Source organism: Thunnus thynnus, chromosome 1 (genome assembly GCF_963924715.1).
Source record: "Thunnus thynnus chromosome 1, fThuThy2.1, whole genome shotgun sequence".
In the NCBI taxonomy this organism is placed as follows: Eukaryota; Metazoa; Chordata; class Actinopteri; order Scombriformes; family Scombridae; genus Thunnus; species Thunnus thynnus.
The window spans coordinates 31,910,718-31,982,806 of record NC_089517.1 but is presented as its reverse complement, the minus strand read 5'-3'; the positions used below and the strand labels follow the sequence as shown (position 1 = coordinate 31,982,806).

The following is a 72,089-nucleotide window of genomic DNA, read 5'->3' as shown; positions in this document are numbered from 1 at the left end:
TGGTAGTTTAGGGGAACTGTGGAGGTCGAAATGAGATCTAGAAGACCAAGAAAACTCTTAGAGAGAACTGCTCGTATGCTGGTCAGAACAGCTAATCAAAACCCGTATCTGACTGCAAGAAACCTACAGGAAGATTTAGCAGACTCAGGAGTGGTGGTGCACTGTTCCACTGTGCAGCGATGCTTGCACAAACAAGACCTTCATGGAAGAGTCAGTAGAAGAGTCATAAAATCCAACGTCAGAAGTATGCAATGGAACATCTACAGAAGCCTAATGTGTTTTAGAAACAAGTGCTGTGGACTGATGAAGTTAAAATAGAACTCTTTGGCCACAATCAGCAAAGGTATGTTCGGAGAAAAAAAGGAGTAGCATTTTCTGAAAAGAACACCTTGCCAACTGTTCAGCAGGGCTGAATTCAACATGCTTTGGGGTTGTGTTGCAGCCAGTGGCACAGGGAACATTGCATGGGTGGAGGGAAGAATGGATTCCACTAAATAGCAGCAAATTCTGGAAACAAACATCACACCGTCTGTAAAAAGAAAAGCCGAAGCTGAAAAGAAGATGGCTTCTACAACAGGATAATGATCCTAAACATACCTTGAAATCCACCAGTGGCTCCTCACATCTCAGAAAAAGTTGCAGCAAACTTACAAACAGATGTTATTTGGATAAACTTACCATATTTTGGGAATCTACATTACGTTACTTTCTCACCTGAAAAAATATTAAAACTTAATAAAGTGACATATTAACAGCTTTTAGCCTGGTTCAAAATCTCTGCCATTATACTGTCTGAAGAGATGCAATGCATTTTGGTTTTGGTTGGTCACAGTAATCCTGCTCCTAGCCCCTGACATGTGTAAGTAGTTCTTTATCCTAGACCAGCAAAGTGGAATCAGTTTTCCTGGCCAAGAGCTGGTTCTTTGGCTGTCGAAACAAGAAGAACTGGTTCAAGATTAGGCACTGGCTCTGAACTGGCCCTCGAACTGCGTTGGACAAAAAGGGGTAAATCGGTGGTTAGATCTTAAAAGAGCTGTACAGGCAAGACTGCTCAAGAATATTGCAGAACTAGAAGCCTTTTGCAAGGAAGAATGAGAGATACCAAATACAAGAATGAAAGACTTGTAGCTGGCTACAACAGGCATTTGCAAGCTGTGATATCTTAGGTGGAACGAGGAAACCCCGACAGCTGAGACTGACCTCAAGGCACGCCTCCACCTGTGCGTCATCAGAGGGCCTCAGCACGGACACAGAGTCCTCAGGTCTTCATTTTTTACATTCAAGAAGAAAGCCTGCCCCGACATCGCCACCTCCAATACAAGGAGGAGGAAAACGAGGAGGGGAAAGAAAAGGCCCCACCCAAGGGATTCCCTGGGAGAATCCAATGTGATCAACATATCCAGTCATGAGCTAAGTATTGACCAATGCAGCCTCTTATCAAGGGGTCTTTCATTTGTTCCCTCAAAAAAAGCAGATTCCTTCTGTCAGGAACTCTGTGACTTATCAGAGTATGAATCAATCACAACCTATATCCACTGATAAAAAAGTGTTTAAATCCAAAAGTACATTTATACCACAGGTAAACAACCCATCAGTGGAAACTTTTTGTCAACTAAAGGAAAGGGATGTTATGGACTTATGTGGAGACAGTAAAAGACAAATTTTGCCCTCTAATCTCAGAGGTCAGAGAGAAAAGCATTAGCTGAGTTGATGAACAACCACGACATTATTATACGTCCTGCAGACAAAGGTGGGGCCATTGTGGTTCAGGATAAAACTATATATATAAAAGAACTGGAAAGACAATTAAAAGACAGAGATTTATACATTCCTCTTCACACAGACCCCACTCCAAAGTTTGGTGTTGAGATTAAGACTGTCTTGAAACAAGCTCTACGGGAGGGGCAAATTTGTGAGGAGGAGTACAAATATATGGTCCAAAATAATCTAATACGACCAAGTATATATACTCTTCCTAAAATTCATGAAGACTTGTTACATCCTCTGCGTCGACCGATTTTTTCTGGTATAGGATCTCTTACAGAGCCACTCTCCCAGTATGTTGATGCTCACATTAAAGACTTGGTATATGCATTGCCCAAATATCTTAAGGAAACCACAGACTTTTTGAACAAAGTGATGGACTGCAATGTTGACTCGAAAGACTTTCTATGCACTATGGATATCTCTAGTCTGTATCCCAGTACCAAAATTTTATCAAGCTGTGATATCTGCCAGAAGGGGTGTTGCTAAGTACTGACTATGTAAGGTGCCCAAACTTTTGCACATGCCACAGTGATTTTTAATTTTTTTTTTTTTTTTTGTTCAATTTATGACATAAAAAGTAATTATGCATTCATGTTTGCTGAAAATATTGTACTTTATGTTCCATATCCTAGAGAGGCTGTGTTTACATCTTTTCAATAAAGAAACATTTAAAAAATCACCAAAATATGTTACTAGCTTTCATATTTATCATCAGGCAAACTTTATACTCATCTGGGATTCATCCCATTATGTACACAACCCACAGTTTTTGAAGAAAATCATGCAATATGCTCCAAAAGCACTACCCTCCTGTTCTATTTTCACTATTGATTTCCATGTGGACCATTAAACCTAAATATATACCTAAAATTATAGATAAATGCATGAGAAGTATAAAGGGGACTAGAAAACAATTACGCAAATGCAGAAAATTAAGCTGACGACAGTTTCTAACAACTCTGATATAAATCAGAATAGACAGTTTTGTGACATAACCAGATACACCCTTAGTCCCTAGTATGATTCAAGTTCCAAAACACAAAATTTCCCTTAATGCAATTCAATAGTGTTTTTCATGACACGATCCCAGCCTCCTAAATCCCCACACGTCCAGTTTGTCAAGTCTCAAGCCAAAACCGTGTTGATGACATCATCAAGGTTATTTTTTAAGACTATGAAAAGCTCCCTGTGGAGCCACAGAAGACATTGTACAACTGTTTTCACAGGCTGCGTACTACTCCTCATGATAAGTAAGCTTCATGTGTAAAATTGGTTGAGTGCTTTAACATGATTATATTTGAATTATAATTGATTGAGAAACACACGCTGATTTTTACTCAAACATAACACATTCATATATACGTAATATAATGTTCACTCCTTCAACTGACTTTTGCACATACAGGTATGTGTGTTTATGATATTGTATGTGTGTCCTGTTGTGTATGCTGCTTTAAAATGCAAAGTAACAGTCGAAACTTGTTCAGTGTGTGTCGCTGAATCTACCAGTAAAAGGACTTTCACTTTGTGGTCTGTTTCATTATGTATATGAATGAGTCATTCATTACATTTGCTCATTTTGCAATCTCTAATTAAATTTGGAAAACAAAGTGGGGAAGTATGGCTAAAAGCAGTGACACAGGCTAAACCAAATTAGAAAATGACAATGTGATTCAAAGGCCTCTGGTATGGAACAATTAATGAACTCTGCAGAGTCACTGTGATAACCAGAGAGCTAATGCTGTGCAGTGCTGCCAGAGCAAACAAACAGAAACACATTTGACTGCAAATCTTGGGTAAACACTGCAGTTTAGCACTCCTCAAAACAACATGCTTCAGCCTCCACCCAGTAAACAACTTCTCAAAAAACATGTTTCTCACCAACAGTAAAATGTGTGATTTTGGAGTAAATTTAGAAAAAGGTATGAGGCATGTGGCATAAATTTGGGCTTGGACAGTAGGGACATGTCCCTGCCAATGTTTTCACTGATCTCAAACGATATCACCATTTAATTCCACATAGTGTTACCGGTAAGATCTCTGCAGAGTTTTGTGTGTTTTCTGCAAAACCTGGGTTATTATTATGTAAAGTGAAACAGTGGGATAAGGGGGATGCCTTCAACTTCAAATTGTATTACGCATTGTCAACTAGCTGCAGCCCGGCAGTAGTCGGCAGTAGTAGTAGCAGTTGGCGGCAGTAGTAGTAGTAGTAGTAGTAGTAGTAGTAGTAGTAGTAGTGGTGGAGTCTGTGATGAGCAGTGGAGAATCGGTTTGTATTTATAATTTAAACGTTTCAAAATTCATCACAAAATTGAAAATATCTTCACTGGACAAAACTAACATCTGTCAATATTATATATAAATTCCAGGCATGAGGTGAGTTTCTCAGACATGTCTTTTCATTAAGCAACTTTATTACTGCTGGAGGCAAAAATTCCTCCCAAAGTGAATTAAAAGGTGAGGTCAGATCCTTTTTAAAGAAGAACTGAAGTGTAAGTAACAGCTGAGATTAGCAAATAAGAATGTTCTGTAATTAATCCAAACATTAATCTTCTTTCAAAATTAGTTGGAGAATTTAATGCCATCCTTCTCCTTTTCCATGAGTGGATCAAAAACAGAGTTATTATTGTTGTTGTTAATTGCAGATAGTTGGTTCAGCAGAGCAGCACATTACCCAAAGGTTTTTATACTTTTATTTTCTTATAACAGTTGCTGTGAAAATCTATCATATGTCAATTTAAAACATTCCTTTTTGTCTCAGATTTATATTAAAAGAAAAAGTAAAATATCTGTTTAAAATCAGAGAATAGGACAGTTATATCAGCAAATACATTCAGTAAACTTTTTGCAGAGTCAAACTCTTTATGTGTGTAATGTATGTGTGTGCGCATATGAAAGAGAAAATAGAGATAGAGAGCAAGTGCACATACACAACTGTTTATTTTGGCCATTTGACAAAAAATGTCTTCACAAAAGATAAAACCAAATCTACTTGACTAGTCCTTGGTATAGGGTCATTCTAATTATTCATTATCTGGAAGAAAATCCAACATACAGGAGTTTAATTCTGTGATTTACAGCTAAACTTATTGGCATTGATTAATTAATATAACACTCACCAGTACAGTATATTAAGCACTTTGTACTAACTGTTTTGTAACTTATTGGGTACTTCTATTACTACTAAGACTACTAGCAGTAACCACCACTCATCACCATCACCTCCACTGCATCCTTAAGCGTCAAACTTGTGTCCACCAGGCCCGTGAGTGTCTGAATTCCTGCAACAACCATTTCACAAAACTTCCAAAAGCTGCAAGTGTAATATGACTTTAAACATAATTCATCCGCAGCTTCTTTGTTCTCTTCTGTATTCTTCCCACTAAGCATTGCTCAATGTGAACTCTTGAATCAGCAACCTCAGAAAGGTATTGAAATGTAATGGGAAATGAAATGGGAACTAAAGAAGCAGCAGTTCTCTGTATTCCAAATACAGAAGTTCTGAATCCCTGTGTTAAAATGGATTATGTGTCCTTTCACTACCTGAGTTTCTGTATGGCCGGGGCTCCTGAGTCAGCTCTCTGGTTGATTTCTGACATTTTCTAAGGCAGTGAATGCAGATCATGTTTATCAATGAGCAATGCTCTACATAGAGTAGGAAACACATTAACTCAGCTTCTCCTCTCCTCTGCTCTGCTCCGTTCAAACCCGGAGACCTGAACCAACACTACATCCCTCTGGGTCCCATTTCCTATTGGCACACAGTCTGTGCTGAATCACCCAAGCCTCAATTACAATTTCCCCTTGGCATGTGATGTTATTGTGATGTAGGTCATTGTTCTTCTGCTAATGTTGCCTTTGTTTTTGGTGAATTGAATGGAATATTTTGTGTCCCAGACATCTATCACACAGAATAGAAAGTTAAAGTATACAACATGGTCACAAAGAGGACAAAATGATGTACTGACTTGCTGATTTTAATGTCAGTGCCCGTCTCAAACCAGTTCCCAGCAGCCCAAGCACTGGTTTGACTGATGTCCAGTTTTTTCCATCGTAAATGTTCTGGGAAATGTGGAGCACACTGATCAGGAGAAAAAACCAGCTCTGTCGTGGCTTTAGTACTCATTTCAGATAGTGATGACGTTGGGTCAAACATGGTGGTGAAATCAAATGATTTGTACGATAGTAAATGGAGCATTGTTCTTTGTGTTATACTACAGCTCATTACTATTCATAATCTTTGATGTGTGTTATGTTATATATCATGCCACATTAGGTTATAATGTATTCTTCACAAGACATACTGATCTGTTTGAACCAGATCTGTTTGTGGAAAAGAGAACTGTATGAACGAACATAATTGTTTGCAACTGCAATATGTTAGTACACCTGCATTATATATTATATATATTCATTACATGTATACAATCTGAACATGTACATTATTTTGTACCAACACATTTTTTTGATATTATAATAAATGATTGTAAGTACAGATTAATACATGAGAATAAGTATATTATGAAGCAATAAAATCTGTGGAAAGGTCATATTAGGTCTATAAGTGTTAATTTTGTCAATGAAAACTATGCAAAAAATATGCATTGATGACCATTTTTTTCACAACAAAAACCACTAAAACGAGACTAAAAAATAACATTTTTTTTCAATGAATAAAAACTCAATGATAAAGTGAGAGATGGTCAAATGAATTAATTACTGCTTTAATACGAAGTCTCATTCTGTGGCATGCATGCATCTAGCTCCTAATAAACAGTATCCACCAGCCAAAAATATCTCTTGTTCAGAAGTTTATTTAGCCGCTTGACCTGTTGAACTACCGTTAATAAGAAGCATCTTGCATTCAGTAACATTATGTTTTTGTCACTAATGATATCTGACGTTTCCGGTTCTGGGAACAAACAGATTTATGGACTAAATTTATCTACACTCCACTAAGAATTAGACAAGAAGCAGACACAAAACAGCTGGACAAACTACAAAAAACATGCAGGTTAGCATGCCAACATTTATGAAAAGGTAAGCTTACATGACATTATCAAGCATGACATTATCTTTTGTGTTGCTATCGGAAGGAATGAGTAAATTGCAGGATTAATGTCTGTGCCCATCTATCTCAGCCTCTGAATGATCAGCTGCTCTGAAGTGAAGAGCACAGGCAGCTGTGATAACACTGGTGAGCAGGAACAACGGAGAGTGAGCGCTTCTGTTCAGACAGAGTTTGGAAATTTCAAATGGATTTACTGAGGAGAGTCAGACTGTCAGAGTGACATGGACACTGTGTGTGAGAACAAATAAACAGTGCCTTTTCCATTAAGCTTGTGATAGATGAGAAGACCTGAAACAAAAATGATGACAGATGAAGGCTAAAATTCCTACAAGACATAAAATGAAAAATTGATGACAAAAATGTCACAGATGAAAACTAAACTAAAATGTCTTTAGTTTGACTTTTAGTTGACTTTTCTTATTGTACTGTGTTTTCATGTTTTTATCTCTCTGTGCATTTATCTGTAATGTGTACTACCTTCTCGTTAAGTGCACTGAGATTTACTCTGTGATCTACACAGAATAAAGATCAAATGACTAAAATCTGACTAAAACTAGTATTAATTTTTGTCAAAAGACTAAAACTAAATCAAAATCAGGTGCTGAAATGATCACTGGTCTATAACATTGGAGTGGTTAAGGATGACCTGCTTTACTAAATGTACTGTAATTCAAATTCACTCTAGTTGTGTGTCTACAGTTAGTGGTTAAGATTTTACAGGGAAATGTATGCATGCTGTACTGAGCAGTGTCATGGCCATTATGTCATAAAACCATGGAAACTTTTCTGATAGAAAACTCCTTCAGTATAATAAGTTTACCAACATCAACAAAAAGGCTCTCTCAGAACCACCCTGATGTTCATTATAGGCTTTATTTACTTCGGATTCAAACCTTGATGCATATGACATGTTTGTACTGTGGATTTATTAGACTGTCTTGTACAACAGTAATGTTTTTAATATGTCATTTCAATATCTCCTTTCTTTTTCCCTCTAATATCCCTCATTGTGTGTTTGACCAGCTGCTTTATCTGAATTGATTGTGCTGCTTTTCATTTGCTGTCTCATTAAATGTTTTCAAAATGTGACTTGCGACTAATTTATTAGCTATTGATGTTATTACTGCAGAAAAGGGACAGTGAATAAAATATAGTGGGTTGAAATTCAATATTCACTTACCGCTATATATCCACTTAGTGGAGCTGAACATTTCAGTCATCATAATCTCAGAAACAAACCATTTATCTTTGAATGGCCTCTGTGGATCCTGCTTAATGGATGCAAACCTGCTGACCTTGATGTCATGAAGCAAGTCATCTGTAAAGGCAATGATGGTGTCAATTCAGCCTGCAGCAAAGTGTCCGTATTCAATATCAGTGGACATAGAGCAGAGCTATTTTCATTTGTCAGTAATGACAACTTTGATGAGCATTTACGTCAAACGCAGAACTAATCAGCTGAATGTTTCTGCTCAAAGACATAAACAGAAAACTGCCGAGCTGCAGCTTTTGACAACATTACTTTTCATGACATCCCTTGACATTAATGAGTTTGGATCAATTTCCACTCTCACCTTAAACTGTACTTAGCTGAGATCAGGGCATTATGCATAAATGTTCACACTAGGGATGTAAACTCGTACATTTATCCAGATATGAACATTAGATGCAGATTTGCCTAAATGTACAAAATGAATGTATATAATATAAAGATATAATGTATATTAATATAAATGTACAATAAGGCAACAGGCTAAGGCTGAAAACACAGAAGTGTGGATGGTTATACGTTCAATATTCAGAAATTCTGCATGGTTTATTCTCAAGAACTTTTCATCAGTTTGCATCAGATGTGTTGGGCAGTGCGGGATAAAGATTGACTGATGTTCCACTGGTGTTATTTTTATCTCATGATCTGATATTGAAGCCTGACACCTTGAGCGACTTGACAGTAGATGAGATTAAGTTAGGGACTGTCTCAAAAGTGCATGCCAAAATGCTCAGAGAGCTTTTCAGACCTTTCTCAATAGCTTTATTTTTTATTTTTTTCATACACACTGGACCACAACTTCCTTCTAAGTGAAGTGCAACATGGCTTTGTGAGCAATTATGACCTGTTTTTTGTTTTTTTCGGGGGTTTTGTTTTTTTGTGTGTGTTTTTTTGTCAAGTAGCTTTCATATTTTTTGACATAGATACTTCAGACTAACTTCATTGTGCCTCCTCACATCACATGCCCAACCTCCAGTTTTTGAAGACAAATCATGTAATATACAGTACCAGTCAAAAATTTGGACACACCTTCCCATTCACTTGAATGAGTAAATGTGTCTTAACTTTTGACTAGTACTGTAGCTCAGTGCAAATGTGACTTGTATTTTCCCCTCGTTAACACCTATTTTTAATTTTGATCCATAGTTTACGTTGAATGTTATTGTGTGTTTATGTCAACAGCTAAAATGAAATAGCATTGACAATATATAACAACTTCTGGTAGAAGCCACACCCACTTCCAGTATAATCTGAGTACAGTGGCTTTGTGTTACAGCCCTAGTTCACACAACACTTATCAGCTGTCACTGGAACACAAAATAATGAGAGTGTTTATTTCATTTAAGCATTAATATCACACCAAACATATACCATGCATTATTTTCATAATTGCATCCTGAGGTGCTTGAAGAAGAACAGAGCAGCACAGCTGTGGAGGATAAAGAACAATAAGTGAACTGAAACAGAGGCTTTGGGTCTGATCTCAGTTTGGGGTGAAGTGAATATTTCTGCACTTTCAGGTGCAGTTTGAGCAGATGGCAAACAACCATATGCTTTGGGAGGGAGCACGTTTGCCCAACAGGGACGTCAGTTTGTACAGGTCTAGTTGCATCTGAGGTTATTTTTACTGGGTATTTAAGAGACGGTAAAAAAAGGGACTGAATTTTTACTGGTGTAACTGTAAAAATTTACTGGCATGCTAGATACGGATGGGACTACAAAAACAGGTGTAGTTAATCCAGTCCAAATATGGCTTTGGACAGTTTTGCATTTAGCTGATGTTCTTATCCAGGGAGACTTCGAGAGCATGCAAATGCCTCAATTCTCTTATCACCAGGAAGGTGCCAATAGGAAGGAGTTTATGGCTCTTCTCAGAGAGGTACAAGACATGTTTGCAAAGGAAATGTTTTAGATCCAGAGTGCAAAGTACTATACCAACTTAATTGTCCCTGACAGACAAACGTTAGGCACAGAGCATTTTGATTTGAGTCAGCCTGGATTTCTCACCCTGTATAAATCTCACTGAACATTAAAATATGTGTAGAGACCCTTGTACATATAGAGATATAAGACAATATTTCATTTTCTGGAATTCTCCACCATCCCACTGGTGAAACAGTCTTTGTTCATCCTCTTATATTTGACATTCCCTATTTTAAGCCCTACATGTCATGTCTCTTTCATTTGAAATTAGGCTTTGATGAATATTGTATGAAAAGAACCTGCTTGTAAAGGGACTGACCTTCACAGCTGCTTTGCTGCTGTGTTTGAAGTATTGTCAAGTCCTGTGGGCTTACGAAGGCACTTATACTAACAGAAGTAGAAAGAAAAGGACTGCAAAATATTTAACTAACATCATCTTGATTTGAAAAGGCTAACCGCAGGGCTCAACAAGCGAGGGCTTAATCACCAGGATGGTGGTATTTGAAACGGCACTTTAAATGCCCTTTCTCCTTGTTCTGTATTGGGGAGCTGTCTAAGTTTACCCATTCAGCTGCATAGCTGTGATAAAGGTTAATCTGTCCATGTCAGATATCACAGTGTAATGGCTGTCTTTGAATTAAAATAACAAACCAGGAGAAACCCGAGTAACACACACAGACACATACACACACATTGAGGCCATGACTCTATCTCTATTTGCAATTTTCCTATTTTGTTTATTTCATTTCTGTATTTTATCAGTGTTTATTTCCTTTGAAATATGTTGTGATCGGCCTGCCTGCTAAAGGCACTTTATAGATAAATACAACTTGACTTAATTTTTTCCTTTTACAGTCTGATGGTCTGCTGCACATAATAATGACAACATAGCAGTGTATTATCAATTACACAGAGACCACAAATAATTGGCTGAACCTCCATGCTTCAGAGAGTGGTGTTGTTTGGAGATCAGATGTCCCTTCTCCAGCCGCTGGGGGCTTTGGCGGTGCACCTCTGCAGAATGAATATAGATTTCTGCTGGTGCAACTCAATGCACAAATCTGTTTTTATGGATATAGTGTTAGCCATTATCACTGATATTGGTCAGCGAAATTCCAGCACAGTGCCTTATGTTTTAGGAAGGAGCAGTTATCCAGATAGCTAGCTACTGGCTTGCCATTCAGATTCATATCCTTCAATCTGTATCTGAGTCTAGCAGCTCTTGTGGCATCATCGTCGAGCATTAGCTTTATAGATAATGTGAAGTTGGCGACACACCGTGTGGAATTTCGGGTATGCGCCATGTTGTGAGGGTCATGAGGATCCCGCTGCCTTTCTATTGGTGAGTTGGAGCTATGAGTTGGTTACTTTTAACATTAACATTTCTGCATCAATGAAAGTGTGTTCTGCAGCTTACACATGTAGATAATTGTAGCATTGTATACGGGATGTTTAAAGTATGTGAAGTCAATAAGAAGTTTAAAGCAAGGCTGTAAGATAAAGATATTGCGGTGAAGTTCACAGTTCAGAGATAGTAGAGCTGATGCAAGCTGAGCTCATGCCATGATGATATGAATAACATGCTGACTACTGTTTTAAATATGTTTTGCACAGGTAACCTCTGTGAATAAATGTTTTCCACCAGTTTGGACCCAGAGCTTCATTCTGAACCTGTAAAACACTCAAGCTAACTGGCTAAGATTTATCTAATCCCTGGTGCTTTATTTAGCAATAAGCTACCCGTTTGCTGTTAGTAACTGCTTCTTAGTAACTTACACACGTCTGCCTTTTTGTATCACAGTAAAATTAAACTTTTTTGATGTCCAGCAGTTTGCTCTCAATTAACATCCATCAATGTTATACAATCCATCAGATAACTATACCTTCCTTAAATATCTAGTTCTTAAATATTTGACTACAATTTGACGCTTACTGTTAACCAGAGATATAACTGAACAATATTGAAGACCCACTCAACAGCTTAATGAAGGATATTGTAGAATATATTTTCTCACGAACAGTTACTATCCTGTCTACATGAAATATGCAACATTTAAACTTTGGAACATCTTGTGTTATACTTCTGTCCATCAACAGGCCCACAGCCCGCAGCGAGGGGCAGAGCTGCATCACAGTGAGTGGTGAAGACCACAGCAGCAATATAGGATGCCTGAAGAGAGTGAAGCTTGACGCAGGACTGAAGTGAAGCTTCAGGACATCCAGCATCCGTTTCTTAGATGAATATCATCCTCTCAGTCTGCCCAGCCAGAAGACAGCGTGATGGTGCCTGTGTTGGTGTGTTGATGGGAGCATCAGCTTGTTCAGTAGTTTCAGACAGCATCCAGAGGTTAGGCTGTAGCTGCTGGATATTAGTGTAATCCTTCTCATGTTCCTTTTGTAAAATAAAGTTTTATTCTATACAATTCTGATGTGGTGTTTTTCCCTCATATTATTTCAATGTTGAATGTGACATATTATTATATGATTTGCCTTCAAAAACTGGAGGTTGTGATGCAAGTAGGCCCAATGAAGTTAGTCTCAAGTATCTATGTTGAAAAATAAGAAAGCTAATAGACAAACCAAAACCACCAAAAAACAAAAAAGGGTCATAATCATGTTGCACTTCACTTAAAAGGAGGTTGTGGTCCAGTGTATATGAAAAAATAAAAAAGAAAGCTATTGAGAAAAGTCTGACAGCTCTCTGAGCATTTTGGCATGCACTTTGAGACAGTCCCTAACTTAATCTCATCTACTGTCAAGTCGCTCAAGGTGTCAGGCTTCAATATCAGATCATGAGGTAAAAATAATACCTGTGGACCATCAATCAAGCTTTCTTTCTTTCTTTCTTTCTTTCTTTGTTCATTTGTTACGTCAAGGCAGAAAATGAGGAAGGGTGCCCACTGGTGAATTTTTATTTCTTTTTCTATTTTTTTTATTTTTCCTTTGAGGGTGTCTAGCGCCCACCAGAAGGTGGCGCTCTAGGCGACTGCCTATATGGCCTATGCATTTAGCCCGCCCTTTGCTGCACTGCCAGCCATCTGAAGAGTTTTGAGTAAATAACTACTGACTTTTTAATCAAAGACACTGAGGCTTATGGCTCCACCTTAACACACATGGCTGAAACATCTGGGTGACCAGCTGCTCTTCTCACTAATCCGATTGGCTCCTTAATGTTCTCTGTGAACATCTGGCAGCGCCTCAGCTCTTTGATTCATCACACCTGGCAGAACCTTGCTATTTGGCCTTTACCTTGCTCAGTAAGCATTTTAAAAATACATTTTGAAAAATGTCAACGCTCCTGACTAGAATCCATCAAGAGAAAAGTGGAGGCAAAAAGAAATGGAGTCTCCAGTAATCAACCTGTGGTTTTGAAGCTGTGTTTTCCTGCAGGATATTTGTGCTCACACCACAGGCTTAGGGTGACACTGATGGCTGGCTCATTTGCTCTTTTTAACATGTCACTGACAGTTCATACTCGGGGTTATTGGTACCAGCGGCCTGTTAATATCTGCCGCTCTAATGCAGGGCAAAAAGGCTGCAGGCACCACTTACTGCACACCACACACTTCACTTCCTTTCAAAGTTGAAAAATGACACAGCCTTGATTGCAGAAGGTGACCAGGATGATTGCCCCTGTAGATCTAAATCAAACTTCTCCACGCGATTACCTTTCAGAAGGATGTATGAGACATGTTCAGAGTGTCTTGAGGAATAAATGATACTTCTTGGAAATGCTATGCCACCCTTAGTAAGGATATTATAACCAGGGAGGTAGGGGATAACATAATTACAGGCCCCTGTCCTCAATCAATGTTGATTACAATTTCAAGACTGATGACGATGGTGTATCCAATAATACTTTGCAAAATCCAATAAAGTATTTCAAGCATAATTCAACAACATTTCACAAGTTCAAGGGTACAGTCTGGAGCCACAAACTAAACAATAAATATGCTAAATATCAGGACAGACGTCCATATGCGGAGAATTTTGTCAGACAGGCCTATAGGGAAGATTGTGCAGTGCTTGGCCTGCTTCCTGTTCAAAACCTGGGCTGCAGAGCGTCTGTCGGGGCAGATGTCCAAACTACAGCCCAATCAGGCCCTGTGCCATCTCTGCAAATTCAGCCTCAAGCTGTCAAGCTCAAGAAAGTTCTGGCACACTTGTGGGCGGAAATGGCCGCCATTTAGTATGAAAACACAATCTTAGTAAATTTAGATGGAGTGACATGGAGAGCAGCTCTATACATGCTGCATGGTGTCTCTCAGAGTAGCCTCTTACCATAATGAAACTGGCAGTCAAGATACTTATCTCAACAGCTGCATGGCTCTGTCTGTAGACATCACTAGCTGCGCTGCTCGCAACCTTCCTTTTGTGTCTTCCTGCCTCTCATCTTATCCATGTCATACTGCTGAATGCCTGTCCTAAATAAATGCTTGGAGAATCTGTCATAAATTGTATGTTGTGCTCTCTAAAAATGTCTTTATTCTTTGATGTGCTGCAGACCAGGTGCCGGTTTCATCCAGACCCCGTGGCTCAATCTCTGTACTCTTGAAATTGTCGGCTGCAATCATTTTACCCACTTGAGCGCAGGTTCTTATGAACTCAACCTTAGCTAATCCACACAGCAAGGCTTCTGATAGCTTCCTTGTGGAGATAATATTATTGGATACCATGTGATAAATCTAGATCGTTAGCAATCTGCTTTGGAGAGATTTGGAGGAGAGGAGGAGGAGGGGAGCGTTAATCAATAATGTGAGTGGCCTGATCACCCCTAGGGGGCTGTGCAATTGCTGTACAGTGTCACTTTTTAATTCAATAAACCACACAGCTATCGCAGAGTCCTTTGTCTCTCTGTCCTACTCTACAGTATTTCATCAGGCAGACCTCCCAATTTACACGAAAGCTTGCTTCTCCAGACAGTCAAACAGAGAAAAAGTGCAAAACATACATGTAGAACAATGTGATCTGGTACCAATACAGCTGGGTCTTAAAACCTAAACACTATTTTTTCACTTTCACTTCCACAGTCCATTCTTGTTCAAATGGAGATGTCCTGTAGGATGAAGATGTTTCACAAAAATGACAGTAACTTCACTTCAGTTCCCACATCTAAACGCAACAGAGCTCCTTTGGGATCGGGTGGAACAGGATGTTCACAGCATGAATGTGCTGCCAAAAATCCACAGCAACTGTGTCATGCGACTAAGCCAAAATGAACAAGGATCCCTGTGGAAACGCTTGCTGAATTCATGTTTTCTAGATTTCTCACACAAGTTGTTGCTCATAGAGCATGTACTAGTATATGTAGTATATACTCAGCATCTCAGTGTTTCTTTCACACGCTGCAGCAGGTCATGTTTTGTTTGGTATACAACCAACTGACGGTGTGCCTAACAGAAACAAAGAGGAATAGACACAATAGGCATGACTGGAAAAGACAGGCAAAACAAAAAGCAAAGACAGAATGGTTCAGCTTGTTTTTCTCTTGCTCGGTGAGCAGCTCCCAGCCAATAATTTGTTTTTACCTAATTAAGTAGCGTGCACAAGGATGGTGAGGTGCCATTGTAAGGGACTGTAATGATCTGTCACCAACACTGAGAGCATGGTGTGGATCTGATTGACTGTGACACTTCCCTTGGTGGATAACCTTCAAGACAATGAGAGGGGGGCAGCTTTGCCTCTGCAGTACAGTGGTAGCTGCAAAAGACAAGCCATGTGGTTCTAGATGACAGATACATGTATGAACAAATTTTACAGATTGAATCTTCAAAGTGAACTGATCCTAAAAGTCCCTTCTCTCATAATGTTAAAAGTAAAAATTTATTGTTGTTAGTATGTAAGCTTCTAGATGGATCATCAGCTGGTGAGGATGCTGACTTTTTGCCTGAGACATGCAGCTTTAGCATCATCTTTTAGTACAGTAACATGTATGTAGCCATGAGTATAAATTTAAGACAAATTTTACAATATTCTTATTTTAAAATGAGTCAGCTACAAACATTAAAATGTCAGCCAGCGACAGCGTTTTCAGTTAAACCAGCCAATTTAAGCCAATTCGACACAGTGGCCAAACCATGTAATTACAACTTCTGGGTCAGTCACATGATATACACTGGCCCAAAAAGCACACACCCACACACAATCATTGGAAAAAGAGCAGCTGCAAAATGGTGAATACATTTTTTTGAACCTGACAACCTCCCTGTTTTATTATCAGAATTTGATCCCATTCAAGTGAGTCAGGAGTCAATCGGAAGTTAGCCAGCTTGGCCAGTGGAAGTCTGCGCTAAAGTCCCCAAAACGCAGAAACGTGAGAGACATCTGGGTAATTTGTTTACAGTCGGAAGCCAATTTTTTGGCTTCATGCACCACTGAGCAACTTTCATAGGAATGAATGGGGCAACATTTTGAACGTGGTATCCAGTTCTTCTATATCCATGAGTTTAATGTTAGCTTAATTAGCTAGCTACAGTTGAAAAAAATCTGCTAGTGACAGTCACTTCAGCTGATAAACCTACAGTTGCTGTCTAGAAATAAAAGGTCTGCTTTTGTCTACCTCTTTATGAAATCAACAGCCCATATTGTTCAGCTCAAGAATTTTGAGTAGTAAATCTGCCACCATTACTGCATGTGCCATGCAAGAATGTTAAGCTTGACAGGTGTAGAGAATAGGTATAGAAAAAAGCACTGATGAGTGAGAGTTTTCTAACTGGGCACCAATGTACAATACACTCACGTGGTATATACGGACAGGTGATGATAATATTTATATATATATTCTTCTGCCACATTACTTTCTATTCATCCTTAAACTGTAGATAACATCAGAGGGCTATTTTAAGCCACAGGTCACACTCAATCTTTCATCTCTTTGTAAAAAAAAAATCTATCGGTGAAAAAGTCAGCCAAAGCCACCTCCTGTGACATCTCAAACTGGGGCTGAACGGCTGCTGTATCTCTCCTGGATCACAGGTGATCTGTCATAGTAGACAGGTGTTTTGTATGCTGTTCAGGATCCCTTCAGAACAGCATCTGCTCCATTCACATCCTCCCAGTTCCTCATCAGCTGTCCCATGCGTGCACACACACTCGCATGCACACACGCCCACACACACTCACACACACACACACACACACACACACACACACACACACACACACACACTCTATTCTAGTCAGCTGGTGAATCTCTTTGTGGTCGATGCCCTCTCCAGTCCTGCTGTTTATCTACCCTTTCCCTGACACAATCCCCCTCAAAACAGGCGTCAGAGTCACCTGAGTACAAGCATCTTCTAAGTAGCAGAGTTTAGCCTGTCAGCAGGCTGGCTTTGCTCTAAAACTACGTGAATGCACAGGGAATCAGAGCAGTAGTGCTTGGATGGTCACAATTAGTTGCGGTGGAGGACAGAGAGAAGTGGCTCTGGCTGTGAATATGCATGCCCTGGTTCTCTACTCCTTGTCATTGAGACTTAATAAAAATGCACAACTCAACAAGGGGCACTGAGCAGGAAGATTAAACTGGGCTAAGCCACCAAACTGCCTGCATCTCTTGAATTTTACATCTCACAGGCCTGGAGGCACAGTCTATATCCCTCTGACATACTCCACTGGTCTTTCAGGCAGATCTGAATGCATGCAGCAGTGTGTCTGAAGTGATACAGGAAGGCCTCTCCAATCTCCTCGCCGATGGACTGGAACAATGCCAGTTGAGCTCACCAACACTGCATCTCTGCCCTGTATCTGGACCAGCTTCAGATAAGGACCACAGCTACTAAAAGGATTCCTGACATGGGTCAGCTTGGCAGCCATAGATCCATCAGGTCGACACAGATGGAGGTATGGATGACTAACCCTGACTCACACAGCCATACAGGTGGCAGAACTTGTAATTGTGCACATAGGCTGCCCCACATGGCAGCAAGAGGTAGCCATTCATGAACTTTGAAATTTGATACAAATATTAAGAACTTTATCATGTCTGCTGACCTGGAATAGAGCTAGTTAGTATGCTGGTTAGTGATGCGTTATCAAAAAACAACAACAGAAGCAGAAATGCTGTCAGTCCAGCTTTATCTGGATAGATTGCTGGCTAACTGCTGCTGTTTAAAATTCAAAATTCTTCTGTGTAAATAGAGCAAATCTATGGGGTCTTAATTAGTAATTGTGAGACGTTCTTCTGTTCTGCAGCCCTATGTGATTTAGGAAAATAAGACAGGTGCATTTTTACATAAATATCTCGCCTTGTGAAATATTTTAAGTCTGTTGTTTAAGACAACACAACTACTTATTCACCATTGTTAAAAAGGGCAGACCATGCAACAAGTCAAGCAAAATAATTTAGTTAAAATTTTAAATCTAATTGCATGAAATAAGTTTTTGTTGAAAAAATATGATTCAAGAAATTTCTTTAGTTACCTCTTCTATTTCTCTTTAGTAATGGTGAAATCATGAATCCCTGTTTTGTGACTAGAATATTTAAGATGATATTGATTATACATCTCTTGCATGTTTGCCATATTTTAGTTTTAACCTGTAATAAAGAAATTTAAACTTCATAACAAAATGCAGGATTGAATGACGTTAAAATACAAAGAAAGCTAACCACAGTATTTGCATTATACTGTAACAATATTTTGATTTCAAGAAAAGATTTAGGCACAACATGCTATCCTTAAAGCTCATGAAAACTTAAAAACTGAAGTATTTCACTATAAAATGTATATTCATGACTAAATAAGCACAATGAAGCTTAAAGGTCCAGTGTGTAATATGTGTGGTATTTAGCGGCCTCTAACGGTGAGGTTCTAGATTGAAGCACTCCGCTGCTCACCCCTCCCCTCCCTAAGACTTTTACACAGCCCATTCAAGGCGGGAATACTGCGCATGTAATCCGCCTCGCTGTTCTGTTTAGCCCGTATTCAGACCAAATCAGGCGGTGCAGCGCACAGCTGCAGGGTTGAAGAGGTGTGTGGGTGTGTTTGTGCTTTAGAAGCTAACCGCTGTGAAACAATCAGAAAATAACGTTTATCGATCTGATTCACCGGCTTCCTCACTAACGTTACTAGAGCTCCCTCTCTTCATTCACCCTCTAGCTCACTCGACCACAGCTGCTATCTCTCTCTTTTTAAAATGAGTCGGGAAGCCGACAGAAAAGTCTAACTTTACTTTTAACATTATCAAACGAAGAGAAATGTCCTCCCCTTGGATCCTCTTTACGTTTATAATGCGGGTTCTCCGTATAAAAGAGGCTACTGAAAACATCAGCAATACTACTGAATGATTATATAAATACTATATAGGAACAGTATCGAGCAGCAATATTTTGACTTTTTTTAAAAATCATGTTATTGTTGTAGACATGTTTGGGAACACTGGACAGCCTACAATCCATATTCTGCACTACCATGACCATATTTCTAACGTATCATGTAACTTATAACCTATAAAGCCTTATCTGTGTTTTTCCTGTTTTATTTTCTCAGAAACTTCTTGAAGAGATGACCTTGGAGGAGCACAGGCAGCTCACCAGTGAACTGCTTCAAAGGCAGCCAGGGTTCGTTTTTGATGCCTTGATGATGCATCAGTGCAGGCATGGTGTCCCACCGTTCACTGGAGTGCCAGGGGTACCATGATGTACTTGTAGTAACTGTACAGACATGCCTACGGAACGGGAGAGGAAATGCTGTGGCCAATACCCTGCAGATTGTATAATAATAATACCTCACTTCTCCCAGTACTGTCTTGAAAATGCTTTTTATGCATTCACAGGCAGTACTGAGAGGACATTATGGTATTTGGCCAAAACAGGAAGCCTGGGGATGACAACCGGGCGTACCGTTATGCTGCCTACAGACATTTAATCTATTGACAGCATGGCTCTTTAGGCCAGGGAAACTGACTTGTCATCCCCAGTTGCTGTGTTTGGAGGATCAGGGACAAGTTCCCTGGTCCTCCAAAGACATCATACTGGTTTCACACCTGGCCTCTGAGTTTCCCTCCAGGTCCTCTGAAACATCCACACAGTATCTCAGGTACTCACACACCTGTATTTTCATCATCAAGGCATCAAATCATCTCATATTTATTTGTTACATTTATGATATTTTATTTATTTTATACTTGTTCTATACATTTTCTATATTTATATATTTTCTGGATAATTATTAAACTTTTTGTTTATATATTCACATTTGTTCAACTTAAATGTGCAAGTTTACCAAATAAAAGATATTCATCAGATGTGCTGTGATAACTGCAATGATAAACATATTAATATATACTTGACAGCCAAATGACAATGACAGCATTTCTATTTTTATATATTTATATTGTCATTGTTTATATTTATAAAGCAACATAAAACAGTGGTGAAGTTGGAATACCACTGATCCTCAGAACAGGGCACTGTAGTGCATGTTATGGATTAATTTTCATTGCCACTTCAGGTTATGTTAACTGTAATTCACTAATTTGAACCACAAAATAAAAATATAAAAAACAACACTACGAATAATGACATTTGTAATAAAAATATATTTTATTTAACAGAAACATTTTTGGACATCCTTTTCAATCTAGACAATAAAAGGATAACATAAACATGCAGCTTTTACTGTTCAAACAAACATTTTGACAGCTTATTCTGTGTTCCTCAGACTTGATTCTGATAAAGACAATAATCTATCAAATCATTAGTCTGTTTGAACACTAAAAGCAGTGTGATTAAACTGCACATATAATAGCTGACAAGGGTCAGACCAATACCACATCAAAGGTATTCAATTTACTGCTCTGGATGAGGATGCGCTCATGGCAGGAACAACACCCATGATTCACTGGCGCTGCTGTTCCTCATCTGCTCCAGGAGCTGTGTGTAGAGCAGCAGCTGCATGGAAAACTGACAGTATCATTACACATAGAGTTAATTTACTATTTCATACATTTTATACAGTTGTACATGTGAAAATAGTGCTATTTAACCAAGAGTAGGACTTACAGGGTAAGTTAATATGCTGCATAGGCAAACAAATGTGTATCACTTACCTAGACCTCTCCTGACTCGGTCTGCAATACTTCTGATATGGCGGGTGTGAATGTCACAGACATGGTGAATAATGCCAACCCATAGTGCCTGAGAAAAATAAAACAGCACAAATTAATGAACTTACTATTATAAATAATCAATCTATCTATCTATCTATCTATCTATCTATCTTTGTTTTTCAACATTGAAATGGGAAAATGTTACTTGTGTCGGACTATAAGTTAACTTTGCCCCCCAATGTGTACATGTGCCCCTAAATGACAAATTAGGAGCAAACAATGAAATCATGGAGCACTGTGAAAAATATAAATATATATTCACAGGATGTATTAACTCAGTGATGAGCAGACTTCTCCTCACTTTATCTTTCACACTAACTCATTACTCTGACTTACTGTCACCAGCGCTAAATATCTTAGTTATCAATCAATGTGTCTTACTGCCACAGAAAATGAATAAATCTTTGGGTTATTAGCACGACGTTGCCTCCCTGTTGTCTCTTATCAGACCACCAGCTCCGTGAGAGGCACAAACTGAGGCTAAAGTGTGCTAATATTTAACGTTACGTGGTGGCGTTTCTTTTCAGGGAAACTGATGTACTGCGAATAAACATTGTACATCATCTAGGTTTTGAACCATTACCAGTGGGGCAAAATAAATATACATTACACTCTTACCTGTTCAGCAGTAAACAGGAAACTTCGGCATCAGTCTGCAAACATTTCTCTCATCAGGGATTTCCATCTGGGTTTATCCTCGTTTTATGCCGTTGCTTGTCCCGATTTCGTTTAGCTTCTTCGTGTTTTTGTTTCTTTGATGACGAAATTTCACACTCCTGTGATTTTCTAAATAAGTATGATCCTCCATTTATCAGATTTTGGTTTCAAAAACTTCTCACAATACAAAATGTTTGGTCCGTTCCTCTTCGTTTTAAAACCGGTGCATTTCCGGTAGTCGCCCACTGAATCTAAAACGCGTAAGGCCCTCACTGGAGCCAGTGTTAGGTTTGTCCGTTCTGCGCTACTGTAGAAACATGGCGATGCAACATGACGGCCACCATGGAGGGGGACCTGCTCCCATGTAGATATAAAGGGCTTATTTCTAAGGTAACAAAATCACAACAATTATTATTTTCAGCTTATTAGACACTAATTAAGATATACTTATAAATAATCTATTCAATTTTTACCAAGTCTGTTCTTTTAGATGTTACTAAATACTACACACTGGACCTTTAAAGTTCCAAAAAAAAAACCCCAAAACTCAGTCCTGATCTGCTTTATCAGGACTGTGTAGGAAATAGATAATTGTGTCGTAAAATAACCAAAAGTGTTCTAAACTTAGCACATCATTTTTGTGTCAGTAGAAAGCTGACTAAACAAATATGCTTTCAGGGCCTTTAATATTTTGTTAAATAATACCAATTACAATTACAATTCCCACATTTGGTGGAATCTAGAAAGAAGTACCTGTTCTCTAAAGGATGATTTAGGTTATTCTGAGTACAGATTCATCCTTCTCCCACTCCATCATATGTGATAACGACAGTAGTGGTCTGTCTATGTTCGGGCTGCCATCTGCTTCTCCTTCACATTCATTGGGCATCATCATTGCAGTCAGGAAGAAGAGATCATTTCTCCCTGGCCATATGTATTCATCAGAGGAAGAAAGCCTTCACTTGATATTCAAAAACCAGCCATGTTACTCTGTCAGCGTACACTGTCTGATTTGCTCTTTGTAACACTCTGATTCTCTCCCACTTTCTCCTCTGGTCTTCTCCAGCTCATTCCTTTTAACTTTGTCAGGGAGAAATGATTCATTATTTGAATACATCCGCTCTGTCGCTAATTTGTAGGAAAGTGAAACGGGAGACTGATGCCCTCTCCGACCTGAATTTGCCATGTCTAATTATGCCGTCTACCTTTTTTTTAGGTCACACCTGGTGTCACAGCGCCACACTTCAGCAATGTTAAGTGGTGCTTTTAATGGGTTTTCTGCCACAGATTCAAGTTAAAAAATAAGGACTGGCATAGACTGCTTCGTATTAAGGATCAGAATTACCTGCAAGAGGGGGCAGAATCATTAAAAATCTCAAGGAGAGAGGTGAGATGAAAAATGGAATAGAGAAAGTCCAGTCTTGCCTATGTTATATTTATAATTTTATTACTCATTTATATGTTACTGCTAAGTAACAACAAAGTATTTTCTATGTATGCCGACAGTTAGGGATAATGATGTTGCATGTTGTGATGATAGAACAATAAGATGTTTTTTTTTACTCTAATTCATTTTTGACAGAGAAGGAATTGGGAATCATTTTCCTTGTCTCAAGTCTTCAGATGCAGCTGGCTTCCAATCTTTGTTTGGCATAATGTGAGTGTTGCTGCTGATGTAATCATTGGTTAATCTCATACTTGGGACATTAAAGCTAAAAAGAAGACACTGTCATCAAAGGACACACCGCTCAAATATGACAGCTAAAGCTTTCTTCTTCTCCTCTCAGCTGTACCATGCCAGAAATACAGATGCAGTATAAAACGTACGGGAGTCTGTGATCTCTGTTATGATCTTAAGGCAAAAAGTACCAGTTAAAACCACAGACTGTATACAAAGATGGACGTAGCAAGTTGTGACATCACCCATTGGTTTGCGTTGGAGCCAGTTTGAATAAAGGGAGAGGAAGGACGGGTGAAGAAGGAAGGGTATGTTTTAAAATAAATCGGGAGGAGAGCAACTCATGGTAACCAAGGAACACAATGCAACTTTATAATTCAAGAATTAATTTAATACCAGTCCAATGAACTCAAAGGATTAAAAACTGGGCTACAAACACCACCACAGCAGAACGTGAGGGGACCACCACCAGGGGGAAAGATCTCGCCGGCCCGGCCTAGGCCCACGGCTCCTACAGGCAGAGGAAGAGAATCAATGCAGGCACATAAGGAGGGGGAACATATAACATGAGCCGACCAACCGGTGCACGGTTTTTTTGAGCAAAACTCAAAAAAAAAAAACAAAGTCAAATTGAAAACAAAATTGAATTTAGAAAAAAAAAAGAAGTCAGTACAATTAAACAAATTAAACTAAAGCACAAGAAATACGATAAGCAAAAGAAAAAAAGAGAAAATAAATTAAACAAAAGGAAAAGTTAAAGAAAATGAACAAAAAGCTTAAACCAAATTAATTAAGCAACAAACTATACCCTCCTCTGGCTCAGGGTCGCTAAGATACCAGCGGTCGATACATCATAAATGACGTGCAGTAGACCAGGTTACAGCATAGCAGCAGCGGAGATTGTGTTCTAACAGCAGTGAAATGGAGGAGAACAGCAGCAACACCAGAACAGCAGCCAAGGCTGGAGGGCAGTGGGATGCCGCGGGATGCAGCCTGGACAGTAAATACCCACATAATGTTAAAACAGTCACCAGCAAGCAGAGGTGCAGCCTCCCAGGTACTAGGAGGAGAGTTTCTGTGACTGCCGTAGCCCAAACACGCTGACAGCAGCGATAAATTGCCCACGCTTCCCCACACACCGGTTCGGAGCACAACAATCCCGCTGTGAGCTTCCAGCAGGCCAAGAGACAGGCTCCACTATAGCACAACAACAAGCAGAAATTAAGCTACCTGTACAAGGCACGCTCCTACCAGAAAGCTGGGCAAAAGCTCACCTTACAGACACCGGGGGGAGGCCAAAGTCCAGCGCAGCCCCCCTGCAAACACTGATGGCCCTAGTTCAGCCAGCAGCTCGTCACACAAAGACAACAGCAAGAGAATGACAGTGCACTGATTTAATCCCAACACCGGGCCACAATTAGTTGCGTGCTTACAGGTGTCAGTGGGCTGTACTGGGTGGAGAAGGAGGCAAGAGAAAAAAAAAACAAAAAAAAAACTCCCAACCTACTGTGGAGGGATCACTCTACTACACACTACTAAAACTACAAATTACTAATATTTAAAATACTAAACTATAAAATAGGGAAACTAAAAATACTGAAACTATAAAATGTTAAAACTACAACTAAGAAAGCCCAACCTTGATAATGTCTTCTATGCCGCAGCATACAGTCTAATTGGAGAGGAGAGGGATTGTTCACTTGAGCGATGAGGTCTGGGTGAATCTGGGCTGTGAAGAGACGCTGGCCTTTCCTCGTTGTGGGGGCTCATCGGTCGTTTGCTTGCTGTCTTCTTTGGAGCCACTGTCCCCCGTGGGCCTGCTGATCACCGCTGCTCACTAATAACACAAGGAAAGATCACCCTCACAACACCAGGCGCTGCTTATACCCAAGCATATGCTGTTTCTTATACTTACACAGTAGAGTAGAGTCTGAACTCTGCCCGTTGTGTGTTGCACCGTAGTACGCTGGGTGATGTCTAGTCTCTGTGCTGGTGGGCCTGTGGTTTCCATGCCTCATCGTTGCTTTCTTCTGTCTCCGTCTCCGATCCTAGCTCTGCTCCAACTCTGTTCCAGCATGTTCTCTGGCTGTCTGGAGGTTAACAATGTTTCGGAGAACTGGGGAGCGTCACCCCACCTGCGGTCTCTGGTTGCCATGGTGAGGCAGCTTGCGGCCCTTCTCCTTCTCTCCCTCTTCCCCCCGTGATTCCACCACAGTGTGCCCCTAGATACGCCAAGGGAGAGAGGGATGTTTACATTGTTCACAACAAAGCTGCCTACACCTGGTTCCTACCTCGGCCACGGGCAGGGTTAACCGGTGCTCCCCATCCCCTGCCGTCCTCCCTCCAGATGCGTGGTCTTCCTTCTCGTGGGCTTCATCACACCTCTCTTCCCAAGGCATGGTAAGTTCTATCATGATAATCTTCTTAGTCTTGGTCCACAGGATGATGTCAGGTCTGCTGTTGGTACAGTGTCTGGGAATGTGAGCTGTTTGTCCAAATCAGCAGCCATCCTCCAGTCTGTCGCATGGCTCAGTTTGCCCAAGTTGTTCCCTTCTGGCTGCTTCCCTGGTTCATGCCCCTCCCTCACAAACACCATGGACATAGGCTTCTGATTGTTTGCCTTGCCCTTCCTCTTGTGTTCCATCTCCAGCACAACTGCCAGTTCTCTAAGGACCTGGTCATGTCTCCAAGTATATCTCCCCTGGGTGAGGGCTACTTGGCAAGATGTCAGTATATGCTCTAGAGTACCTCTCTTCCTGCACAGATTGCAGTTGGGGTTGTCTACCAGTGACCATCTGTGGAGGTTTGCTGGGGATGGGAGGGTGTCATAGATGGATCAGAGGAGGAATTAGAGCTGCAATGGTGGATACCTCCAGATATCAGTCCATGTGATAGTGTGGTTTTCAGTCTGCCATCTCTTCCATGCACCCTGGTAGCCCAGGCCTACTGCTTTGGACTGACACAGCTCCTCTTCTCTTCCTCTGATCTCTCTCTGTAGGAGGGTTCTTCTTTCAGCAGGCCCCTTTTCAGGACTGGTGTTATGAGCTCCCAAGCCCCTGTCGGCCCTGGTATACATGTGTGCCTTCTGCTTGTGCTACTGCCTCTGGTGCAGAGTGCTTCCTTCCTGTCTTGACCTTGATTCCAGCCTTTTGGACTTTTTCATCCTTTGAGTCCTGGAGGGTCTTAATTAGTCTGGTCTTGGCAACTTTGTACTCCTCAACCACAGATGTTATCGGTAGTTGTAGTTTTGAGGATTTGCTGTACAGCCCTACACTTATGAAGCTTGGTGGCACCCCAAGCCACCTCCATAGGTGCCTGCTGATGGTACGTTCCATAGTCTCCACTGCATTTAGTGCTATGTAATACAGTATTAGTGGCTAAATGAGTTGTGGTAGCAATCCATGTTGGTAAATCCATGCTCTGAACGTCCCTGGGAGCCCTGACCTGACAGTATTCCACAGGCCTTCTTCTCCCAACTGTTGCTGCATCTTTCTGATGTTATTTTGGTCTCCCAGTGAGTCATCATACCACTTCCCAAGGCATTTGATTGGGTTCCCCACAATAGATGTATTGATTCCCCCTGCGCCATGAGCTGGAATTGTTGTGTCACCTTCCCTTTTCTGATGATCAGAGCCCTGGACTTCTGAGGTTTAAATGTAGTTCCTGGCCCATGCGGCTGCTTCTTCCTGTGCTGTTAGGATCCATCAAGCTTGGATGTGTGTAGTGGTTGTAATAGTTAGATAATCCATGAATCCTCTGTATGGTGGCTGTCTAACTTTGGTGTCTGTTAGCAGAGTAACATACACCTGCCTGAATCAAAGTATACAAAGATTAATATGAATAGATTATATAACAATAGAGAAATAACAATGTAATGTAGAATTAATAATATGATGAATGTAGTGTAGTAATATGATTAATGTAGTGTAGTGTAATATAGTGATTCTCAAATATTTAACATGTTAACACAAATCCACACACACACATCTAATTAGAGATATGAAGATATTTTCTTAATTCACCAAATCAAAACAGACAAAAATGAGTCTTAATAAAACACCACAGAAATAGAGACTAACATCTCAATTCACCCATACCTGACTCTAAAAATGTTCAAATGTAAAATTAACATTTACATAGCATATTAGATCCAAAAGTACTTAATGATTTTAGTGATTCTAGAGATTGGAATATGTAGTGATCATCTGAAATGGGTACTAAGAAACAAAAAATATCAATATTCAGTGAAAGTTACGTATATCCATGTAAGTGCATACTACTATGCATTTGAATTGAAAATATATTTGAATACATGATTAAATTGAACTTATATTAAAGACGAAAAAAGTTTTTTAAAAACACAAACAATTTGCATTACTAAGGCTACTTGCAGTATATAGAACATATGATTAACTAAATCAGAATTGCAAAAGCAAGTAAACTTAACTATAAGAATAAGTCATTGACAAACCAAAAGACAGACATGTGTAAGAACCCAGCAAATGTTAAAATTCTGCTTAGAGTATGATGTATGCCTCTTAGTTCAAATACATAAGAATACACTTAAACAATGTGGGATTTTTTTTTCTTCAACATGTCATGGTTTTTAAACATTTTCATCATCATTCATTATTTCATCAAACAGATTACCCAGATGAACCCAATCTTCAAATCCTCAGAGGTCATCATACATCAACTCAAAACCATTATTACCAATGCTTACCATCTGCTGAGTGGCTTGAATAGCAGTAGTGATTCTTGTTATAAGTAGCGGAGCAGGTGGACCCAAATGCAGAGACCATAAGCTGATTGTGGCTGAAGAAACTTCTTTATTTTGATATTGTGCAGGCAAAAAACAAAAGCTCGCGAGCTGAGCAGAGCAGAATGCAGAGCGGGACTTAACAGGGCAGAACAAACCAGAGCAAACTGAACTGACAGACTGAACTGAACCCAACAGAACAGAACAGAGGATCCAAAAAACTGAACTGCAAACCAAGACTTAAACACAGACAGAACTAATAAGGGAATAGGGAACAGGTGACTAGACAAGGGCAGTTGATTGGCTGAGAAATATAGGGAGCAGGGCAGGGCTGACACGACTGATACAGGGCAGTTGTGGAGGGAAAAAACAGGCTGGGGAAAATCACTGAGAGCAGGGAAGGTGTGGAGTGGGCTGGGGAGTAGTGCAGGAATACAGGAGGGAAACACAGAGCAAACAGAAAACCAAAACCCAGAAAACACACCTCTTAATAAGTAAGACTGAGTAAGCTGTGAATACAGACTGAAATAAAAACAATGACAGACCAAATAGAAAGGCAACTAAAATAATTATAATGCCAGAATCTTTTAAAGACACACCAGAACCAGGAGACAGAAAACATAAACAAACTTAACCCATAAGTTCATATATTCCAATAGTAGATCTCTGTCTATTTACTTAAAGTGAATAACAGAAAACCGACTGGTATAGCTTAAGAAAATATACATAAAAATAACTTAAGTACAGAAGTAACACTTCTCCTACTTAGTTCAGTCTTCACCAAACAGAGAAAAAGTCTGAGGGCATCTGGTGGACTGGTGGACAATGGCAACTAAGGAATATAGAGTCAGAGTCTTTAGAGTCTCTAGAGTCAGTGACGGAACCATGGCAGTTCTGTGAACTGTTTAAGAGCTGTCACCAAACAGGAACACAGAAGAATCAAGAGAAGTCTTGATACCATGAGGGTGATTGAAAAATTAATTAATCCAGACCCCCAAGACCCAAATACACCTGAAAAATCCCCCAAGCTAAATCCATGATTCTCATGTAATTCTTTTTTACCTTTAGCTGTATCATAAACCATATCTATAACCTCTGTGGTTGCATCTCAAATACAGGAGCAACATTCAGTACCAATGACTTTGCATGCCCCCCCAAAACTACAGTTTTGACTTCTTGCAACTCCTTACACTCAGCTAACATAGCTCTGCTTGTAGAATTAATATGCCTCTAAAGGACCTTTGATAAGAATATGAGTTCCTGTCGTGAGACATATACACCATACTAGGGTAGAACACCACTGGCTATTTTTTGTATGTTTGTGATTTTTCTTCTGTGTCTGTGTAATGGAGGGTATAATTTGGCTATTTCTGTAGGCTCTACCTTCGTAATCAAAGGGATTAGATATGCTAAATACCACATACCATGTGATTCATCGTAAGGCACACAACTATAAGCTTTTTCTCCACACTCTAGATATACTCTCTCAGGTAATGGAGATTGGTTTAGAGGGATCTCTACTATTGTGTTGCAATTACTTTCTCCTAAGTCTTTGCCCTGTCACTTCCCTACTCCTTGGGAATAAATAAACATTCTGTAGTCTATGAACTGACACAGGGGGTAGATAAACCATAAACCAAAAATCATGCATAGGTGTTTGGTTAGTCTCTAAGGGAACTGTACAATTTTGTATTTTAACTGAACCTAAGGACCTAGTACCAAACCACGGTTGTATGTAAACCATAGCTTTGGCTAATACAGTGGGGGTAAAGGCTTGCGGTACACAAATTTGGTCAACCAGAGGATTGGAACAATTGGTTTGCACCAAAGTTACTTGGATTCTGTACTCAAATCCTAATTTCACATACATTTGCACATGGGTAATACACAACAGGGTCGCAAAATTGAGTCCTAAGGGAAGGTATTGCTCGTTAATTATTTTTGCAATGAATTTAGCAAAGTCTACATATTGCAAGGACTTAACTGCTTAAAACTGTTTATAGACAAAAAGGTGGCAAGATAGTGGAAGTCATCCTCTTCAACATATTCACTAACTCTGCAACTCTTCAAACTATTCTGATCCTGTGAATACTGACATCCCACAGTTTGCAATCAGGATTACCTTGTATCCGTTGATTAGTGAAACACCATAATTCTGTGGTCCCATTTAACGGGATAGGAGGTGTGTACTGCACTCTCACTGTATTTGGTGAAAGTTATACTAGTTAAACTGACTCTGTAGCATGAGGTGCCCACCACCATTTACCCCTAGAACAGAACAGTGGATGAGCAACATTACAGACATTCATTTTATATCTGTCAGTGGAGCAATCAAAGGTAATGGGATTTACTTCCCTCCTCGTTTGGATGAGGCCTGGAAAAACATGTCTATCAGTCTTTTCTGACTTGTCCTTTTTACACTGTCTCATCAGAAAAATGTCCTTCTCTTCAGTCATTTTCTCCGTTAGTTGATCTGTAACAAATTGCAAAGAGTGTGTATCCATGTGTGGTTGCAAACAATGTCTGTCCACGTGTGGTTCCAAAACTGTAGCAGTGTTAGTGTTTTGAGTATCTGAGCATGCTGGATCACCTGGATTGCCCACCCTGGTCCCCTGCCTGAGTCCACCCAGCAGAAGGAAGAAGAAGAGCCACTTCTTCACTTGCCATGGCCTTTCACCAGTGGTTGGGGGGGGGGAGGGGGGGCAAGAGCTCCTTACTGCCCTGCACACACTGAACAACCTGTGAAAACATTCTATAATGACTGTTTTGGCATCATTGTTTAACCAGTCGATCAGTGTTTTATTTGTAGCTGTCTGCTATAAGCTAAGGGAAATCAAATTCTTCTTCACACAGCATAAAGTCAGTCCCATTTGTGAACGTTATCAGTTGCTTCACATCAGGTATTAGACAGTACACACTTGTGTAAGCCACACTAGATATTCATCTGGGTATGTAATTGGATTGGGGGCTCTCCTAAATATGTCAGTAACTTGAGATGGGGTCCACAGTTTGCAAACAGGCATATCACCCACCATGATTTTAGTTACAATATTCACATACAAATCCTCCCCACAGTTTACATTCCTCAAATGATCCTACATACGGCCACTTACCATTACTCCACTCACATGAGCACTGTGAACAGCAACACATAACACCATTTTCTCAGCCTTCCTACTATTCCTGCGGGCATTCAAGGGGAAAACAGTGTTACGGTGTCATAGTGTTATTTTGTCTCTGCTGGCTTGTTCGTGGCAGGTTGATCATTTTGCTTTAAAGTTTAATGTCATTTGGTGAATTGTTCACTGATTCAGGCTTAACCTTTGCTGTGGACTGATTATTATCCATTTTGCATTCACATTAAAGCATTAAAGCATTGTTAAAATAAAAGGCCTTTCTACTGTTAATGGAATAAATAAACTGGATCTGGAGAAGTTGATTAGGGAAAAGGAGGATATCTCCTGAGCCCTCTTTTTTTCATTTTTTTTTTTCATTTTTTCTCATCTATGTTTTTGGGATGGGGGCACCTCCCCATCCCAAAACAATAGATGAATGTATGCGTAGATATCTCCCTAAAAATAGCAATATTAAGATCCGCAGGATTAGGCACAGTGGGTGAAGAAGTGGAGTTCAAAGACCCTACAGGGGGATTTAGTAGGTAGTGCGCCTTAAATTAATTGTACTTTATTTTATGTTGTATGTATGTCCACTGTTAAATGTCTGCTCAACACCTTTATTTCTGTTTGCAAAAAATCATTTAGATGTCTGTATGAACTATTGACACTGGCATCCCATATGGTCCTCACTTGACAAACTATTGTTTTTACTCAAAATTTATGGTAGTAAATCTAGCTAAGGTAAATTTAGATTCTTCATCTGTATAAACTAATAAAATACAGTGAATCAAATGAAATGTCCATGTTTATATAATGGTACAAAAAGCAAGGTTTTGGCACACTTAAAAAGTCTTTCTTCCAATGTTGTTTTCCTACAAGAACTACATTTTAAAAAGGGGAAATTGCATATTTGAAGAGAGACTGGGTGGGAGAGGCTTATGCTGCCACCACTGCAGCAGTAATAGGGGAGTGGGAATTTTGATCAATAAAAATATACCCTTTTCACTGATAGCATGACACAAAGATCGAGATGGCCAGTTTCTTATTTTAACTTGTACTTTATATGGCGAAAGTACATTAGTATCTTTGTATATACCTCCAGGAGCAAATTAGCATTTTTAGATAAAATTCAGAATATACTAGATAATAATCAGACAGGAATTATAATTATAGGAAGGGACTGTTATGTGTAGAAGTAGCAAAGTAGTAATAATCAGCAAGGCAAGAACTCCTTTTAACCGGCTTTATTGCTAGCCAGAAATGACATTCCCCCCTTACTTAAAAGGTTATGTAAGGTACATTTCAAAATAGACTAAGTAAAACATAAGAGGCATTTGTGGCAACTTAGGTTAGTAACACTCTGAACCTAACTTTAGCTGCAATACTATTTCTTTTAAGGTAATAACCAAAGCATTCCTAACATGTCACAGAGTATACTACATATTTTTTAAGTGGCTATTTCAACCCCAGTATACTGCAGTAGAATAATTGAAAATAACAGACTGTCTAATAATGTTTAGGTCATTACACTTGTTACTTGTTACCTTGCTGTTGTTTGCATTGTTCATTCATCTTATTTCTTACACATAGGTAACTGTTTGACGCAGTTCTTTACATTCCTTAACCCAGCTGAAAATCCATTAGCCAAGTAGGTGGAGTGACAACTTGAGAGTCACTGGAGCTGTATGAGACTGCTCCACAGTAGGTAAGTCAGTCGTGAAGCATTCCACCTCTCATTATCACATAAAACAAAAGTGCTTGGTCCAATCTGTCTCTGAATAAACAAGGGTGGTGTTAACTTCAGTGTACCTTTGTGGACATGGTCAGGCTTTTTCACTCTTACTGAATCCCCAGGTTTGAGGGCATGGGTCTTTGCACCCTAATATTTATCAATGTACTGTTTAGATTACAGTACATTGATAAATGATAAAAAGGAACAAATGTGAAAAATTTGTTCCTTTTTCACTGTATCTCTCACAGTAGCACACTTCTCAAACTTCTCCTGTTGTGTAACAGTTCAGATGGGGAGACACCAGTCGTTGCGTGAGGTGTTAGATGGTAGTTTTGCAGGAAGTCAGGAAGCCATTTGCTTTGGAAGTCCACCAGAGTCACTGCAAACCTACAGGAGGCAGGAGTATTCTCAAAAAGGCCCACAATGTCCAATCCCACTTTCTTCTAAGGCTTGTCTGGCACTTCAATTGGCTGGAGTGGAGCAGGAGCTGTTTTAGTTCACTTGTCCATCTGAAGCCACCAGTACAAGTTCACATAGCCTCTGTTTCGTGTGCACCACTCCTTGGTGTGTCCTTGTACTAAGTGGACCACAGTAGTGCGCAGGGAAACAGGAATGATGTAGCAATACTCACCTCTCATTACTAAGGCGTCGGACACAGAGAGTTTGTAGAGGATCAGGAAATGTGATGCCAGTGTAGGGCTGAGTTCAGGGCATCGTACAGAGGCAGATGTGAAGTCATCCATGGATAGAGCTCTTAGTACAGATATCAGGTTCGTCCACTGCAGCTGTATTGACAGGTAGTGGCAGACATGACAGGAAATCCGCAGCCTGGCTCTGTGACCCTGGTCTGTACTCTACATCATACAATCGAACTGACCACCACACCACTCTCATGCCTGCCTGGCCAATTCCTTTGGTAGCAAGCAGTGCTGTCAGTGCTTGGTTGCCTGTTCTTAGTGTGAAGCACCATCACCAGAAATATGACCTCCACTTTTCAACACACACGTGAGGGCCTCTTTATCCAATGCTGAATATTTTCTTTCTGCAGCGGTGAGGCTCCATGATACGAATTAAGCAGTACGTTCAGTCTTATCTGGGTGTATTTGTGACCCAGCCCATAGTTTGATGCATCTGTTGTCACGAAAATTGGAAGGGAGGGGTCAAATACTACAAGCACTGGACTGTCAAGTAGCAACCGTTTCAGTTCATTAAGACTGGGGTCTGCATCCACAGTCCATTCAAACCAAGAGTTTTTAGTATCCTTCAGTAGCTCTCGCATCAGCTCCACCAGTGTAATGACGTTCAGCAGGAACTTACTGTACCATTAGATTAGTCCTAGGAAGAACCATACAGAGAACAGGTCGTGTGGGGCTGGGGCATCATGGATTGCTGTGATGTGATCTGTGTCAGGCAGAATTCCCTCTTTGGAAATGACATGGCCCAAGAATCTGAGGCTTGAATGTCTGAATGAACATGCAGGCTCCCATCATGCTCATCCTGAGAAGGTCCGGCAACGATCACATTGTCGAGATAGTTGCGTACTCCAGGTAGACTTTTTAGCACTGTTTCCATCATTTTTTGGAACATGGATGGAAAGGAGGCCAAGCCATAAGGGACTGTCAGTAGTGGAAAAATCCTTCATGTGTAATAAAGGCAGTCAGGTCATAACTGTCTTCATACAATGGTAGCTGGTGGTAAGCTGAGGCCAAGACCATGGTGGAAAACACTGAAGTACCCCTGAGCTTACTCAAAAGCTCCTCCATGAGGGGCAGTGGGTGATTGTCAGCAACGGATTCTGCCTTCCCTCCTTGTTGTAACCACGATTGGGAAAATCCAAGGTGAGCCATGTCAAGTTCATCAGAGACTGGTTGTCGCACAGCAAAGGGGAGTCACCTAACTTTTGTTGCACTGGTACAGCATCTTCACGAACCTTTACTTTGTGCACAAATCCTGCAACGCAGCCAATTGAACAGGGATCAGTCTTTGTTTCCATCACAGGTGCAGGAGGTGAAGCCTGGTTGAGGTCAGCAGGCACAGCACGGTTGGGTTCATGACTGAGTGTCCATTTCAAGGTTGAAATATTACAAACAATTTAAACATTTGTATTCAAGAAAGCCCCAAGCATGGATGGATCTCCTGTTGAGTTTTATTCAACATTTTAGGAGCAAATTGGGTCCCTTATCAATTCAAATGACAAGATACATGGCAAATAATTTAGTCCTTCCTAGATCTATGTATCAAACTGTAATCTTTGTTATATTAAAACCACGTCTGGATAATCCTCTTCAGACTTTAGACCTATAAGTTTAACTGATTGTGATAATAAAATATTAACTAAACTTATTAGCAACAGATTAGCAAAGGTTTTACCAGATCTAATACATAGCAATCAGACAGAGTTAATTAAAAACAGGTACTTACAAAAAAATAGAACAAAATGTTTTGGCATAATAGAACATGCAAAAAAGCACAATATAGATTTATCAGTGATGGCAGTTGATGCTGAAAAAGCATTTTATTGTCTGACTGGCCTTTTTTGTTTAAATGTAATCTTCTGGTTGAAATCATAAAATTTTGTAAAATTATTATATAAATATTCTACAGCTAAGATTTATACTAATAATTTACTGTCTGGGGATTTTAAATTACAGAGGGGTACTAGACAGGGTTGCCCATTTCCCCACTCCTTTTTGGTCTAGCAATAGAACCGCTTGCAGAGAAAATCAGATGATCCAAAAGTTACAGGTGTCAATATAGGTAAACAACAATATACACTCAATTTATTTGCAGATGATCTTTTGATGTACCTAACTAATTTTGAAAAATCTATACCTCCTGTGTATAAAATTATTTCTGAATATTTAATGGTCTCAGGTTATAAAATTAATATGGAAAAAAACAGAAATAATGGCAGTAGGGAAACAAAAAACATAACACAGAACTTACAACAATCAATTACATGATGTGTAATAAGTGACAATAAGCAACAGATGTATTTCAATCAGGAGAGACAAGTGAAGTGAGTCTTTGGTGCTTAGACTCTACAGGGAGACTTTGAATCAAGGGACATCAGTCCTGAGCAGCAGCAAGATAACCCCCCCCCCCCCCAAGATGCTGGTGGTGGTGGCTGATGACTCCTGCTGAGACTGATAAGGCTGATGAGGTTGATGAAGTGATGTACTGATGACTGGGCTGTGATGGGGAGGTGGTGGGGCGTGCAAAATGGAACCATGAAAGCACTAGGCAGAGAGGGAGAGAACATATTTAAAAAGACAGCTGTAATATGATGGGCTGACAATGAAGGTGTGTAACCGTGCTATTGGTTAGATGTGACCAGCTGATGTGAACAGCTGAGGGATGCCTGAGGGATGGGAATGACAGATGGATTGAGAAATAATACTACAGACCTGAGCATGCAAAATATCTGTCTTCCTGACTGAACTTTTGCTAAGCTTCATTAAGGAAATTTTATTTTTTGTTATTCAATAATATGAAATCTGGCTCGATTAAATGGATGAATCCTCCTATAAACTTTACAGGAATAATTAATCTATTTAAAATGATGTGACTTCCAAAATTTTTATTTCTATTTTTGACAGTAACAATTACCCCACCTAAAATATTATTTTAAAAAAAGCATATTAAATTATTACAGACTTTATATGGGGAAAGAAACATCATAGAATTAAAGTAAGGCTTTCCATCTTCCAAGTTGGAAGGGGGATTTAATCTCCCAGATTTAGAAGTATATTAACTTGCTACTCAAGCGTTTTACCTATGCCATATAGCCAAAAATACAATAGAACAGCTGAAAATACATGAGTCTATCATCAAAACCTTTTTGCATTTATATTTTCAAAGGATAAAAACATTGATTCTGTCAATTTTATAGTGAGAAACTTAATAAGAAGGGCTAGGACAGCACACTTAGTTTACTAGCTTTACAGCACACTTAATAAACTAGGTGTGCTGTCCTAGCCCTTCTTATTCATAGTCACTACTTTAAGGATTCAGCACCCTGCTTTTATTATCATGAGTCGAGTGCGTTGTATCATATTTTTCATCGTAAGAAACTTAGAAGCAACATGGAGAAAAATGAAGTGTATTTTGAGCTGATACCTTTTCCAAAAAATACTTTTAGATTAAAATTTAATTTTAATCAATCAATTTGTATATTTCAAGATATGTTACAGGATACAGTGAAGTATCCGTAGAGTTGGATTATTCTTTTTTCATCAAATGTATTAAAGAAATTGATACTCAAAACATTGGAAATCCACATACCCTCCTACACTACTACACTGAAAAAAGAAATTTGTTATAATTTGAACATGGAAAAGACAATGGCCATCGAAAAGAACAAATTAAAGCTATAATATTTAACTTTTCTTTATTAAAATGTCTAAAAACAACTAGACTTAAGTTTTATATTTTGTTGAGTTGGGTAGTTACATTAACTCAAATGTTTCCAACAATGTTCAAACCCAGTGCAGTCTGTTTTATTTGGCCGCCTGTCAATGGTTTCTTACCCCCTTTACCAAAGAGTATACGCGCACAAGATGCATGTGTCGGTGTTGTGGTTGTCTGCCACAATGGCATCTACCAAAGAATATACGCATACAAGATAATGAATTGGCGTTGTGGTTGCCCATCAGAAACTGTAATAAATTGACTTTTATTCAGTTTTAAGCCACATTTTTATGATAAACCTTTTAGATGTTGGTCGTTTTTAATTGTATCTTTAACCATATGAAGGATTGTAGTCATTGGACATCCGGATCTTAAGTTATAAGAGAAATAAGCTGAGCAAACATTAGCAGCAGCTTGGCTAGCAGTCCCTCCCAGACGTCCTCTTTCTGTGGAGAAACATCAATTTTTTAATTGGAACTGCTTTATTTAGTGTTTTTACCAGTTTTAATCCCCATGTACATTTGTTTTGGAGAGGAGGAGAACTCTGCAGATAATTTGGCCTGTGGTAAAAACATGCTGAATGTCTGTATCTTAAGTTGTCAGAGAGACAAGCTGAGCAAACGTTAACAGCAGCTTGGTTTGCTACTGGACGTCCTGTGTCCAGTGAACAGCGTCGGAGAAACACTGAGGAGGAGACCTCTGCAGATAATTCAGCTCCTGGTAAAAACATACTGAACGATGAACACTGGAGTAATCCTAACCCAGAGAAGCTGGTTGTTTAACAATGAAGACAACAACTCCCATGATCCCACACTACTTCACATCGTCATCACACTCCATCTTTTGTTATTGTTTTGATTGAGAGACCCCTAGTGGCAGAAATTACATATTGTGCGATTAACTCAATTTGAAATCATATAGGGTAAACTATTACAAGCATTGAGTACATGAAAAAAGTACATACATACGTACATACTTAAACCGCTTCTTTTCTTGTGTTATTTACTTATTTATTGTCAGAATGTAGGACAGGTGGACAATAATGGCGCACAGTACACAACGACTGAGTTATCAGAATGTAGAGGATTGTATCGTTGTTGAAGTTTCAGCTGGTGAAGGACAAAAGATCGGGGTACTCGACAGAGAGGAATAGTATTTGAGTTATATGTGATGTATATGTATGTTTATTTAAGTTGATCAGATATGAAGATACTGAGGTTGAGCTTGTTTGTTTGAAGTGCGGGGTAAATGTATGTTGCTGTGGTATGTTATTTTGTTTTACTTTGTTTTGTCTTCCTGTCTTGTTTTGCTTTATTGTTAAGATTGTGGGTCTTTGTTTTGTTGAAGTGGGAAATAAATATTGTATATATTGAGAAATCTAAATATATTTAGATTTCTCAATATATATAATAAATATTTGATATAAACAATTATGTCAGACCAAAAAGATGGAAAGCCGTATTCTGGGATTCAAAAGGTGAGTAAACTGAGTTTAGATGGGTTTATCCTCCTCTGTATCCCTGAAGTGAATTTCAGTCTCACTCCCCTGACACTGAGGCTTTGCTTAACAGGAGGAGTTGAGACAGAAAGCCCAAGGCAGTGAAAATGAAGGACTGTTAAATAATTTTTGTCAGAAGGGGCGTCTGAGTTGGATTCAAGTAGACAAGGCTTCAGCAAAATACAAGGGATCGTCCTGTGGGAAAAAGTATGTGTCATGCTCAACACCTTCACAACCCATTCTGATCAAGCTCTTTTACTGGATGGGCAGATTCTGAATAGGGCCAAGTCCTGAAGACACACACATACACATACAGTGTGAGTGATTGCTTAGACTGACATTTACGTACAGTACTTCAAATCAATTCAGCAAGTGTCAGTTTCTTGCTCTTAAAATATATACTGTAGGCATACGACTGTAAGAAGGTCAAAGGTTAGAGGCCACAAAATCTAAATAGCAGATGCATTTGTGACTCTAGAGTAATCGGCAACGACGGACAAACACTAAGCAGGTAGGGTTAGTTTTAGCCCCATTACTTTCCTCTGTTCATATGCTCCCATTGGGCCACATCATTCAATGACATGAAGTCTCTTTCTACTGCTATGATACAGGGATCTGTCTCCAGCTCAAAACATCAGGTCCTATTTGTTTAGTTCCCTCCTGACCTGCCTATCTTACGTTCATTGTTGGATGTCTCAAAATTTCTTGCAGATTAATCAGAACAAGATGGAGATTCTTTGTCCTCCCAAAGACAAATACTCAAAGATAAACCTGGAAACTTATCAGCTTAAGCTAAATCTTCAGACTTGACTTTCAGGGGACAATTGAAAGCATTGTAAAGTCTTGCTTTCTAAAGCTAAGGAGTATTCCAAAAATAAGATCATTCCTTTTTCAGGGTGACTTACAAAGTTAGTTAACTCCGTAGTTTTGCCTTTAATGCAACGCATCACATTACGGTCCTAACCAAGCATACATCATTTACTGGTACAAAATACAGCTGCACAGCTTTTAACAGGATCCTGGAAGTATGAACACATTGCTCCTATTTTAGATGTCCTCCACTGGCTTTACAAAGCACTGGCCTTGACCTCATATTTACCTGTTTGTATCCTGAGGTCCTCAATGGCAGCTTTCTTACAGTGTGGTTTTATTGGTGCTTGTGTTATCTGATGTTTTTACTCATCCTTTTACTTGGTTGTTGGTTCTAATGTTTATTGCTTTTCTTTGGTCAGCACCTTGTAAACTTGTTAGGTTCTTCTTAAATATTTTTATTTTTATATAGCATACATTTTGTGATATTAGTTAAAGAAATAAGACAATATACAACTTCCTCCTTACATGCAAATTAATAGCTTTACGCGACCAGAGATATTTCTTGGTTCTTCATCCTGCATCTTATTATGGCATTCCTCATAAAGGCAGCTGATCACCAAGAGAGCAAGACAGCTGAGATCACAGTCTAATGAAAGTATGTCTCTATGTCATGGGACCAATGTGCAGTGGGAATGTAGCTTCTATGCACTCTGACCAAGCTAAAGAGGAAGATATGGGAGAGGTATAATGTGATTTGATGGCAAGAAAGAGTATTAGTAAGTATTTTTAGGAGATCTGTTTTCAGCATTGGTGGAAGGAGTACTCATATCCTTTACTGAAGTAGAAGTACCAATACAGCAATGCAAAAATACTCCATTAAAAGTAAAAGTCCTGCATGAAAAATCCTAATTAAGTAAAAGTACATAAGTATTTGTAGCAAAATTTAAAAGTATTTAAGTAAAAGCAGTGGTTTCGTCCCTCTTACTGATATGTTAGGCTATTATTTATGACATTAGATTATTAATACCGAAGCATCAGTGTGTAAGCAGCATATTACTGTTGTAGCTGCTGGAGCTAGTTTGGTGGAGCTAGTTTGAACTACTTTATATACAGTTAGCTAGTTTAGTCCAGTGGTTCCCAACCTAGGGGTTGGGCCTCTCCAAAGGGTCACCAGTTGTGAGATGATTAATGGGAGAGGAAAGAAGAAAAAAACAAGTTCTGATACACAAATCTGTTTTTAGTTTTTGGACTTTTTCTCTAATCTTTGATTTTTGGTGAAATATTGGATCATTTGAACATTTATTGAAATGAAACCATGTGAGAAGTTTAGAGGGAAAAATCCCTGAAATGTGACCCTGACTACACACTGCTTTTTGTAAGACGTCAATAGACAAAAAGGTTGGAAACCACTAGTTTAGTCTTTAACGATGTGTTGTATTTCAAAAGTTTGTTATATTTAATATCCATTGTGTCAAATCTTCATCTGAAAACTAACTAAAGCTGTTAAATAAATGTAGTGGAGTAGAAAATACAATATTTCCCTCTGAAATGTAGTGGAGTGGAAGTATACCAAATGGAAGTAGCATCATATGGAAATACTCAAGTAAGTTAAGTTCAAAATTGTACTTAATTACAGTACTTGAATAAATGTACTTACTTTCCAACACTGAGTTTCAGTGTAATTCAAATTGTCTCGATTTTTGAAAGCAAGGATTGGTATTTTGTGGACTACATTCTTACTATGACAACACCCCCAAAATACAGTACTGAATATATTCAGTGTTTCTTGTAGGGCTTTAGTGTTGACAGGGTCAATACATCTATTTAGATGATCATGAGAAACTAAAATTCCATGAGTGGAGACAGACAGAAAAACATTTTGTTGTTGGTTTTACAGACTAGCATCCCAGAAGCTGTTTACTTAAATTATCCCACACCACAGTGGAAAGATTTCTCTGGTCAGATATGTGATATGAAAAAAAAATCCTGAAAAAAATTAGGTTTCTGTTTTCTTAGTCAAATAAGGGAGGGAACTTCTATTATATCAGTGGGAAACAGCATGTAACATCTCATATGCTGTTCAATTATTGGCCTGATATGAATCTGTTTGCAGTCTAGGTTTTTTGTTAAGATGGAAGGAGTGGCTGTGAAGTCTGAAATGAAGGAGGAGGAGTCCATCCACTGTGCTGGCAAGGTCTTTTATACCTGTAGGGAGTCAGGGAGGAGGAGAGTCAAGGTCTGATTAATATTAGAGCTCTGATCTGAGCTCTTTCTCCCAGATTCAGGGCTTGTTTATGTGTGTAAAACCACCAAACTGTTCCACTGGGTGAAACGGTAAAAACATAACACAGACCAAAGCAAGACACATCACCAGAGTCAGAAATCATGTTAAAGTTGCATCCGCACGCACAGAGAGAAAATCTAATATTTACAGTAACTCTCTGTGGTCCAGCTTCAGAGATCACTCATGGCTGTCAGTACTATAAAGCAGTAAACAAAAAAAGAGAGACACATCTATACTTTATCCATGTGTAGGCTTGGCCTTTTATTTCTCTGCGTTTATTGTGTAATATGAGGTTAACAGAAAATGAAAAATATTGAAATTAACAGAAAGTGTATACGTCTACAAAAGGGCATGTGTACAGAAAAGATGTGGATGTGTAGGAGTCTAGATATTTTCTTTACATATGGACTTCTGCAAATGGCCTTTTGATTTTCTGCATCTGTATGCTGGTCATAATGCTGCTTTCTCGGTCAGATCTCCCTGGAAAAACTGCTTTAATCTCAACAGGATTACTCAATTGTTAAACAAGGTTAAATAAAGTCAATACAAGTTAAATGTGAGGCTAAACAAAATGATAAATGCTGTGCCACATTATGTTTGTTGGGTTGTGTCCCAGTTTCAATGTAGGTTGCCTGTTTGATATCTGGTACACATAGTGAATAATAAGACCCTTTTTAAAGAGAATACAATACACGCACGCAGTAGCTGTTAATCAAATTTGTGAAGTAACAACAGGTTTCTTAGTTAACATAGCATGGCAGATAACACTGTAATTTTATTAAACTTCTCACTGTTTTACTGGTACAATGTTTATAACTGCTCACGTTCCTGCTACTATTATTACTGCTTGTGTGCTTAATACTGCAAATGATGCTGCTGCTACTACTGTAACTACCACCAGCCTACAGTTGACTGGAATTGCTTCTAGTGTACTTCTACAACAAAAGCTATTACTCTCCTTCTATTACAACTTTCATCTACTGCTATGCCTACTGCTATTATTACTTCTTCCTGAATAATAAGAAATAAAAACAAGCATGATTTGCAAACAAAAGGATTACAGATAAATGCTGCTCAAATCAATTCAGTACAAGAAGACAAAAGGAGGGATAAGCAGGAACTATTTTCTGTATTTTTACTTGTTTGGAGAAATTGAAATCTGTGGCCGATTTTTTTAACTTTCCAAAACTGACAATCATTCTCATTCCATGCAGTGATTAACCAGATGTGCTGTTGAGTGCAACATGCCTTTTAGAAAAGACTGGCGTGAAGGTGTGACCTATGACGGCAGGCTTTTCACCTTTGAGTGTGACAATTCAGAAGAGGTATAAACACTTTTGCCTTTAGGTGGGCTCTGCTGACACTTTCTACAAACTAGTTCATTTGAAGTGTACTGAACCCTTTTGTTGTGCTATTGGAACCTAAGACATTGTGTGTCAGGTGTACACTGAGACAAAACCCTATGCACCACTTAGAACAACTGCACTGTACACATTATTGCAAGGGACCCTCCTATCAAAGTCCTCTGCACATCTTTTGTCTCCTCCTGTCAGTGTAATGGCAAGAGAAAACCAGTCACAGCTGTGTTTTAACAGATGAGAAACTAATGTTTCAATCATGCGGCAAAGAAGAGCCTACTATCCAGCTTCATGACATGCAAAACATGATACTAATGTTAATTTGCTGCAGATGATGCCGCGTTTCTGCCTCACAGAGTTGATCTAACTGGTTTCATACGTGCCTTTACCACATCATTAACAAGTCAACGAGGCGAAAAACTGCAGTAGCCTCAGACAGACTGAGACATGCAGGCCAGCACTGAAGAAAAAAAGTAAGGGAACTCTACTTTTTCCCCTGCCTCTTATTTCTTCTGGAATAAGGGCCTGACTTTCTCCACGGATTCTATTTTCAAGGCTTTGTGACAGTGACCCCTTCGACACCTCTGTAACACTTTGAGAGCATCAGCGGGTTCTGTTTGTTTTTACTCTCCAATTTTTTCACCTTTTGCCACTAACACAATCATTTGTTGTATTGGAGAAGATTTCCTACCAATGTCTGTACCTGACACTAGAACTTCACTTGAAGACATAGTAGAAAGTTACGTGGTCTTCGTCTCAGGTGGGATTGGGTACTTTTCTCCGTTCCAAATCTACTTTGCAAATTCACCAAATAGAATGGTTCCTATATTGAATTCTTTAATTTTTTAAAACCTCCATTCTGCATCATACAAACAAGAGTATCAGCAATATTTGGGCCTTTTAATCTAATAATAGTTCAGTTTAATTTCCAGTGTAAATGTGGTAGTGTCTGTTTCTGATGTGTTTCAGGTCAGGACTCTGCAGCACATTGACACCTTATATTGTGTCAAGACCAAGTGGCAGCCTCCAGAGCTGAAAAATGAAGCCAACGCCTAAGCTAGCTCCAAAGGTGAGTCAATCCCCATAGACCCCTATGCTAAAATGCCCAACTTTACAAAAAATAGTTTTGGTCACTATAGCTAATTTCCTCATCAATGACAACTGTACAGGGGGTGAATTTTTATATAACTTACCCATTTAAATTTTATTAAGACTTAAACTTATGCATAATTAAGGGCGTGGACGCTTTGAGTGACAGGTGGGTTACCATGGTGACAGTGTTGGTTAGGGAACATAACCATGGTGTAACCCCAGATTCACAGAGTATAGGCGCAGCCGTAGCCATCGCTATTTCAGTTCATGAAAGTTAAAGCTATAATACGTAACTATTCCGCATTAAAATGTCTAAAAACAACTAGACCTATGTTATAGATTTTGTTGAGTTGTGTACTTACATTATCCCAAATGTTTCCAACAATTTTCAAACCCAGAGAAATCTGTAATCTTAATTAAGGTAACGGACCGTTTCATTTGGTCGCCTGTCAATGGCGTCATACCCCTCTACCAATAGTCCACAAGATGCATGTGACGGCGTTGTGTTTGTCCGCTACAATTGCATCTACCAAAGAGTAACTTACACACATACAAGATAATACATCGGCTTGTTGATTGTTCAACTGTAACTGTTATAAATTGACTTTTATTCAGTTTTAAGCCACATTTTCATTATACATTTGGTCATTTTTAACTATATTTTTGATGAGGGATTTTAGTCATGACGTCTGGATCTTAAGTTATAAGAGAAATAAGCTGGGCAAATGTTAACAGCAGCTCGGCTAGAAAGCCCCTCCAGGAAGTCTGGTGCTCATCGAACATTGTCGGAGAAACACTGATGTTTTAGGTGAAACATCTTTATACAGTATTTTTACTGATTTTAATCTGCGTGTACGTTTGTTTTTGGAGAGGAGGAGACCTCTGTGGATAATTCGGCTCCTGGTAGAAACCTGTCGAACGCCTGGATCTAAGGTTATAAGAAAAATAAACTGAGCAAATGTTGGCAGCAGCTCAGCTAACAGCCCCTACCGGACGTCTGGTGCTCGCCAAACATTGTTGGAGAAACATTGATTTTTTAGGTGAAACTGCTTTATTCAATATTTTTACAGTTTAAATCCCTGTGTACGTTTGTTTTTGGAGAGGAGGAGACCTCTGCATATCCTCATCAGAGAAATAAGCTGTGCAAACATTAGCAGCAGCTCAGGTAACAGCCCCTACCAGACATCCTGTGCCCACTGGACAGTGTCAGAGAAACACCGATTTTTTTACATGAAACTGCTTTATTCAGTGTTTTTACCTGTAATCACCGGGTCCGTTTGGAAGAGACCTCTGCGGATAATTTGGCTCCCAGTAAAAACATCCTGAACAATGAATACTGGAGTAATCCTATCCTGGAGAAGCTGGTTGTTTAACAATAAAGACAACAACTCCCATGATCCCACACTACTTCACACCGTCATCACATTCCATCTTTTGTTATTATTTTGATTGAGAGATCCCTAGCGGTTGAAATTGTGCGTTTAATTGTAACATTTTGGTCGCCTAAACAAGTCTTGTTCATCGTTGAGTTGTACTAAACAACCCTCTAAGATGGTGAATGTTAATTTTTTTCTGGTAAGTACATTTTGTTTTAATGGTTTTAAGGCTGTTTTTCACTAGTGAAATCACAGTTAACCATAGACTGTAAATGCGCATCAGCTCCACCCTCTCGTCCAAATATGGTCTCATCTGGCTCCAAAAATCCAAGATATTTTTGAACAGTCAAAATGCAAACCTAAGGCTTCAAAATGGGAGTCCACAAACCAATGGGTGATGGTGGCTACATCACAGTGGCCACATCCATTATTTTTTACAGTCAATGGTCAAGACATGAGTGTAGGACCTGCTGAGCATATCACAAAAGTATCTGAAACCCAGCAGCATTTCAATGATACTATCTGTTATCTTTCTAATTACTCATCTTAAATATTCAAGTAGTGGTACAGTTTAAAAATCCCCTGGTAAAGAAACATGTACAACACCTAGTGGCTGTGGAAACTCTACTTCCACTTCTCAGAGTGGTAGAAAGACAACACATGATTACATATATTATCTGCTAGAAACAGACTGTGAGTGTAAGCATAATAAACTGATGGGTCTAACTTCACATGGGATTATAATCCATGTAATTTGACACTGAACAATATGCTGCCTCTTTCCCAAGTCAAAGTTTCACCTCCTATACAAGACAAGATAACAGTTGTGCCCTGTGCAACTCTGCACATTAGCAGCCAAAAGTGCAAACAAGAGATATATTCAAAGGATTTCATTATCTAGATATAATGTGGCATCATGTCAGTAAATATCTTTGAAAAAAATTAATGACTGTTCATTTAATACTTTTCTTTTTCATTTCATTTGGATGTCAAATTTCTGTCTTAATAAGGCAGCACAAAATGTGTTTGTAGCAATTAATCACCATTAATGGACAGTTCATTTAAACATCCTCTTAAAACAAGACTTAATTGCACAAGCACAACAACAATTGTAAAGTGGCATATTCATTCCTGAATGCATGATGTGACATTCTAGTACAGAACAAAAAAATCCAAGCACATAATTATATATAATATAAATTATTATCACGCAAATAAACATTTATTTCAGCAACAAAAGTCTATATTTTCCTCTTTCCTCTCCAATTTATTTGAACATTTGCTATTTTCCCACATGAGTTCACGATAATAACCTCCTTCACTCAGTTTTGCTGAATTGGAGGGGTAGTTTCTGATGGGCTGGTAATAAGTTACTTTTACATACAATTTCTGTCTATGCTATATTAGCTTGAGACCTTGCTATCTTGATAGGTAGCTAGCAAAGTTCTACAGTATTTCCTTGACAAAAATTTGTCTTAACTGTGCCAGTAAATTTCAATAAATCTTTCAGGATCAGGAAAATACCAAACTTGTCAGAGTGCTGCTGGTGCTGGTTGTTGTGCCGACACAAAAATACATATGTACAGCCACAAGAATGGCTCTGTGAGGCTGTACTCAAACACAGTGCTTTGCAGCTAAATGGTAATGCCCATGTGTTAACATGCTGACAATAACAACAACAATGTTTAACATGTCCACCATATAGCTTGTTAGAATACTAACATTTGCTAATTAAACAGAAACACAAGTGCAGCAAACAAAGTATTGGACAAATTTAAATTTTGACCTGCAGTTGACCCGCATTATTCAGGCACTTTGTAAATATTTTTTTACAGTGATTGTGATGAAAGAATGACGTCAAGGATAAAACCGAGTGAAATAAGCTTCTATTACAGTGTGCCTGGGATCGAGTATCTGGAAGGAGCTTCGAGTGGAATTTCTGTTCCTGTTAAAAGAGGCCACTCGAGGACGTTTGGGGATCTGATCAGAATTCCTCCCAGACATCTCCTGGTGGAGGTATTCGAGACATGTCCAACTACAAGAAGGCCCTGCAACACACTGGAGGAATTGCACATCCTATCTAGCTTGAAAACGCCTTGCCATCCCTCAGGAAGTGCAGGAGAACATGGATGGGAAGAAGTGCTGCTGATTCTGCACTGTAGAAACTGATGAGGAACTTATGTGCGTATTGTCCTAAAATGAAGCTGAGTTCTACAACTGCATGCTTTTTTTCTGCCTCCGATTTTTTCAGGTACTTTACCTATTTCTTGGATAATTTTGGAGAAACTTGACATTCCCTGAACAACCACCATATCATAGCAAACCTATTGAAAGTGAAACAAGCTGTGTATTTGTCCAGACGTTATTGTAGGAAGGTTCTTCAGGTCCATGTTCTGTGAAAGCAGATTAACAACTAACAATCTGTTGAACTCTGTTGAATTTGTTGAACTTTGCCACACCACCACTGAGCTACGTGAAAATTGTTGGTTGGTTTCCAAAGCTATCTCCAAGTTGGAAAAGAACAATACTTACAAGGGACGATCAAGCACCTGAATCCCATCAGGTCAGATAAAGTAAATCTACTGTATCTCTTGGATAAATAGGACATCCTTTTCTTTTGTAGATCCAGTTTTGCATAGTGCAGCTTCAGGCAGAATAGACAAAATTCTCCGGTGTTTCCACTTCTTCTGTGCAGCCACAATAAACAGCTGCTTACTTACACTCTTCAAGGGCAGCAGTGTGTACTGTGTGTTTAACCTCTGTTGCTGAACATAATAAAGTATGCAGTATTGCACGGTATTGTGCCTGTGAGAGTGTGATCCATGAAGAAGAGAGCATTATAAAACCATCATAAATGAAAAGAGGCTGCAGATAACAGTCCCTAAACACTTATGCTGCTCCCCTACTATCCATAATCATTGAAGAAACGCTGCATTACAGTGTCCAAACACAAAACAGTGCAAGCACTCTGTCATTTAACCTTGACTTAACATCTAATTCCACCTTCAGAGGATAGACATTAGTTGTGTCATCCAGCAGAAAGGAAAGCAGAATGTGGAATTTGTACTGTTATTTGAGATGAGTAATTTTCTCTTTTCCTGAGGAGAAAAACTGAACATCACATCAAATCACATTATTCAGTTTCATCTCATATGTACATCTAATTTTATCTAATTTGTAATTTTGTCCCACTAATATCAACTGCTGTAATTTATACTTCATCATATAATTTCATATTGTTTTGTATGTTTTCTTGGAGTTTTGCATATTCTCTTTCTCAGTAAGTTCTGCTGTTGGTATTTTTAACACCAACATAATGCTGCAATTATTTCTCATGCATTTATGTTCCAGCTGAAGCTGTATTAGCGTACACATTTGAGCATGTGAGTAATTAGGGCAACTCTACAGGGTCTCAGGGGCCAGATGGAATGCTTTACTTTATCATTTAGGCTGATGATTGTAATGTTATATAAAAATAACTTAAAGAACAGCTTCTAGTGTTGATATTGTGTGTTTATATTACTCCATCTGCTATATTCTTACTTCTATTCTATTATACTTTGAAGACTGCTTATTTTATTTTATGATTATTTCCTGCTCCAACAACACAGGAGTAATCGAAGATTCATGTTTTTCAGTGCGGTTGACTCAACTTATACAAGTGGTTATTCTTTGAATACAGGCAGCAATGCAAAGACATTACGGATAGCGTGTGATTGCGGTTGAAGGAGTTTGGTTGCTGATGACCATAATTGTGTGACTGAGCCGTGGGAGGCTGACTTAAAGGTGGCTGCCAGGCCAGCACCACACAGACTGATGGCCTGGCAGTGCCAGCCGAGGCCGGAGATGAATAACAGATGTTGGCTGACAGGCAGGACCATTTGTCATTTAACTGTCTAAGTAAAACAGGCTGGAGGGCGTCACCATAAGTCAATGTCACAGGCTTGGACGACAAGGAAGGGATCCAAACATTTCAATATTGTTTAACCCCTCTCGTCTTTGTACCATTGTGTCTCTCACAGCCAACGCCACAGCTCTGACCTGTTGTGTGTTTGCTCTGCCACCCCCACACTAGCACTGCAAATTCTTGCTCTTTTTTTCCCATGTTCCTGATAAATGGCTAGATGTTTCTTAGCACTGAATCTTTGCGCAAAACTGAATTCATGGAACTCAGATAAAAAGAACTTGCTGAGCATTTATCACATTGGACCAGAGATGGTTTAATGGATAAGATTTCCTGGTTTTCTCTATTGTCCAGGTTCTGCCTGTTTTGTTATTGAAAAGAATTTTTGATTGTTGAATTGTGATATTAAAACTGGAGTGCAGGACTTTTGTCTCCCCCCTCTGGCAGTGAGAGTAAGGGGGGCACTCAGCTATGATTGCCTGACAAAGACATGCAGTATGCTCTCATGTGCACCCTGAATGACAGGCACACAGAGAAGGCCGGTAAAAACAGATATGTTTTGATGGTCCACTGTTCCAAAAACGTATTTTGTCTGACGGACCACTGACCCACTGGGATTTGTCCCAATACGCTCGTACACACTGGCTGTTATATACTGTTGTAGCTGTAAAACGGTGGATAAATTGTTTTGAGCATCACACAACCCCTGCGAAATGATTCGTTTCACTATCAGAATTTGATCCATTTGGTCCGATAACATTTGGAAAGTCTAGAAGAGCAGCACGATTAACAGCCAAACAGCCAGCGTGGGAATGTTGTGCCCGACATGAGATTTAAAAACTCTGTATACTGTGAAATACAGAGAGATTTATCTGGTGGTGATAGGTTTCATCAGCATTGCATTAACTCATTTGGCAAGGGCAAAATGGACATTAATTTATATGTAAAAGTTCAACACTGCAGGTTTAAAAAGTAGATTTTCTTTTGTCTGCTACACTGTTCCCTTTTCTCACAGTCACAGGATTGTTTTAGTTATATGACAATTGTCTGCCTATGTTTCTGATTGAGTGCTTGTTTTTCAATCCTTCAGATTTACTTCTAAACTTTCTGTCACCACCTGCAGAGAATAAACTAACCCCAGTATGCAGGATGACACCCGTTTTAACAGTGCACTGATTTTTACCATGCTCTCAAACAGTTGCTTTCACAACACTGCGATTTACCACAGCAGTTTAGGCAATTGAAATGGAACTATAACAGTAAATCCTGACATTTTACAACAGTAGCGTGAAAGACATATGCAGTTAAATTAAACGGCGTCAAGTTCAGCTCTTACCCAGCCCCCAACTCTAATAAACAGCTGTACTGCCTGGAGGTAGTTTAGAGGGACAGCAAATGCCAAATTGACCATTAATAGTCAACTATAATAAAAAGCTCTGTTGTCTTATGATGTACTGTATTTTGCTCTTTTTGTTTGCATTGTTTTAATAAATGTCAAAAAGCTAATATCAGACCAAAGCTGTGAAATTCATACATCTCTGAGTCGTTCATTTCTCCAGGTTGTTGGGCTACAGGCTCGGTGGCAGCATTGTTTTTGATGTTCTGTGGAGAATGATGGCTTCTTTTATTACCAGACAACAGCATGGCGACATTCCTCATGTTGACAGGACTCCATATTCACCTCAGCGCTCTGGGGGCTTGGCTCGGCCATTTCTTCCTGGCTCAGCTCAAGGTCACCATCTCTGCTTGCACGAAAGCCTTCTCCCACTTGTTGTGTGCAAGCGCAGCCAGATGCATATAACTACATTTGGATTTTGTCCCCTCCTCCTCACAGCATGATTGCATGTTATTTCGTGTCACCGTCATAAAGCTGCTGTGAATAAATAATAAAATCCCTACCAGAAATAAGCAACAAGACATCACGCCGGAGGAGCCATGATGCAAACAACCAAACCCCTGCGAGACAGTCGGCCCTGCAGTCACGCAAACCACTGCATCAGTCAAATCCCTCCAACAGCTAAATCTAACCACAACTACCTCATTTACCAACCCTATGAAACCTCACCCGCCCTACAAAAATGAAAAATGAACAATATTATCACCTCACGGGCAGCTGCCAAAAGGATATTAACAGAATTCAATTGCTGAAAAGGCTGGACACAGAGATCCAGTTGTGTGCAGTTAATAAGAGGCGGACTCTGTCCAGAAGGGCAGCTCTAATACACTGTTATGGGGAGAAATGTATAGAAGTGGAAGGGAGAAGGACATTCACAGTGTGGGCATTGATCTGACACTATTATCCAGGGTGACATACTATGAATAAGAGATAAAAAGAATGAGTAAAAGAGAGAGAGAGAGAGAAAGATGGGAGGACAGAACAAATGAGGGTTAAAAAGAGTTTTAATAAGCAAGAGAAAATGAGAAGGAGAGACAGAACTCAGCAGCACATCACAGCTGGGAATTGGTTGCTTCCTGAGGGTCTAAGTCTGTGGAAAATATTTGAACCTGTTTTAAAACCTCCCAATTTCCTTTATCAAATTAGTCAAATTTTCACAAGAAAAATGAATTCTGAACATTGGAAGAAGAGCTGAGAGGGTGGAGAGTGTATTCTCTTTTCAACACAAGGTAACACAAATAAGGATGGACAGGAAACATTACCAAGATGTCACTTTCCACAAATTGGAAACATAATTGCCAGGCAACAAATACCAGGCAGCAATTACATTTCCTTCAATAAGAATTATATAAATGTACAATATTTTTTTTAATCACATGCGTGACTTAATCCTGCCTTCATATATTTTTGCAGCTGCTTTTTGTGTTTACCCCTTCTGGATTGCATATTGTGCCGTGAGTGTCACTGTTGTTTTGTCTACACCAGCTGTAAGTAGACAAAGTAAGTTGTTTTCAGTTGTGTTTTCAGAATAGATGAAACTAGACTAGACTAGATGAGACAGTAGCTCGGTGTCAATCCATAGGTAGCACAAATTTTAACCACATTTCCAGAAAATTGGCAAAAGAAAATTCGATTAATGTGCTTTTTATATCCACCGCTGTTATATTTTGTGTTGGGTCGTCCAGATAAACAGCTGATGCTAATTTTTCCAGTCAGGGCCATTTAACCATTGCAAAAGAAGAGGGCGCAACAAGATGATATAATTAAAAGTGCTGTAAAAGTGTGAGTGCCAGTGAAACCTCAAACAGTGAAAAACAATGTAGACATGATAGAAATACAGCATCTATTTCCATTGCACTTTGTTGCATTTTGTGTTTATCGATACACCAATTTTGCCATGTCAGTCAAACATAAAAACTTTTTTGTGATATTTAAAGATTTTTTTCAAATATTCACGGTTTTCACTCAATTTAACATTGACATATTCTCACAGCTAGCCTGCTTTTGTACTGTACTGGTATTTTAAAGGTTTTTCTGTTATTGTGTCTACTCCATGTACATTAGTGGGGTTTAATTGTGGGTTGTTGGAGCTTGAATGTGATCAGATGTTTGACTTGTGTAAGGTCACTATCTATTAGCACCTTGTCTGTGTTCTTAGGAAGTACAGACTGATATTAGTCTAAGTGCCCACATTCTTTAAATTGTTGGTCTTGATTAAGAAGATGCAATTCCGCTGAGCCCAATTTAGCATACCGAGCTGCATTCACTGTCTCATTGTTGAATGTAATGTTTCTTTGTCGTATAGTGCTCTATTTAATTGAATCAGTGCTCAGCCTGCGGTTGCAGTTTAATTATTATGTGTTGTAGAACTGAATCACTTGCCTTTTCCTCTTCTCGTCTTTCTTAGTTAGTGCTCACTGACTTTGATGTAGAAAAAGTTGTAACAGTCTGAGAGATGCAGAACTGCGGGAACAAGTCCTCTCCATGCCAGCTGACTGCCAGGAGACAGAGCTGAGGGAAGCCATTACAAGCCAGAGGTCAGGAAGAGAAACTAAAGCCATCATTATTTTCAACTTTGGGGAAAGGATCTGCACAGTTTAAAGTGGCTTGCTCTTCTGCTCGGCTCTATTTGTTTAACAAAGCTGAGAGGAAGCTGGTTTGTGTTGGGCATTAAGAGAATCCTTAAAACAACTGGATAACAACAGGTGGCAGTTATAATATGATATTTTAGAGAATCTTTTGGGGGGGGTGAAGAAGACAAAAGCGTTAAGTCACCCACAACAACCACTGGTTAATCTTAATAATAAAATGGATTCTGCTAGAATAGATGAGCTCTTGTTGGGACTGGTACTTTTAATAGACAAATAACACAGCGCTAGGAGGAGTGAGTTGTAACATCAATCATCGTGAACATTAAACCAAACACATACCTTCAGGTGAATCCCTGTGGTCCATCATAACCTGAAAGTAAGAAAACATATCTTCACCCAAGTGATGACTGTGAGCATGGCAAGGGACTTCTGAGCAGAATTTGCATATAAATGAGGTTGGGAAGTAGTAACAGTTTGTTCTTGAATGTAAGTTTTACCTCTTTTGAGTTTATAGAGTAATTGCATGTTGATGATGTGCCTTTCTCAAAGTTTAAAATATGTATGTGGGGAATGAGAAACGCACCTTGTGATTAATGTGCAAGAATAAAATAAATCTACCAAGCATATGTAAAGTGAAATTTCCCCAATGAGCAAATATACACACACTTTTACACAAATATCTCATTTTCTTGGCTTTGTACCATTCTGTCATCATTCAACATGTAATTATTTTCAGTTAGCAGTACATCAAGGCAGTGCATGCCATTCCTTAGAATTTGGCCATAATTAATGTAAAAAAAAAAAAAAAAAAAAAAAGTTTGAGAAGCCTTTACTGTAGGACCAGTGATCCCTGTAAGGGGGTGATACATTCAAATATCAATATCAACAATTTTCTGAACTTAAACCCTTAGACCCTCTGCTTAATGAAATTAATAATAAATTCCTCTACCTGATACTTGATTCTCAAAATGTTCTGGTGTGTAAATACTGTATGTGATGGTAGCACCTCTTTATTTTCACATTATACATACAAATGTTTTTGTTAAAAGTTACATTTCATCAGTACTAATATTGTGGTGATGTACTGTATACAGATAATGTATGACACTGACTGAATAGTATATAATAATTTACATGCAGACATAGAGAAATGTTGCACAAGAAAAGAGTGATTATTTTAATGCTAGGAAATTAGCAGTCAGTGGCTAAATTTGGACATTCATATGATATAAGTACATGGGCAGTGCATCCCCAGGATGTCATCATCTTTGTGGGTGTACCTCTGGTGTATTCTCAGAGAGCTACCCTCCCTGATTTGTATCAAATAGCACTCTGTGTCCCAGAACTTCCTCCCAACTCACTGTTGATGATTTGAAACTCAACTGTGAATTGTGTTGAAGCAGACTGGCACCACCACAGCTAGTAAGTAGCTAGCACCTTAGCTAAGCTAATGATGGAGACTCCCAGGACAGGAAAACAAATCACAAGTGCCATTTCAAGATGTGTGTAAGTGTGTGAAATGTATTTCAGACTCAAAGCCAATCAGTGCTGCCTTTACTCAGTGCGGTCTCATTATCGAATGATGAGAATTTCTCAAGATGTCCTTCATTTGAAGTAGGGATCTCTACAGGATTACACACTGGCCAACAGGTAGAGAGGGCTGGGGTTGAAATGGGCAGCTCCCAGTTGTTAATGTGTAAAACTATATAAATGTAGTGTTAGTTCAAATCTCACTCTAGAAATAATAATAATAATGATTTTTTTTTTTAAATGAAAGATTAAATCGACTCTCATCTGTACTGGATTTGTGGCATGAGAGCAGTGATGGATTATCCCCTTATACTGGCAAGAAACTAATGAAATATATTATGTCTTACAAATGCTGCCATTATGTGAGACATCACCTTTTTTCTCCATTTCCCAGGTGTCAGTAAGTGGTTTTCACGCCTATGGGAGCCATCTATGGCTCTCATTAGGAACCCAGTTGTGACCTTGTCTTAAACATGTCATCTGCAAGCGTCTCTGAGGAACCATGCATTACTGAAAGGCCTCATTGATTGCCAGCAGAATCACTAGGCCTCTGACAGTCTGCTTGGCTGATGAATCCAGAGAGCCACGGACATCCGTCGACTCCACCAGCCTCCTGCAGTTCAATCCCATCCGCATCACCACATCAGTCAATATTGCTTTCTATCGATAGGACACTGAGGAGAGACGAATGGGTTTTCATCTCCCGGACTCCCTGATTGTACTGACAGCTGTCAGCCTCTTCAAAGATAAAATCAAAATTAAAAACTAATAACAACAGAGTTTACCGAAAACACCAGACATCAGCCGACAAAGACATCAAACAGCCAGGTTTTTCCATTAGCAGTGGGTATAATTACATGCAGGTGATTGGCCAATGACAGTGATCGAATCAGCAATTGATCATCACCGATCGTGAGCAGACTAACAGCAGAGGAGTGTATCTCCGAACAAGATGAGCAACTCTTAACGTGCCTTGAACTCACTCAACCAATTAGGACTGAAATGCCTTCACCTCCAGACAATCAGGAGACCTGTTTTTGAGGAATGTAAGAAAACATCTTAATTTAACCCTCCTCCCCATCCCTGTGCTGCTTTGGTATGGAAGAAAGGCTGTCTGATTGCAGTGTTGTGCAGCCCCTTAAATTCATCTGGGTTCCAAGGTGCACCTATTAAATTAAAAACCCTGACTTGCTATGAGAGGGGAGCACTGTGTCTTGGTGTACACACACAGTGCAACTGATTGAAGGAGAATGCCACTGATGGAAAATGTGCCAACTGCTGAGGGAAGAGAGCAGTAGATAAAATGGGGGAGATAAATATCCCATCAGTCCCAGGCATGGGATTTAATTTTCCTCTATGAGCATTTCTACTTCAGCTTGGGAAATTGATCATTTCTATTCCTATACCAGGTGGAAAAGTGGAAGGGCTGGTGTGCATGGCGGTGTGTGTGCGAGTCAGTGAGTGTGTGTGAAATTCGATGTGTACAGTATGTGACTGGGGGAGAGACAGAAAGAGAGAGAAAGACAGAGAGAGAGAGAGAGGAGAGCACATGAGAGCATAACTAACCACACCGAGCCCAGAACAACAATTCACGCTGGCGATACAGTTGTTACTCAGTTAAATGATTCAGCAGTAACAGGATAAACAGAAAAACAAAACAAATATCAAACTGACAGTCTGCGTCTTAGCCGGGGGAAAACCAGCAGAAACTGACAGGTAGATTAACGCTGTCCCACAGGCTGTTTAGCTCCAAAGAATAAAATGATCATATTAATCATGGCTATTGATTGATGGCTACTCTGCTACTTGACATCTCTATCATGCATCACATACTGCATGGTATACACACACATGCAATCACTCTACAGCTACAGAGCATGTTTCATTCAGTACATCCTGCCTCAGCTTGCTTCTCACCTATTCTGTCTCTCTGTAAAAAATAATGCAGCTTTTATGCACAATATTGCAGATACACATACGCGCAGCACATTCAATCATGTCCTTGTCACCTTGTTGCTCATAAATAGACATCAGTTCTTAGTCGCCTCTGTGTACAGCGCTGTAGAAAACAATCTCTTCAGCCACGCACGGTGACATTAAGATCACTTGACAACAACACACAAATACTCCCACGAGGCAGAACATGAAAACACATTTGCATTGACTCAACTACTCGGCTGTAATACCTCTGAAAGCTTTAGGGCCCTGCTGAGAGGCACAAGTGCTCAGTGTAGGTTTGAGATAATGACCTTGTTTATACAATGGTTTTAAACAATTTTACTGCAATGGTTGGGAAATAATTCCCGTTTTGAACACCTCAAACAGAGTGTTAAAATACTTGTTATCCCACTTGAAAAACTTAGGCAGATGTTGTAAGTATTTCTTCTAATACTCTAAAACTGGGTTGTTGCAGTAGCAAGTGGTAAAAAAGATGCAGCTCAAAAAATTAAAATATTAATGAGAGCAGAGCAATAAAGGACTGAAATATCTGTATAAACACATGCAATTGGCAAAAATAAAAAGATATGTGTTACAGCATTAAGAGAGGACTTACTGAGATGAAAACATACATGAAAATGTGTATGCTATTTGAATATAGCATTGAATATTAATATATGCTGTATGATGGTTTTACAAATATGCAAAATAAAGCAAAAGATTAAGTGTGTGAAAAAGGCTGTTTGCACTAATGTTGTCAGGTCTACAGATGGTTATGTGTGCTGGTATGCAGATGTGCACTGTAAAAAATAATTAGCATTATATTATACATATGTATTTTCACTATTTTCATGTACTGTACAGAGCCTTAATAAGCATATTTGCACAACTGTGTGTTCACATTAACAAAATCAAATGTATACAGTGTATGGACATTGTGCTCTGTTATTGTGGTAATCACACTGTAACATATTAATGGAAGCAGGAAGCTACTGTATGTTCAGAGAAAATGTCTCCTTGAACAGTATCGGACCAGAGAAAAGAGGATCACCACAGATCTGGGTTTGGAGGAAAAAGATTAGAAAAACATCTTCTTTTTTTTTTTTATTTTTTTTACGAAGCATAATTTGTCTCTGCATCTTCTGATTACGATTCAAGTGATGCCCTCGGTGGTGGCTCCCATGAGAGAGGCTCCCGGCGAGCTGGGCTAATCAGATCGCTTCGTTCTAAATTAGACCTCCAGGGAATAAAATGCCCAAACTAACTGAAACATTAAATGTGTTTCTCCCAAAAAGGAGCGACGAGGAAGATTCCTCCTTCGGGCTCGGTTCTCTCTTGTCCTGGAAATGTTTTTGGTACATTTTTGTCCCCCTGTAACCCGCTTCTTTTATTTTCCTACTCCTTTAAACACATTCCTGTCTTGTCAGGCACAAACAGAGCAGACTCCCACAGCTCCGGAGGTCCAACAACAACAGACTCTCCAATCAGCTGTCTGTCACTCTGTGGCCGATACTGGGGGGAAAAAAGTCCGCTTTCCACACTGCAACTGTGCATAGCGGGAAACGGCAGCACTGCTATCTTACCATCCCCACTTAGGCAAAAATGTGCAATTAGCTGCTACAAATTGCAGGATCCTGTTTCTAATTATGTATGAATTTTTGCCCCCAAAAAGGGCTGACATATTAAAGAGGAAACTTGCCGTTGTAATGCATATATTAATGATGTCCAAAAGTTACTTGTTAGAATTTATGCAGAACTTTGCTAAGTATCTTTGCTATGCTAATCACAAGAAATTCTGGACAACATGCAATTTGAACGAGATATACTGATGAGAGTGAGGTGAGCCTCTGCAATGCAAAGGACCTTCAAAGACAGAATAAATTGACAAGGCAAGCTCATTAGCTGCATTATCTAATGCAGATAAATTGTATGAAACATATAGAAATGAATTTAATTTTTTTTACTTTTACAAAACTGCAGTTATTCTTTTTGATGTATGTGGAACCTGCACCATGAATATTGTGGTGGACTGACAAGTGAGAGCTGCTGTTAGACTTAAGTCTTCCTCATTGATTCGGTTGATATCTCAGATTATTATTGCTTGTGTTTTTATCCACAGTAATATATAAGCATGTAGTGGTTCAAACACTAACTTACCTATGTTTTTGCTTTCCTGAGTGAAGAAGAGTGTGAGAAGAAAGTGAGAGAAGAGTGTTCTCTAAGTAGCAAAGGCAGAAAGAATGAACCATTTACGAACCACCATGTCCTCATGCAGACATCACATCCTGTGCGGTACCAATGGCCAACAGTAGTGGCTTTTAGCTAACCATAAAGCTGCGTTAATTCATGATTTTGCCCAGTGTTGCTAGTTGTACAATGATTATTGTATCTGTATGATCATTTACCCTTTTTAAACTTTATTTGGAGTTTCTTCCAATATGAGTCCAATATTCACTCTCCTTTTAGCTCTGTTTTGCTCTAAATATCTGGCTCTTAAGCTGTTAAATTCTCCACTATGTTCACCCAGTAGATGCTAAAATTTGGCAGGTAGTGCACAGTTGGTTAATCATAGCTTTTTTTGATGAAAAAAAGCTGCCTGCTGTGGCTTCACATGATGCAAGCAGAGTTTGTGGCCCAAAAAACCAAAACAATGCACCAAAAGATAATACAGAACATAGATTTGTGGAGCTTTATCCACATCTTCCTCTAACTGTAACCTAGTTCTTGTAGTAGTTGTACAGAATACAACTCAGTGAACCTTTACAATGATCAAGCCTTCAGACACTGCCTCTGCTGGTCTCCGTAACCACAAGACCATCCTGCTGCCACATCAGAATGCTTTCTACAACCGTCACAGTCTGGCAGATCTGTAGCCATCAATTGCTGAGTTTTCATATATATATATATATATATATACATATATATAGCAGAGGTCATGACAATGCCTCGGAGGTTACAGGCTTAAACATTTGGGAAATTGGCCTTGCTGCTCCATGCATAATTTACATCAGGACCCGTGTGAGGACAGATATAGAGAGGAAGATGAAAAGGTCCAGCAGCTCTCACATAGCCTGGCCAAAAAAAAAATCCATAATCTCACAGTTAACAGTGGTTGTCAGAAATGGCTAGAGCACCTTGAGCTTCATAATACTTGCCTTTTTCAGAATCAGTGGCTACAACGTTCGCTCCCCCAAGTGTTCAAGGGAAACCAGGTTTGATATGATAATTCGGCTGCTCGGCTCTCCATTCTGCCATATGCCCGACCTCTCTGTGGGGAGAGGAATGCAGCTGGCTCTTCTCACTATTAATCAGCCTGATGGGGGAGGTGGAGGGTGGTGGTTGCGGTGATGGTGTTGGGATGGGGAGGCACTAGCTGCAGCCGGATGCTGGCCAACATTTCATTACACACACACACACAACCAACTTCTACAGTGTGTAAAAAACAGCTTGTTCAGCATTCTCCTGTTCTCCTTCCTCACCTTCTTCTTTCCTGTGAACCTCCTTTGCTCCTTCAATCTTTGTCTCCTCGAATTCTTCCCTTCCTCATCTGTCCTCATCTCTTTTCTTCTTCCATTTAAAACATCCATCACACCTTTGCCCAAATATACAGCACAGAGAGCAGCAGTGGGGGCTCAGCAGGGCGAATCTATGGAGTGGACAAAATATGAGGATATCAGAAGCAGCTACTGTCTCCATCAATCAGCCTCCTCAGGTGAAACCAGGTGAAAGCTCTGATCCCTGATTGATTTACCTGTTAAATCCACTTTAGACATGAAGGGGAGATGGAGATGAAGGGGACTAGACAGTCTAAACAGAGTATATATAAACCTTGAGGAAACTGAGATATAGATTGTGCAGAGATGACACAAACACAGTACCAGGAAGTGAGGAAAAACATAAATACCACCCATAAATATGAAAAGAAATGCATACAGAGGAGGAAATTGATAAAATACCAAGTAAACACAAAACAATGAATAAACGATTGGGAAACCACCAAAAATAGATTTCATTTTTATTTCCTCATTTGAATATCTATTTATTTATGTAGGTGTGGTGTCCAGTACTCAAGAGAAGCCATCAAACAGGGATTTACTGATTCCAAATAACAGGACACTGTCTACAACTCTTCTGCAAGCCAATAATGTTCCACTGAGCTTCAGAATTGAATATACAGTAATGAGTATTGAAGAATACCCAATCCGGCACAGTTACGTTGAAATACAAACTCTGAAGGACTCGTCACTGTGTTGCTAACAGCTAATAGTGTATGCTATACTGATCAGGAGAAGCATTGTTGTCCTCTGCAGTGATATCAACACGGGGGGGAGGTATTTTTAGCGCCCCTGGTAAGTAAAAGTCCCATTCATTTTTCCTATAGATGATATACATTACTCACAGTTGGAGCACATCTACAACTTGGATCAGCATGAAACTCTCCCAGTTGAATCATCAGTCCAAAAGATTAAGAACTATGTTCAAAAATATCTCGTTCTCTGATAAAAAAAAAAAGTCAAGCTTGTGTAGAGAAAGAGCTGGGGGAGAAATTAATTACGATTCCCAAGATGCATCTCGGCAAGTAACATCCAATCACAGAGCTTAAAATTCTGTCCGGTGCACTGCTAACGGTGGGCAGAATCTTAAGTTTGCATTGCTTTTACAATCTACAGCATTAATCAGCTCACCTTTAACTTCTGGGTCAGGGTGAATTCAACAAGTATGGTGTTGCGTTTTGTTTACAACTGCAATGACAAACCATTTGTAATTCACTACCACTCTGATTCGTGCCTCTGACTGGCAACCAAGGCTCATGGGAAGTTTTTAGAGATGTCCGCCATGTCAAAATGATGGACAAAACATGATTTCTCAGGAACAAAGTTCAAATAATTGAAAAGGATTGTTATAATATATATGATTGTTACATTAGCTGGGTGAGTGACCTGTTTCTTCATAAAGCAACACTGGAGATATTGTTCAAAGGAAAATTTAAAATGGAATGTGTAAAAACACTTCCAGAGCCAGCGGCCCCTATCACTGTTTAAGTTTTACTAGAGAGATATGGGATGATTAGCTACCACTATGGTACTCTCTACACTGACATAATGTACTTTAGCATTATTCTAAGGTTATGTCACAGCTAGTTTACATCATTTAAATAGCCTAAATTAGCTACTTTTCCCAGGTAAAAGTATAACAAACAAACAGTGCATGGCCCCTTTTAAATTAGCTGAATCAACTGAATTAGTGTTGTTGGATTTTATTCAAATGTAACTTCCAGAGATGGAGGTTTTGCAGCCATTTTGTCACAGGTTTCTTGACATTTAATTCTTTTCACCAAGTGACAGATATCAGCACTGTCAGAAATTTCCAATATCTCTGACTTGCAATTAAAACTAGGAGGCTGACATGAGCGTTTTTATCCTGTAATTACAGTCTGAGAGATATGACTTGAATGCGGCTTTCCACTTCTTCCCATTATGCACACATAAGGTTACTGTTTTATGTGCTGTGTAACTTGACAGTCTCAATTGTGTATGATGCTTAGAGTTGACAGTGTTTAGTTTCTACTGTTTCACTGACTACTATGTTTTTTATTCTGGTTCCAGTTTATATTGTTCCCAGTGAGACCAAAAAAGCTGGTTTAACATGTCACCAGCTTGATCAGGTATTATGGACATGTGTGAGCTAGTCTACCAGCATCCGTGTTACCATTTGTCACAACAAGCATGTTGTCTTGTTATGTCTGAATATCTATACACAGGCAATACTCCAGTGGCTGCCCATGAACAGGCTGGGTAGATATAAAGCAGCTGCATAGTCTCTATATGGTAAAAGAGAAATGCAGAACAACAGGGTTATCAGTGCAGAGATGATGTAGTTTCAAAATGATTGAAATTTAACAGAAAATTACGTTAAAGGTCCCTTGCTGTGTTTTGTTTTAATTTAGCCCCTGTATAGCCACATGAGCCTAACCTCTTTGGCCTCTGCTTGAGTGTGTATCTGACTGCATCAAAGCATCAAAATGGATTCAGCTAACTCTTCAGTTCATATCAGCAGATGGACTGACAGATACAGGACTGAGGGACAGTGATTTTCCACAGGCCTTTATAAAAGCTCCCCTGTGATTTACTTTCGGAAATATTTGCTTTGGGAAGGCACCTTCTAACAGGAGGACATAGCATCAGCCGCAGGGCACAGGATGATGACAAACAGATGGCCTGCTGTGATTTGTGTCTTGGTTGTTGGTGTGGAGATACCGTGGCATTAATGGAATATGATAGCAGGATATGATAGATTTTCTAGATATAAGGTGTTAGGAAAAAGACAGTGATTGGGTGTTTATTCTGCATTTGTTTCCAACAGATCTTTTTCCATGTTTTTCCCTTATTATGTTGTTACACCAAACCTTATTTAACCAAGGAAGGGTTGATTAATTTAAATGCCGTTTCCCATAATTGCCTAATTTTGCCTTGCATTATTTGCACAAATTTGACTGCTGGACCACTTGTGCAATATGTTTATTCCCCTAAAACACCAATGTACAGACTTTACAGACTTTTTAGTTGTAAGCTAGCTAACAAGTATCCAACTTGCACAGACCTATCATTGTTTACTCCACTCCAAGCAAATTTGAGGAAAATCGTGCCCATTTGAGACTTTCAAACAACTTTGTATGGAATTGTCCACTTCTGTAATAGCACTGTCTTCTGTTTGAACACACCTTAGCACATTTTTCATGGCTGAATTGCCCGGCCAGCAGGGGACCATGTACTGTACCAACTTTCCAGTATTGATGGTATATACTGGATCCTATTGAAAACTTGTGTTACTATGGTTGTGTGTTGTCCTTGTTAAAGATTCTGAATTACCACACAAACAGCTCACGTGTATTTGAAGCCAAATCACCTCAATGAATGTCATCTCCTAAAGGTGGCACGTGGCTGCGAAGGAATCCAAGAGGGGAGCATTGCCAGGCATCAGGGCATGGTTAGGATTCCTCTCAGGGAATGAGATATGAAATATTAACCTTGTTTTCCATCCTAATTGGCTGAGGCTTCTGAAAAGGTGAGAGGTGAGGTTGAGAAAGCACTTTGAACATGGCGAGAAAGAAAATAGCTGGCAACATTCCTCATCAGCTCAGAGGGTGCGCTAACGGTAGGACGCCTCGTCTGTGAATACGAGAGGTCACATTTAATGAAATTTTGTTTTTTTCAAACAGTTCCCACTCTTCATTTATTAGGCTGCTGCAGATATTTCAATATCGGTTTACAGTGGCTGTATTCCTGTGTCTAAGCAAAACCCTACTAACCTACACTAGTATACTCTAAGCACACAGTAATAATGTTTATACAGTGGGCAATGAGATTGTGAAAAATTCTGCATGGCAGGCAGCTGGCAGTGCTATCAACTCTCTTGCTGATTTTTTTTCAATATACTATTGTGTCTCTGATTACATAAAATTTATTTGATATTCATTGAGCATCAGTGCTTTGATTCCTTTTGGACTTTCAGGCTTAAATATTTATTCACAAGTCAAACAGCTTGATAATACGACTACACCTGTCAATCTTCAACCTTTTATATTATTTCTGTGAACACAAATCCACACATACACAGACTTTGAGAGTGAATACATCCGCCTACTTACACTCGGTTCATTGATTTAATTTGACTTCCCTGTGCTGTCTCCAGATTTAGTTTTTGTACTGCTGCCATTTGGTTTCTTCTGCCTCATTTTCCTGTATGTGTTTGTCATCCTCAGTTTTTTCTTTTGCCTTTTGGGATGAGATGGTTTATCAGCCTTTTAGGGTTTTCTATCTAACTGAAGAGTTTGCATTTCTGCTATTCTTCTGTCCCAAGGTTTTCTGTCAATTTAAAAAGATAAACTTAACTATGACTATGGGTCAACTTTTTTGTTACAGTGCAGCAGGAACTCAGTTGTCTGACAGCAAATACCTTGACTTCAAGAAAGAATATAATTGTAGATTAAGAACTTCGAGTAAATATGGGCTCAAAGTCTCATCTTTAATTGAATCCTTCCTTCTCTAGACAAAAACCTGCAATATGACAGCACCATTTATTTATTGTCCTTCATCTTGAATTATTACAGGGGGTAAAGAAGGGAATCATTAATTAGACAGGGATGTAAGATGTCTCAATGCCAACCATTTGTCTTGTAAGTGATTACTTAGAGAAAAGCTTTGTCTTTGATATGTGGCTGAAAGCCACACTATTCTCATGGAGATGTACAGGAATGAATAAACGGATGGCATCATTCAAAAACACACAAACCCAAGAATGGTGCAGACACAGTGACCACTGATCTCCAACCAAGAAAAACTCAGTCACAATGACCATGAACCAAGCACATGATTTAGTTGGTGTTGTGTATTTACTCAGATGATTGAAATATTAACATGTTTGGCATACTTAACACACGTAACATCACTGCAAGGTCACACTTTAGAAAGATCTTGTCCAAATTAGCCATTTAAGACTCTTTTGCACAACTGCTTGTAAGTCTGATATAGTTCAGAGGGATCACATTAGTCATTAATGTAGGTCAATAAATTATATGTGGCAATGCAACAGAAGTCTGATACAGTAAATATTGCAGTGACCAATTCTGTTGCCACTTCAACTCTTCCTCTTCTAGCACAACTTACAAGCACACAATTGAGGTTATCACATGATGAATTAGTGGCTTTAAGCCATTACTGGGACAAATCACTCCATTTTTTTTGTTCTATTACACAATTAAATATATCTTCATTTTATCTATCACATAACAGCAAAGACTGGGTTTTCACACAAGGACAATCAACTAAATAATGTTATAATTATTACTTTTTTGCTGTTTGGCATTCACTTTCTTCTCTGGGAAGATTGCCATGGTGTAGTATGATTTCAACAAAGAAAAAACATAAACCTAGCCATTTAAAACAGCAGTATTAACACACAAAGTGGGCCACTTTTACAACAATTTACATTTTCAATTAAAAGACAACTGCGGGTGTGCAAGGCCCAGTATCAGTACTGAAAGTGGAGCCCAAGGACCAAGAAATTGGAAGAGGCCCAGGGCTCTGAGACCTGGAGTGTTTCTATCCAACCAGTGTGAGACATGTGAGGAGGAGGCTGCCATGATCAGGAGTGTGAGAGGCAAGAGCCAGGAAGACATTATGCATACAGATACAAGGGTAGCAGTTAAAGCTGAATTGGACTGACTTTGGTACCAAAGATCTAATCAAAATCGTGCTGATCACTATCAAAGCAGCAGTACTGGCAATAGTCAGAGCAGTGGAGAAACAACTTATGGCATCAGTGGATAGTAAAAAACTTGACAAAAACATTCTGGAGCACAGATACAAGGAGGATGAACTGGAACAGTATAGCTGGAAAGAAAATGTCCGCATCAGTGGGATCGAGGAGGAGCAGACTGGCAAAGAGACTGAGGATCAACTTGTGGAGAAGGTGTGTAAACTTGCTGCAGCTGCAGGTACAACTAAGGAAAACAATATTTCCACAGTGCACCATTTGGGGGGGGGGGGGGAGCGCGAGGAAGCAGGGCAAAACCCGACCCATAATAGTTAGATTTGTCAATGTCAAATCCTTTGGCATTGACATATAGGACAGACATGGGGTACAGACAGATGAGACGGCACAGAGTAAGAGGAGAGCAGACCACCCTGGGCTGAGAATTTTTAATAAGAAATAAGATAGAGACCCCTGACTTTATTGAAAGATGTAAAAAAATATGATGTACTGTGTTTCAGTGAGACTAAAACAGATGATATAGATATCCCGAAGATGCTGGAAAAGTTTAAAGCAATGGGTTTCCAAAGTTTGTTAGTAACCGACATAAGTTTAAAAACTGCCGGTCAGGTGGAGTGGTAATTGCTGTGGGTAACAGAATTGCAGATAAGTGTGTGCAAAAGTTGATTAACAGTGATTTATGTGTGTACTTAAAAAATAAATAGACACCTACTCAAATATAATAAAGACCTTGTGCTCCTGGCGGTTTACTAATGGGCTGTTTGTAAAAGGGATAAAGAAAAAATAGATGAGTTTATAGGAAACATACAGCTTGACAAGGTGGATAAATTGTGTGACCTAGACATAATGGAGGAGGTGTGCAGTATTGTGATTAATAGCACAAAAATTGTATTTCCTAAAAAAATGGTAAAGCAGAATAAAATCCTGTAAAAAAGCAGTGTGGTTTAATAATGAGTGCAGACAAAAAAGACAAGAATACCTAAAAGTTAAGAAAATGCATAATATACATATAAATGTGGTTAGTGTGTAGAATGTGTAAGGACAAAAAGTAAAGAGTACAAGAAAGCATGGAGGGCCTATAGGAAGAAATTTAGAGGAGAGTTGATGAGTATAAAGTCTAAAAACCCAAAGCTCTATTGAAAGATGCTGAATGGCTGTGGTAAAGGATATAAACATTGTCCAATTTTGCACAAAGACTTTCACAAGCATTTTAAAAGGTTGTCCGACTGGGATGTGCTGATGAATGAGTTATTTGAAGTTGACTGTAGTGGACACATTTTTGACAGTGGTGTCTTAAATGTTAGTTTAACTGAACAAGAAATTAAGAAGATTATTCTTAAACTAAAACCTGGAAAAGCAGCAGGAATAGACGAAGTCTTGAACGAGTATATTGAAATCACTGTATGCACTTTTATGCACTTATATGTCTCTTTGTTTAACTGGATTCTGGACTCTGATGTTATCCCTGAAGACAGGGTGCTTGGTTTAATTGCGTCAATCTATAAGAGGAAAGGTGACACCAGGTATCGTAACAATTACAGAAGCATCACATTTTGAGTTGTCTGGATAAACTGTTCACAAATGTATTAAATGTAAGGTTATGTAAGCTCTGTGAGGATAATTATATCCTGAGGGAAACTCAGGCAGGATTTAGAGGGAGTTACTCTACAACTGATCATATTGTTTTACTGAAACACATTATTGATTTGTGTTGTTTTAAAAAGAAAAGTCTGTTTTGTTCTTTCATTGATTACAATAAGGCGTTTGATACAGTTTGGAGGGATGCACTCCAGTACAAACTGTTAAAAGCACATATTAATGGTAATCAAATCATGTGTATTTGTTAATGGTGTTTAAGTTTTTTGTAAGCCTAGTGGGAATTAGACAGGTGAAGATTTATCACCATTGTTATTTGCATTATTTATCAGTGATCTAGAGGACTATCTACTACAGAGTGGCTGTCAGCCCATTAATTTTTAATGGCATAGTGATAGATAGTTATATCCAGCTTATGGTGCTGATGTATGCGTATGATACTATTATCATGTCCACAAAAACAGAAGGGTTACAGAAAGCAAAAGACCATATGTGTGGTTTCTGTGAGAAATAGAAATTAAAGTTTAATAGTGATAAAACCAAAGTCATGGTTTTTGGTTGCAGAAAAGCTGATATTAGGAAACTTAAGTTTGTATGCAATGGAGAAAACTTAGTGATTGTTCACTGCTTTAAATATCTCTGTGTCATTATGAATTATAATGTTTAATTTAAAATTGCCATTGAGGAGCTGCATAAGCAAGTTTCCCATGTTATGTTTGCCCTCTTTTGTAAATGTGGAAAATTTGATTTACCTGTAGGGATCACACTAGATATTTTTGACAGGTTAGTTACACCAGTTATGAGGTATGCATGTGAAGTGTGAGGGGTTGAAAAAATAGATTAATTGGAAAAACTACACCTCAAATTTCTTAAGTACACCCTAAAAGTTAAAATGACAAATAGCAATAATATGGTCTATGAGGAGCTGGGAAGATACCCACTCTGAGTCGCACAAAAGAGAAACTAAAAAAAGTATGACAGCATGTGATTTTTATGTAGAATTTAAACAAGAGCTTAACTTGGAGAAGTATCTGTTGTATGAAAACCAAAAGTACAGACAGGTTATTTGTAACTTTATGGTGAACAACACCAGAATTCCCGAGGTCACTGGAAGATATAAAGGGCCACATAGAAACCAGAGGATCTGCAACCTTTATAATGACAACCGTGTGGGAAATGAATATCATATTTTGTTTTAATGTAAGAATGTACGCATAATGAATTATATGGAAAGGTACTTGCCAAAGCATTATTTAAACCGCCCATCTATGTTTAAATTACTTTTGTTGTTACAATCAGATAGGCCAAAAGTTATTTGTAAATTAGGTGCCTTTTTGAAGAATGAGTTAAAAATTAAAATCAGCGGCTAACTCAATGCAACAGGCCTCGATATTTTATAATTGCATTTTATGTATTTAGCTGACAGCCAGTGTGCTGTGTGCACCTAATATGTTTGGGCTTATCACAAAATTAAATATCCATAAAATTAACAATAGTATAATTTGATTAGACATGGGAAACAGTACCTAAATAGACAGTGCTGCTGCTGATTGAAGACCAGCATGTTGTACGTCTGTCATTTTAGTATGGATGCAAAACCTTGTAATCATAGAACAAAACTGTACACTGGTTTGGTTTTTTAAGAATCAACCTATAATACTATAAAATGTACTTCAGTGTGTCAATCAGTCATCTATGAGCTGGTTAGAGCTGCTTCTTATTTGTTTAGTCAAAGAAATTAAACATCAGGTCGCAGTCAGCCATACTGCTCCATTATGTTGTGTGCAAATACCTTCTTCCCTATAAATCAAACTTTCTCTCAGTCCTTCCCCTGATAACAGCTATTTGTAACTTTGACAGCACTGTCACTCGCAGTCACCGTCACTGCATGCATATTGAGTTTTGCCAAGTGATAATGCATTTGGTTATGTAGGGTTTAGAAGCTTAGGCTATATTAACCGCTACTGAATTAACTAGATTGTTGTAACTACAGGATCATGGATACACATTGATTTGATTGATATATTTTAATGTGCAATGCAAAAAAAAACACACAAGGCTGCACTGCTGCGTGACATTGCCTCTGGTACATTTTATTCATTTTTTAACAGTTTATATTCATTTTTTACACAGTTCTATGTAGTTTTTACCTGTTGGAGGGCTGTGTAGCCGCATTTAGAGAATAAAAAATAGACCAGCCACGCAAAAATAGAGATGAGTCTCGTGATGCCCACGCGGGTGCGCATGGCTTCCATGGTCAGTGTAGCAGCTTCAATTGATTATAATGGATGCGCTCTGCTGTGGCCATGCTGCGACAAATGTGTTGCACCGTGTCCATGCCCAGTGTATTTTGGCCATAAGTGTCCAATGAGAAGGAATACAAAAAAATGTGCCTTCACTGATCACATGAATATAAAATCATGTTAGCCCCTCAGTCCCTAAAATTTATTAACACAGTGGCACCTTGATACCTTCAAATTAATGCTGAAAGTTTACATTTTAGCCTGATAGTGATGGCTTCATTTCAAATCTAAGGTATAGCACCAACACAACAAAAATGTGTCAAATGGCGAACTGCATATACATTGTCATTTATATTGAGAGTCTGGCTCTCTCTGACTTTGTGTGTTCATGTCTCACCCCCTCTGTCTGCCTGAAAATTGGCTTTTCAGTAATGATTAGAACATGGACATGGCTACAGAGCAGGGAAGTCATAAACATGCTAATCCATTCAGAAACATGGGTGAACAGTGGTATTGCTTTCTCACACGTGCATGTGTGGTGCACAATACAGCCGAGAAGTAATGCAGAGTTCTCTGTATTGTGTGCTTTCATTAGAATACTAGCCAGTCAGTCTTTATTCCTGTAGAAAGCTAAATGTGGTTGATCTTTCCACAGAGTTTGAGTAAGAGTTCCAAAAGTGCTGGAGTTAAAAATGAGTCATTTACTGATAAAATATAGTTTTGTTTATCAGTCTGTTTATATCTCTGTCTTCTTGTCTCTCTCAGACTGTCGCTACCTTGTTTCTTTCTTCTCTATCCCCGTCTCTCTCTTTCTGCCTCTTCCTCACTCTGGCTGCTGTATTGCTATCAGCACCCAGTCAGAAATGTTCCTGTTATTGATGCACACCAAAGCACAGCCTCTGACAGGAGCAGACAGCATGAAAAGAGAAGCTCCTGAAATAAATACATATGTAATGAGGCAAAAGGGGCCGCCAAATGGCTTGCCAATATGTGTTTGTCAAAGGCTGAGCAGAGGTTGCATTGACGTATAGATCTTTAATGGCGCCACTTCTTAAGTCATTTGGAGGGGTCTACACAAGTCGTCACACCTTCCCACCAGCGCAGTCTCTTTGGAGCGGTACTAGATTAGTGAGGTGCCCAATTTTCTTCATTATAGAAAAGTGTTTTGTCACTTCGGCTGTCGTCATGGAGAAAATTACATTCCATTTCTGTCATCAGCTTTGCAAAGGTAAAAGATATAAGCTGGAGCTGCCACATGGAGCATTTCAACAGAATTTCTGGAGTGCAGAAAGGTAAAGCAACTACACTATTCCCTTGTAAGTAAGAATTCGGCTGAGATTTTTTGGAGGATTGTAGTGCATTGCAGCCACAAATATCAAAACACATGGTTATATCTCTATCTCTGTAGGTCTTGGTCACACAAAAAAGGCACTATGTGTGCTCCTGTTATATAATAACTTGGCTGATCAAAGTTCGAATTCCCTTTAAAAGCACTTCAGAAAGGCTGGAGGGACATAAACTGTTCCTTTACACTAGCTTCATTCAAACACCCTTATCAGTCGAACATCGACTTTCATGTCTACTTGGTGAAAGTAGACATGCTAGCTACCTGGTTAGCTAGCATATCAGTCTTCTATTAAAACAACCAAAGGCAAAAACTGACCATGAAATGAATCTAAGAGCCTCAGTGTGCTTCAAAATAAGTGTC

General features: G+C 39.1%; 1 long non-coding RNA gene across 1 annotated transcript; it reads left to right on the top strand.

The window, feature by feature from the left end:
- Positions 1 to 22,581: 22,581 nt before the first annotated feature.
- On the top strand, positions 22,582 to 48,709 carry LOC137186762 (uncharacterized). The gene is made up of 4 exons (XR_010929098.1): positions 22,582 to 23,181; positions 23,377 to 25,872; positions 44,412 to 44,511; positions 47,806 to 48,709. It is a non-coding gene; the product is annotated as an uncharacterized lncRNA (long non-coding RNA).
- Positions 48,710 to 72,089: the final 23,380 nt, after the last annotated feature.